Source organism: Camelina sativa, chromosome 8, assembly GCF_030686135.1.
Source record: "Camelina sativa cultivar CO46 ecotype springtype chromosome 8, ASM3068613v1".
Classification (NCBI taxonomy): Eukaryota; Viridiplantae; Streptophyta; class Magnoliopsida; order Brassicales; family Brassicaceae; genus Camelina; species Camelina sativa.
The window spans coordinates 7,947,718-8,018,685 of NC_141887.1; the positions used below are offsets into that span (position 1 = coordinate 7,947,718).

The 70,968-nt window shown below is 39.1% G+C and overlaps 4 protein-coding genes, 1 non-coding gene and 3 pseudogenes across 16 annotated transcripts; 4 read left to right on the plus strand and 4 right to left on the minus strand.

Moving 5' to 3' along the window:
- The first annotated feature begins 4,362 nt into the window (after positions 1–4,362).
- LOC104706746 (uncharacterized) lies at positions 4,363–7,673 on the plus strand. 6 transcript variants are annotated; one of them, XR_015564725.1, is made up of 7 exons: positions 4,363–4,795; positions 5,116–5,247; positions 5,590–6,129; positions 6,284–6,360; positions 6,469–6,604; positions 6,861–7,090; positions 7,400–7,673. XR_015564725.1 is itself a non-coding variant. In XM_010422960.3 (7 exons), the coding sequence occupies exons 1-7, from the start codon at positions 4,409–4,411 to the stop codon at positions 7,457–7,459; spliced, it is 1,536 nt and encodes a 511-aa protein (XP_010421262.1). In that variant the 5' UTR covers positions 4,363–4,408; the 3' UTR covers positions 7,460–7,673. The 6 variants fall into 6 exon arrangements, 4 of the variants coding, with proteins under 4 accessions (XP_010421262.1, XP_087319587.1, XP_087319585.1 ...); XM_010422960.3 differs by having other exon boundaries at positions 6,887–7,090; XM_087463461.1 differs by having other exon boundaries at positions 4,380–4,795; positions 5,575–6,129; positions 6,887–7,090.
- Positions 7,674–8,007: 334 nt separating this feature from the next.
- On the plus strand, positions 8,008–18,369 carry LOC104706747 (MAG2-interacting protein 2). Of its 5 annotated transcripts, none has more exons than XM_019228382.2 (13): positions 8,008–8,281; positions 8,525–8,660; positions 8,753–8,804; positions 9,357–9,530; positions 9,895–10,093; positions 10,231–10,448; positions 10,713–11,679; positions 12,035–12,969; positions 13,078–13,160; positions 13,367–13,726; positions 13,922–15,122; positions 15,205–15,470; positions 15,557–18,369. In XM_019228382.2, exons 2-13 carry the CDS (start codon positions 8,574–8,576, stop codon positions 18,152–18,154), a joined length of 7,140 nt encoding a protein of 2,379 aa, XP_019083927.2. In that variant the 5' UTR covers positions 8,008–8,281; positions 8,525–8,573; the 3' UTR covers positions 18,155–18,369. The 5 variants fall into 5 exon arrangements, with proteins under 5 accessions (XP_019083927.2, XP_087318826.1, XP_087318829.1 ...); XM_087462700.1 differs by having other exon boundaries at positions 8,033–8,281; positions 8,748–8,804; XM_087462703.1 differs by having other exon boundaries at positions 8,033–8,281; positions 8,748–8,804; positions 9,364–9,530.
- A 530-nt stretch (positions 18,370–18,899) lies between these two features.
- Positions 18,900–21,879, minus strand: LOC104706749 (uncharacterized; annotated as a pseudogene). The gene is made up of 5 exons (XR_015563655.1): positions 21,155–21,879; positions 20,666–20,813; positions 19,929–20,565; positions 19,472–19,800; positions 18,900–19,386 (listed from the first exon to the last, which is right to left on the minus strand). The product of XR_015563655.1 is annotated as an uncharacterized LOC104706749 (transcript).
- LOC104706748 (uncharacterized) lies at positions 20,948–24,008 on the minus strand. Of its 2 annotated transcripts, XR_015563308.1 has the most exons (3): positions 23,880–24,008; positions 22,569–23,661; positions 20,948–22,052 (listed from the first exon to the last, which is right to left on the minus strand). XR_015563308.1 is itself a non-coding variant. In XM_087460672.1 (2 exons), the coding sequence occupies exon 2, from the start codon at positions 23,486–23,488 to the stop codon at positions 22,676–22,678; it is 813 nt and encodes a 270-aa protein (XP_087316798.1). In that variant the 5' UTR covers positions 23,489–23,661; positions 23,880–24,008; the 3' UTR covers positions 20,948–22,675. The 2 variants fall into 2 exon arrangements, 1 of the variants encoding a protein (XP_087316798.1); XM_087460672.1 differs by having other exon boundaries at positions 20,948–23,661.
- Positions 24,009–26,509: 2,501 nt separating this feature from the next.
- LOC104706750 (polyubiquitin 4) lies at positions 26,510–28,700 on the plus strand. Its single transcript, XM_010422965.3, has 2 exons — positions 26,510–26,971; positions 27,363–28,700. Exon 2 carries the CDS (start codon positions 27,363–27,365, stop codon positions 28,509–28,511), a length of 1,149 nt encoding a protein of 382 aa, XP_010421267.2. The 5' UTR covers positions 26,510–26,971; the 3' UTR covers positions 28,512–28,700.
- Positions 28,701–30,326: 1,626 nt separating this feature from the next.
- LOC147939793 (uncharacterized) lies at positions 30,327–31,107 on the plus strand (annotated as a pseudogene).
- Positions 31,108–31,705: 598 nt separating this feature from the next.
- On the minus strand, positions 31,706–32,404 carry LOC104709333 (agamous-like MADS-box protein AGL53 pseudogene; annotated as a pseudogene).
- Positions 32,405–47,639: 15,235 nt separating this feature from the next.
- On the minus strand, positions 47,640–47,746 carry LOC147939794 (small nucleolar RNA R71). The gene has a single exon (XR_015564806.1). It is a non-coding gene; the product is annotated as a small nucleolar RNA R71 (small nucleolar RNA).
- Positions 47,747–70,968: the final 23,222 nt, after the last annotated feature.

Genomic DNA, 70,968 nt, shown 5'->3' on the forward strand with positions numbered 1-70,968 from the left:
CCTCGCGGGAGGTGACAACCTCGCGAAGGGTAATGCCGACTTCGCAAGAAGGGGAGGTCTGCACACGACGTACGCTGACCTCCCGGGGGGGGGGGGTGCCGATCTCATGAGAATTGTCGAGCTCACGAATGATGCTGGACTCGCGAGGGAAGCTGGACTCACGAGAGATGCCGAGCTCGCGAGCGATGTTGAGCTCACAAGGGATTTCGAGCTCACTCACATGCCCCTTAGTTCATATTCGGAACCATCAACCTCATTGCCCATCAAGATATGAATCGGGAACCTCGGCACCCGCCATCAGCGGATCGTGCCGACTAGTGACTGAGCAAGGAGACGAGTCGAAAGTTGTACTTCCGCCCTCAAACCCGCGAAAACTGTCTGGTCTGTCGATCTTAAGCTCGATTTGCCAACCTCTAGATCAGTCGATTTCGCCGTCCCCGAGGATATCCACTGCAGTAATTTCGTCAGATCGATGCCGAACAAGCATCTCACCAACCTCAGTTCGCCGATCCCGGGCCCTAGAAGAGCCGAACTCTTTCTCCTTGCGTCGATCTCCTTTTTCAGACTCAATGCCTATCTCGTTCTTTGCGTCATCCTCAGAACCGAACTCAAGCGACCTCACCTCAAGATGCCTACCTCGAACAATACCGACCTTGCAGTAACCATAGTCGACACCTACATCGCCGTTCTCAAAGCCTCGAAAACTGCCTACCCGGTTTAAACAGTCCTCTTGATCCGCCGGATGGGACTGACCGGATCTTCTCGGGTCCAAATTGTCTTCGCGCCGGTTTTCAGCTGACAAATCTCGCCGATCGCCGACCATAGGCGATCTCACGAAGTAGGATGGGGCGGGTGGCGGCTAGGTCAAATAGGGGTAACACAAACAAGAGAGAAAAGTAGAGAGAGAAAGAAGCATAAGCATAAAAGTATAAGAAAGAGAGAGAAAGTTACCTTCTTATGGAGCGGAGGAGGTGAAGAAAAAGGAGAAGGGAGTGGATTTAAAAATAAGTAAATAAAACGGAAATTTTACTATCAAAATCCGTTACCTCGATCTGCGACCTGTTCCTTTTCAGGAAATTCATCGAATACCGCACTAAATTTCAGACCAGTGGATATCCCAAGTGTCTCTTGAAAGACGAGCCCAGAATTTACAGGAGAGTCACTATAGCAGTTTCTTCCCGGAAGCAACCCAAGACGATCTGTGCCGAGCAGGCATATTATAGACAATTTAAATACGTCCGCTGATCGCAGAAAAACTGCCGCTCTCCGGACTATGGGGGGAGTATTGTTGGATATGGGCTGAGCCCAATATGCCACTCGGCCCAACAAGACAAACTAATTTTGATTTCGGCCCGACAAGATTGTGAGAAGTCATTAAACATTCCGCAGAGGGCAATCTCAACAATTCGCACCAGGAACCTTAGGGAACCCTAGGTCAATAGTCGCCTATAAAAGGAAAAAACATTTATTGGGATCACCATCCTGACCCCCGGACAATACCTAGAGAGCAATACTTTGCATCGAAAACTGTTATTGTCTTTTGTATAATCCTTTTTAGCTTCCGAGCTCGTCATTATTGACTTGTTAGTTCTCTTGTGAACTGACGAGATCGATCTTGACTCGTGTTAGTGATGACCTCACGTTTTCATCGTTAATAAAAGAACTAGCTTCACTCTTTCCCCAAATACTTTATTTATCTAGTGTTGTGCAATCCCCAGTACAAACACCCATAATTATTATTTAATTCCTATGCCAAGAACAACACAAAGTGACCAACAAAAATCTAACTCAAATTATCATAAATTGTTGGCATTCTTTCTAATATAGATATGTATATGATACCATGTAGATAGATATGTGATCTACTTATCTTTTTCACGTTTTCTATTTTCAGAAAAAAAAAATACATAATCTAAGTTACAAAAATAAAAAATATATGTAATCTAAGTTACAAAAATAAAAATATATAAATTATGTGTTAAAATATATCCAATTTATTGAACATGTCACTTTCTGGTTTTGAGATGTTTTGTGATTTGGTTAGAAGGATTCATACTTTATAATTAAGATTTTAAAAAATTTGATTTCATTTTTTCAACAGGAAAAAAGAACTTTTATTCCTTTTTGAATTATTGTATATTAATAAATAAAAAAATTCAAAATAAGATTAGGTTAATAATTTAATAAATTAAAAAATATTTTCAATAAAATAAGTTTTCAAATATACAAACAATTTTTTATTTTTTCTTATATCTTATTATATAAAGTTGGATTTTCAAAGTTAGCTATTAACAGGATCGTGACACGTGTCAAGTATACTGATGAGATCTTGACATGTGTCGAAAAATTATTATTTTCAAAACAGCTAATTAAGATAATAGCATTAAATCTACATAAAATTTACATGTTTAGATATATATAAAAATTCCTAAGTCAAAAAGAAAAATTAAGAAAACTAATATATATTCCATTGTACGATAATTATATCATACATGTTTTCTCAATTAGATTTTGACATGTATAAACAAAAAAATAATTCATTAAGCATGTATGTTATTATTAGTCAGTAAATAGTGAATAACAAATCTAAAAAAAATAACAATATATCTACATAAAATTTACATGTTTATATCGAAAACTTTGATCTTTGATTTTTTTGTTCTGATATAATTTTGCTGATCTATTGTGGGTCTTTCATTTATGCGGGTTCTTCAGTGAAAGCTATCAGATGCAATAAAATGGAATTAAAATATATAAAGCCCGCTAAATTAATCGAGGATGGAAACACTGATAGAGGTTCCAAAGTGATTCTATATTTAGTAGCATTATAAGTTTTGAAGATTAGTCGGTGGTTGATGTTTCTGATCAAAATCTAGAGTTTTCTCTTCTAAATAATGTCAATGATGCCAGTTCTGAAACAAGAGCTGCTTGATCAAGTAATTGAGAAGCGATTTTGAAATTTCGGAAGTTAGAACAATAAACTATTTTAAAATTGGTTTCAAACGGGATTTATGTGGTTTTCTATCGAATTCGGTTCGTAAACCGTTTAAACACAAATATATAGAGAAATATATAAGAACTTTTGATTCGGGTAGAAATAAGTTGAGAACTTACGATTCAAGAATATGTGAGACGAGGTCATAGTTCTAAATAGTTTTGGTACAATGTGATACTTCTGAGGAGTAAATAGGTCATTGATCCTTTAACGTGATTATGACATATGTCATGTTTTGGATTGTTTATAAAGTTTCTATTTTATATATTTGAATTATCTAAGACTTATATATATACTATCATGATTATAATTTTCAATTTTTTATTTTTATTATGTTATATTAACTTTGTTTCAATTTCTCAACTTTTATTGGGTTGGTCATAAAATCATTGTAATCGAGTAGATAATTTTCACTAGTTGTTCATCCAAAATATTTTTGGAGTTAAAAAATTCATGGTTAAAGAAACTATGTCACAATTTTTTTTTAATAATAATAAGAACTATAATCATGCCAAAATGAAAGTAAAGCAATATAAAAATTGTTTAATTTGTTTAAAAGACATTTTATAGGTGGTGATAAAGAACATTAAAACATATCGTTATTGTATGTGGCTACTAATTATATGTTGCATTGATGAATTCTTTGTTTGTAAAATATTTTGTAATAAGTTGTGAAACGTTTTTGAATTTTGACAATAATAATATTTGTAATGATGAGTATTTGACAAAAGTTTTGGTGGGATATAATTTAGCTTTAGATTATTGTAATAATTGTTATAATATATTAAAAATATAAAAAGTATATATAAATGTATGAAGTTAATACAAATATAATTTTTTTCTCTAACTAAAATTATTTTAATATTTACTTCAGGAAATAAAATTTCTTTTTATTTTTTTTTAAAAATTGTTTAAGATATAAGATTTATTTTCTTCAACAATTTTAAAACCCGCACATCGTGCGGCCCTTATCTAGTATATATATATATCCTGGTAGGTTTATAACTTTTTCATATTTTAGTAAATTTTGAATTGATACATGTTAACATTTAATCGATAAAATTGACATGTGTCACGATCTTGTTAATTGAAAACTTAAAAAATTAAGTTTTATATAGAAAATAATAAAAGATATCTATTTTTTATAATTTAGTTTGATTTTTATAATATATAGATTTAATTTCAAGTCGGTTCAGATAATTAATAATTTGATATTGACAAGAAAGAATTTTAAAATAATAAAATGGTTTTAGTTATGATTGCTAGATTTTGGTTCGGTTTAGTTGATTCGATTCGGTTTTCACCTAACCATTAATTGGATCAACCAAAACCGACATAATAAGAGTGTCTCTAGTCTACTTTAATGTAATTTTCAGTTAATTTTTGTTTTGTTTTCGTTGTCGCTCTGTAACGATGGAAAGCCTAAAGATCTATTTAGTTTCGTCCACCGACTCGTCCGAGTTCACTCGCCTGAAATGGTGTTTCACTCGTTCTACGATCATCGCCTTAGACGCCGAGTGGAAGCCACAACATTCCAGCTCCTCTTCGTTTCCTACAGTAACTCTTCTCCAAGTCGCGTGCCGACTCGGTCAAGCCACGGATGATGATGATAATGATGATGGTGTCTCCGATGTGTTTCTCATTGATTTGACTTCGATTCATCTCCCGTCGGTGTGGGAGTTGTTGAATGACATGTTTGTTTCTCCGGATGTGTTGAAATTAGGGTTTCGGTTTAAACAGGATGTGGTTTACTTGTCTTCGACATTTACTCAACATGGATGTGAAGGTGGATTCGGAGAGGTGAATTGCTTGATGAAAGTTTTGAACTTTACTTCTTTGTTTTTAGTTTAAGCTGTGAAAAGCTTTAGTTTATGTTTTGTTGAGATTGTTGTTGGTAGTGAGGATTGCATTCAAGATAAATGTAATCGAATTGCTATCAAAGTTCTTACCTTTAGCTCTGTTACCTCTTCAAGGTTTTAGTTTTCTTGTGTGTTGGATCACGTCTGGTGTTTATAGATTAGGTAAGTAAGATCAAAGTAGAGTCTTTGATTTGTGTGTTTGTTTTGCCTTTTAGTTTTTGCTTCTCTAAAACTCTCGTATGTGATTGTTTATGTGAATAGGTGAAACAGTACTTGGATATCACAAGCATATACAGTCATCTGCAGCATAAGCGGTTTGGGAGAAAGCCGCCAAAGGATATTAAGAGCTTGGCAGCTATATGCAAGGAAATGTTGGATATCTCTCTCTCAAAGGTTTGTTAATCATTTCCGAAATAACTTGACTTTTGGTTAAAATAGACTAGCTTGATATTTCTGTTAGATATGTGTTAACGGTTTAGGCTGCCTTCATATGGCTGAATAAGTAATGTAAACTTGATGGATGGATTAGTCTTTTTACCTTATGCTATATGCTGTTTAGGCATTTAATTTGATTGTTCAGTGTAGATCTAAACACCCTGGAGAATCTCGGTCTCTTTAGTTGTATCATATTACTTCAAGGTAGTCTTTTGACATTTAGTTAGCTTTTCTAAGGTTGGTGGTAGGTAGAGAAGCATACTGTTACTAAGTCTTTTTTAACAGTTTTTTATGCTTTAGGAACTTCAATGTAGTGATTGGTCACATCGTCCACTTACAGAAGAACAGAAACTATATGCTGCCACTGATGCTCACTGCTTGCTCCAACTATTCGATGTATTCAAGGCACATCTTGTTGAAGGAATCACAGCGTTAGATCCTGGAGAGATAAATGTTGGCTTGAAAGAAATTATTTCTGGATCGGATTATACCAGTAAGATTGTCACGCTCAAAATTTGCAAGGCTGCAGATGTAATCAGATCAATGTCAGAAAATGGTCAAAACATTACCAATGGAATGGTTTCTAGAAAAACAACTCTAAACACGATGCCGATGGACGAGAGTCTGTTGAAGATTGTCAGGAAGTATGGAGAAAGGATCCTGTTGAAGGAGTCTGATCTTCTACCGAAGAAACTCAAGAAGAAAACAAGAAGACGTGTCCCCTCAAGCACTGTGAACACAACTAAGCAGTTGGTCTGTTCTGCGGAATGGCAAGGTCCACCGCCATGGGATCCATCTTTAGGCGGTGATGGCTGCCCTAAATTTCTTTTGGATGTGATGGTAATATTTTGAAATGAATTTATTTTATGTACTTGAAAAAAATCTATTATATGACTTCACCGAGTCAGTATCTATCTTTGTTTCTTGAATGTAACCATTTTTTCAGTAGGCTCCATGTGATATCACATCAATTGCTTATAAAATTACTCTCTAGGTTGAAGGTTTGGCGAAACATCTACGTTGTGTGGGGATTGACGCTGCAATTCCACACTCGAAAAAGCCGGATTCAAGGTATTTTTTCCAAAGCTGATGCTATAATATTTTCGTGACATGGGGTTGATCACAATATCTATGTAGGTTCCCCTAATTTTGCTGTTGATCTGTTGACACAAATGTCAGGGAGTTGCTTGATCAAGCATTTAAAGAGAACAGAGTTCTATTAACAAGAGATACAAAATTGCTGAGACATCAGGATATGGCAAAGCATCAAATATATAGAGTAAAGAGTCTTCTAAAAAATGAGCAGCTACTTGAGGTACAAACGAAATTAATTCTCAACGTATGAGCTGTTATGTAGGATCTGTGATGACTGCTGAGGCATGATTTGATTTTACTGGCTTTATTAATTCAAATGGGACACCTAAACGGGAAATGCTACCATAAACACCAAAATAATTTAGTGAATGAGTACTAGACTTTCTGGTTGGAAGTTGGAACATTTCAAAATGGACTCATTTTGGAACCACTGGCACTTTATTTACATTCGGTAGAATGATTATGGATTCCTACAGGGTTACTGAAACAATAAGCTGCACAGGTGATAGAGACTTTCCAGCTAAAGATAAGCGGAGATCAGCTGATGTCAAGATGTACAAAATGCAATGGGAAATTTATTCAGAAACCTCTAAGCATTGAAGAAGCTATTGAAGCAGCAAAGGGTTTCCAGAGAATACCCAACTGCTTATTTAACAAAAATTTAGAATTTTGGCAATGCATGAACTGCCATCAGCTATACTGGGAGGTAAGTCACCTAACTCCATCTGTTTCTGTTCCCGAATGAGTATTTGACACGCGGAATAAATTCTTTGTTTTGCTGATTGAACGACAGTCAATTCAGTCTAAACCGTTTTCAGTTTCCCTGATATTTATTAAATCAGTGATCCATTTAATAATTGTATAAAGATACATTATTGGTGAACTGAATCTTCATATCTTTAGAACATCTTCATGTGTTCATGTCTTAAAAAGTAGAAATCATTGACCTCTGATCTGTCCTATCTCTAATAGTCAGTATCGAGATGCTTAATGTTTGTTGTGTGGTTGGTTTCAGGGAACTCAGTATCATAACGCAGTCCAGAAGTTCATGGAAGTATGCAAGTTGAGTGAGTGATTCACTTCTTTTTTTTTTGGTGAAAGTGTTTCAGGGCCACTCTTTCGTGATCTCAGTTCCTCAAATGTTTTATATCATTTCTCTGAGCAAACAAGATTTTGTTTTGTAACTTGTGTCTTATGCACACACGTGTTGTTCCAGAGGTTATGAACCGTGTACAAATGTTTTTTTAGTTTGTTTTATGAATAAACCAATCAATCATTACAATTGGAAACCGTTTCTTGAGAATCAACGTCGACAACGCTTTACTGGAACAAACCAGATTATCTCCAAAACTCTTCACTTGTCTCAGTGGTGCCGTGTGGTGTCATATGCTTTTGAAAAACTTTTTCCAAAAGAGCTCTTCTAATAATAATGGCTGTAGAGAAGAGCAGAGGAATGAATCAAAATTGTGATTCAAGGATACAACTATTCGGTTTGTTCGATTTTTAATTTGAACCGACCGGTTTGGATTGTCGATCTGCGTAAGACAAGAAAACATTATTATCACGGTTGAACCGGACCGGTTTTGATACATTTCAATTGATTTTAGTCGGACAAGTATTGTAATTTTTTTTTTCTTTTTTTTTTCTCACGGAGTCGTCGTCATCGTCACTTTCTCTTCTCATCGGCGAAGTTCACATTCACCAGTAGTACCTCGACGGTGAGATTTCGTTTGGAGTCTTCTTCCTCCTCCTCAGGGTCTCTTCTGTCTCTACCATCGGAGGTCGCATCGCCAGATCTTCGCCACGCCAGTAAATACATCGTTTTCTCTGTTCAATTCGCCACTGGTCTCTCTCTCTCTCTCTCTCTCGCGGAGCATAATCACCAAATCTTGCTTAGGTATGCTAATCGACTCTTGTTTAATTTGGTAAATTTTTCAAGGGTTTTCTTGAATCATTAAAAACTTTGTGGTTCAAACGATGAGAATGCTTGATGTTTGGGGGGTTAAGGTGTCAAAATTTTATTAAACCTTCTTTTGATTCTGTACCCTGCTCATTAGATCTCCGACTCAGATTACAATTTCAGATTTGATTGATTCAGTGCATATATAATAATCTTATAATTTGATTGTTCAACTCCTAGAAACTGGTGTGAGGATCATCGATCTCACACTCTCCTTAAGCGATTGATCATGGAAACTGCTGGAAGAAAAGTTTTGTACGAGATACGTCATCATGCTTCATTGCCTTATGTTCCTAGATATCCTCCTCTTCCTCAGGTACAATGTTCATCATGCTTATAGAGTTTAACTGATCGCTGTGTTTTATTTATATAACTTACGTTGCGGTTTGATCTGCTGTCGAAGTTTAGGTAGATGGAACTGATTCTAAAGGAGGGCTTCGGTCTCTTGTCTCCATTAGAGGTCAGTTGCAGATGGTTGATTCTTTAGTTGTTTGACCTGCTGGTGAATAAAGCAGGGAGCTTTAATCATGTTCTCTAGTTTTTGTTGGTACATGTTCTCTAGTTTTTGTTGGTTACATGTTCTCTAGTTTTTGCTAAGCTCATGTTCCGAGTCTTAGCAATAAGATTTTCTTGGTACCAATTATTTTGGTGGTTAATTACTGTGTTCTGGCGTGGACGCGATTTTATGATGCTTTTTTTTTTTTCACATTTTTTACAAGGGTGTTTTCTTATTTGCTCGTTATAATTTGGAGAATCTGTAAACTGTTCTGTACATTCAAGTGTTTTATCAAAATGCCGGGATATTAGTAGACTACAGAGGGGAATTTCACTGCCATATTATTTGTTATGCCGTTTAGCAAAGTCCACACACAAACTCAGAGATCTGTGAATTTGAATCTTTTGTTTTATGAGCTTGTAGGAATCATGTTTGTGCACATCTCCTTTCGTTAAATTAGCATTATAGCCCATTGGTTGGTACAGACTTCTTCATTATTTATTTTCTGGTATTAAGGTGTTAGTCAACTCAAGGAAAAGTGGAGTGAATACTGGAATCCGAGAAAGACTAATAAACCGGTGTCATTATTTATTTCGCCTAGAGGAGAACTTGTTGCCGTCACTTCCGGAAATCATGTTACAATCTTGCGAAAGGACGATGATTACAGGAAACCATGTGGCAGTTTTACATGTAAGAAATCTGGCATATCTTCCCTTGGTTTCACATATTTTTTGCCTGATAATGGTTTTTGGGGATCATTGCCAATTTGCCATAGCACACTCCAATAAAAGTATTTGAAGCATACTGCATTTATCTTTTCAAAAACTTTCTACTTGATTTACTGTGATAACAAACGCCTATAAAAATGCATTTACCTTTCTTTTTCTCTTTTCCACCAAGGATGGTATGTGGAAACATCCTTTTGTCTCTTATTCTGTTAATTTTCGAAAATATCCTCTCATCGCAATACTTTTTTCTGTCTCTTTGTTTTCTTAACGCATGGTCTATTCCGTGTCCATTCTATGGTCCTCTTGACTTCTGTTCTCTGCATCAGCCAACATATCAGGATCATTTACTTCTGGAGTGTGGTCCGAAAAACATGATGTTCTTGGTCTTGTGGATGATAGCGAGACCCTCTTTTTCATCAGAACTAATGGTGAAGAAATAAGTCAAGTCACAAAAAGAAACTTGAAGGTTTCTGCATCAGTATTAGGATTGATTGAGGACGACTGTGGTGTGCAACCATCATGCTTGTACGTTCCTTCCGTCCCTATTTCTTATTGATTAAGAACACTGGGATCCTAATGTGCCCTTGTGCATTAATAGACTTGTTTGATGAAGGTCTACCTCTTTTGACTGGTGGTCTGTCCCAATGACAATTTGACTGCAGGTGTTCGTTCAGTGTACTTACATCAGATGGACTTGTTCATCATGTCGAGATCAGTAGGGAGCCAAGTGCTTCTGCCGTTTCCAAACATGCTTCAAATAATGTCCCAGCTTTGAGAAAGCAATTCCCCAACCATGTTTTTTGCTTTGATTACCATCCAGACCTTTCATTCCTTCTCATTGTTGGCCGTACTGCAGGCATATCATCGACAGGGAGTTCTGGTAGGTTTTATACAACTTATTTTAGTTATGGAAGTTTTAAATTCGTAGTACTTATTGTTAAGACTTGAAAGCTACACAGTCTCTCGAAATCAATCAATTTAGCAAGCCACAGCTGCATACTCTTATATAGGAATGCTACCTATACTTTATCAGTGTTTGTGGTTGTTTAATGAGTAATGTGGTTGTTGAAAATATTTCCTATGGACAGAGATGTAGGTTTATGATTTCTGGGATTGTTAATGTATTTATTTACTTGCACTTCAGGTTCCTCGTGTATTTCACTTTGGCGTAAGTGTCAGAATTTGGGTTTGGAACTGTTGTCCACCACAAAGTTTGAAGGCGTATATTGTGAGACCAAAGATGATCAGTTGGCATATCCAAAGATATTAATCTCACCTCAGGGGTCACATGTTGCAAGTGTGGATAGCAATGGGTGCATGCATCTTTTCCAGTTAGATAAAGCAAGATTGACACTTTCGTACGGTCCTTCTGAAGACAGTTCTGATTCCCTGAAGCCAGATAAGTCGCTACAAAGTTGGAAAGAAAGTTTAAGAAATGTCGTAGATTTTACTTGGTGGTCTGATCACGCCCTTACAATTTTGAAAAGGAGCGGTAACATTAGTATATTTGACATCAGTAGGTGTGTTATAGTTCAAGAGGATGCTACGAATTATTCTATGCCTGTCGTGGAAAGAGTTAGGAGATTGGAAGGACACATTTTTCTTTTAGAAAGTTCAACGCAGGAAGCAAAATCAGCTTTGGCCAAGGTTGACAAGGACCCAAGTGAATTGCATCATACTAGTGAGCATAGTATGTTATGGAGACTAATATCTTTTACTGAGAAAACAATTCCTGAAATGTATAAAATCTTAGTTGAGAAAAGCCACTATCAAGAGGCGTTAGATTTTGCTGATAGCCATGGGTTGGATAGAGATGAAGTATTCAAGTCAAGATGGTTGAACTCAGAAAAAGGGGTAAGTGATGTGAGCATGATTCTGTCAAAGATAAAAGATAAAGCTTTTGTGCTCTCCGAATGCTTAAATAGAATTGGGCCAACAGAAGATTCCATGAAGGCCTTACTTGCGCATGGAGTTAATCTAACTAATCACTATGTATTCGCTAAATCTGAAGATCAAGAATCCCAACCACTTTGGGAATCTCGTTTGGCTAGGCTTCGACTATTACAGTTTAGTGAAAGGCTCGACACATATTTGGGGATAAGCATGGGCAGGTATATATCTTTACACTTGCATCTTCTTTTCCTTTCTGCAGATAGGTAAGCTGGTATGCCATATAGTACTATTTAGGTCTTGCATATCCAGGTTTGTTTTGGGTCTATGGTTATCCAACACAGAATGAGTGTCGTTTAGAATTTGGTTAGGTAATTTCGTGTGTTTGATTGCTACTTGAAAAACTTACAACCCTCTTTTGCCACCCTTAAATAACCACACAGACAGTTTTCATCCGATATCTCCAAGCTCTTTGCATTAGGTTCTGCATTACAGAATTTCCGGTCACTTTCAATCTACATTTAAACTTAACTATCCAGTTACTTTTAGAAAGGGTTAATGACATTGTCTCTACAGATATTCGGTGCAGGATTACAGAAAATTTCGGAGCAATCCTATCAATCAGGCTGCTATTGCACTTGCTGAGAGCGGGAGGATAGGGGCCTTAAACCTGCTCTTTAAGCGGCATCCTTATTCACTTGCATCTTCCATGCTGCAAATTTTGGCAGCTATTCCTGAAACAGTTCCCGTTGAAACGTATGCACATCTTCTTCCGGGAAAATCTCCTCCAACTAGTATGGCAGTGAGAGAAGAAGACTGGGTTGAATGTGAGAAGATGGTTAGATTTATTAATAAATTGCCGGAGAATAGAAAGAATGATTCTCAGATTCAAACTGAGCCAATTGTTAGAAGGTGTTTGGGGTATAATTGGCCATCATCAGAAGAACTTGCTGCATGGTATAAAAATAGAGCTAGAGATATTGATTCTTCCACTGGGCTGTTAGACAACTGTACTTGCTTGATTGATATTGCATGGAAAAAAGGCATATCTGAATTGGAACAGTTCCATGAAGATCTATCATACTTGCACCAGATCATTTATTCTGATGAAATTGGAGGCGAAATCTGCTTCAGCTTAAGCCTTGTTGGGTGGGAGCATTTATCTGATTATGAGAAATTTAAAATGATGCTTGAAGGAATTAAAACTGAAACTGTGGTTAGAAGATTGCATGACAAGGCAATTCCATTTATGCAGAAAAGGTTTTTGGGGACAAACAGTCGTAATGAGGAGTCCTTTCTAGTTAAATGGCTGAAGGAGATGGCAGCAAAAAATGAGATTGATTTATGCTCAAAAGTTATTGAGGAAGGGTGTATGGATTTGTATACTGTTTGTTTTTTTAAGGATGAGGTTCAAGTTGTTGATTGTGCTCTGCAATGTCTGTATCTGTGCAAAGTTACAGATAAGTGGAATGTCATGGCAACAATGCTATCAAAGCTACCGAAGATAAATGGTTAGTAGTCCAGATCCAATGTATCCGAACCCCAAGTCTATGTAACTAAATTATCAGATTTCCTTATCGAGTCATTGCTTAACCAAACTGAAACCCATGCAAATGCAGATATTGTTGGTGAAGACATTCAGAAAAGGCTCAAACTGGCGGAAGGTCATATAGAAGCAGGGAGGCTTTTGGAAATTTATCAGGTTTCAAAATTTGTCTGTATCTTGAATTAATTTAGTTGGTATCTCATAGCAAAAAATTTGTAGCCTTGTTCTGTGTGCACACACATATGTGAAATGAACTAACTTAAGTATAGAAACTTGTGCACTCAACTGGTTCTCTGCCTGTGTAGAAGGTACCAAGAGATTTTATGTTTGAAAGTTATAATTCTGCGTTTTTTTCTACACAGGTCCCGAAACCAATTAATTATTTTCTTGAGGTTCATTTGGATGAAAAGGGTGTAAAGCAGATCCTTCGACTCATGCTTTCAAAATTTGTTCGTCGTCAACCTGGACGATCTGATAATGACTGGGCATGCATGTGGCGTGATCTGCGACAGTTGCAAGAGAAAGCCTTTTCTTTCCTTGATCTTGAGTTTGTGCTGACAGAGTTCTGTAGAGGACTTCTAAAAGCTGGAAAATTTTCTCTGGCTAGAAATTATCTCAAGGGTACAGGCTCAGTTGCTCTGCCATCAGAGAAGGCAGAGAGTCTTGTTATTAATGCGGCAAAGGAATACTTCTTCTCTGCTCCTAGCCTTGCTTCTGAAGAAGTAAGTGGTGTTTCTTTGTTTGTGTATAAAGTTTTTTTTTTCTAATATATATATTTACGCAACCTACCATCCTGTTAATTCTTGCTTCTGGTGCTGTAGAATTTTTTGTTTTTTTTCACAAAGTTCAGTGTCAGCGACAATTTTCTTTGTGCTTGGATATATTTATATTTACAGTTTTGAAAATTATATTTCCAGATATGGAAAGCAAGGGAGTGTCTGAATATATTTTCTAGTAGCCGGACTGTTAAAGCTGATGCGGATATCATTGATGCAGTTACTGTTAGGCTTCCAGATCTTGGGGTTAGTCTCCTACCAGTGCAGTTCAAACAAGTAAACGACCCAAAGGAGATTATTAAGATGGCAATCACGGGGCATCCTGGGGCCTATCTACATGTTGAAGAACTTATTGAGGTTGCTAAACTTCTTGGGTTGAATTCTTCAGAAGAGATATCATCTGTTGAAGAAGCTATTGCTAGAGAAGCTGCAGTTGCAGGCGATCTGCAGGTGGCGTTTGATCTATGCCTTGTTCTAACCAAAAAAGGGCATGGTCCCATTTGGGATTTAGGTGCTGCAATAGCAAGAGGTCCTGCACTTGAACACATGGATATAAGTTCTAGAAAGCAGTTACTTGGCTTTGCTTTAGGTCACTGCGATGATGAATCGATCAGTGAGTTATTGCACGCATGGAAAGATCTTGACCTCCAAGGCCAATGCGAGACTTTGGGAATGTTATCAGAGACGGATTCTCCTGAATTTCACAAGATGGGTGGTGTTTCTTGTCTGAGAGATTTCCCTCAGATGCTTGATGGGCTAAGCAGTGATCAACAACTAGATTTCGACAGAGTCAAAGATACACTTTCTTGTGTTGCTAAGGACTTGCCGGTTGATAATAGCATGGACTTCGAATCTCTTCTAAAGGAAAATGGGAAGCTTCTCTCGTTTGCTGCGTCACATCTTCCCTGGTTACTTAAGCTGGGTAGAAATAGGAAGTTGGATAAAAGGCTAATGCTTGATTCCATTCCTGGAAAGCAGTTTGTCAGCGTAAAAGCAACTGCTCTTGTTACCATTCTATCCTGGCTGGCAAAGAATGGTTTTGCACCAAAAGATGAGCTGATAGCCATGATTACAGACTCGATAATTGATCATCCGGTAACAAAAGAGGAAGACATTATAGGATGCTCGTTTTTGTTGAATCTAGTAGATGCATCTAATGCAGTAGAAGTTATAGAAAAGCAGTTGAGAATAAGGGGGAACTACCAAGAAATTCGGAGTATCATGAGTCTAGGCATGATATATAGTTTGCTACATGACTCTGGAGTAGAGTGTACGGCTCCCATCCAGAGGAGAGAACTGCTTCGGAAGAACTTTGAGAGAAAGCAAACAGAAAGTCTCTCTGGTAAGGGTTTCTCGGTCTATTATTTTTTCAATATACCTGTTTTTGCCAACTTCTTTTGACCTCTAGGTGCTGTTTTATACAGATGATATGAGGAGGATCGACAAACTTCAGTCAACTTTTTGGAAGGAATGGAAACATAAATTAGAGGAAAAAATGCATGATGCTGACCGTTCTAGAATTCTGGAGAGAATTATCCCCGGGGTTGAGACTGAAAGGTTTTTATCCCATGATATTGAATACATTAAGGTTGCTGTTTTCTCTCTCATTGAATCTGTGAAATCGGAGAAGAAGCTGATTTTGAAAGATGTACTAACATTGGCTGATACATATGGCTTGAACCAATCAGAGGTACATTTCACTTTGTGTATACCTTATTACTGCACATACTTTCCTCAACCGCAACTAATATATACCTTTCTTTGTCTTCTTGCCAGGTGATATTAAGGTATTTAAGCTCTATCCTTTGCTCTGAGATTTGGACAAATGAGGACATCACGGCTGAAATTATACAAGTCAAGGAAGAAATACTTCTCTTTGCTTCAGACACCATACAAACCATAAACACAATCGTGTACCCAGCAGTTAGTGGTCTTAACAAACAACGCCTTGCTTACATATATAGCCTCCTTTCTGAATGCTATAGCCATTTGGAATTAAGCAAGGAAGCATCATTGTTGGTTCAACCACATGGTTCCTTTGCTGGGTTATCGAATATGTATAACGTCCTTAAGCAAGAATGCAGTAGAGTGTCGTTTATCACAGATTTGGATTTCAAAAATATTGCAGCATTGGGAGGTTTGAACTTTGACAGCTTCAACAATGAAGTCCATGCGCACATCAATGAGATGAACTTGGAAGCTTTGGCCAAAATGGTAGAAACTCTCACTGGCTTCTTCATGGAGAATTCGTCCGACAGTCTCATTTCCTGGCAGGATGTTTACAAACAATATATTATGGATTTGTTAGATACATTGGAGAGTAGAAGAGATCTTGATTTTGGAAGTGCAGAGAGTTTCCAGGGGTTCCTCGGTCAACTTGAGCAGACATATGACCACAGTAGAGTATATGTCAGGATCTTGGAACCTTTGCAAGCTGTGGAAATCTTGAAACGGCATTTCACATTAGTTCTTCCGCAAAATGACTTGTACGTGCATATCCCTGATAATTCTACATGGCAAGAATGTCTTATCTTACTGATTAACTTTTGGATAAGATTAGCTGATGAGATGCAAGAAGTAAAATCATCTACTCCAAGTCTTGTGGAGAATCTTATCTTAAGCCCTGAATGCATTAGCAGCTGTCTTACTGTACTCATAAAACTAGTAATGGATGACAGTCTGTCCCCAAGTCAAGCTTGGGCTGCAATACTTGTCTACCTTAGATCTGGTTTGGCCGGTGATTGTGCGACTGAAATCTTCAACTTCTGCAGAGCCATGGTCTTCTCTGGCTGTGGATTTGGACCCATTTCTGATGTCTTCTCAGATTTGTCCTCTCGGTATCCGACAGCTATGCAGGATCTTCCACACCTTTACTTGAGTATACTTGAACCCATTTTACAAAATTTGGTATCTGGGGCTCATGAAACACAGAATCTTTACAGGTTTCTCTCTTCTCTCAGTAACTTGGAAGGCAACCTGGAAGAACTGAAGCGTGTTAGGCTTGTAGTCTGGGAACAACTCGTAATATTTTCTGAGAACCTGGAGTTGCCAAGTCAAGTTCGCGTGTACTCCTTAGAGCTTATGCAGTTCATCTCGGGTAAGAATATCAAGGGCTCATCATCTGAGCTACAGTCAAACGTTATGCCATGGGATGGTTCGGCTGAGCTATTATCGTCTATGCAGAAGACTGAAGCCACGCTAAACCAAGCGTTGTCAGACCAGGCTGATGGCTCTAGCAGACTCACAAATACTTTGGTCGCACTCAAATCATCTCAGATTGCTGTGGTGTCCATCGCTCCAGGCTTAGAGATCACCCCTGAGGATCTATCGAGTGTTGAGACATCTGTTTCCTGCTTCTCTAAACTCTCTTCTGCTGTTACTACAGCTTCACAAGCTGAAGCTCTTCTGGCAATTTTAGAAGGATGGGAAGAGCTGTTTGAAGCTAAGAAAGCCGAACTACTGCCGTTTAATGAGGCAACCGACCAAGGAAACGACTGGGGCAATGATGATTGGAATGATGGATGGGAAACATTTCAGGAACTAGAACCCATGGAGAAAGAAAAAAAGGAATATATAGTCTCGGCTCATCCTTTACATTCGTGCTGGCTGGATATTTTGAGAAAGTACATTGCCTTGAGCATGCCCGAAAATGTTCTACGACTTATGGATGGATCCCTTCAGAAACCTGAAGAGGTCCTGCTTGAAGAAAATGAAGCAGAAAGCCTGGCTGGGATCTTGGCCAGCACTGACCCATTTCTCGGTCTAAAGATATCTCTTTTGTTGCCCTACGAACGAATCAGATCTCAGTGTCTCAGTGTTGTTGAAGAAAAATTGAAACAAGAAGGCATTCCGGAATTATCGAGTCAGAGCCATCATGAAGTTCTTCTCCTGGTTATATATTCTGGGACTCTCTCAACGATCATCTCCGATTCTTGCTACGGCTCAGTCTTCTCCTTCCTTTGCTATCTGATTGGAAAGCTATCTCGAGAGTTCCAAGAAGAGCGGATAAGACAAGCGGACAACAGAGAATCAAATGCAAGTTCCGAGAGACGGTTTATGTCATGTTTTGGGGAACTCATGTTCCCATGTTTTGTCGCGGAGCTTGTGAAGGTCAATCAGCAGATATTAGCCGGGTTCCTGGTGACCAAGTTCATGCACAGTAACCCATCTCTTAGTCTGATTAATGTTGCCGAGGTAAGTCTGAGGAGATACTTGGAGAAGCAGCTCGAGTCTTTGGAGCATTTGGAGGATTCGTTTGGTGAGAGCTCAGAACTTGAAACGCTGAAGAATACAATCTCAAGCTTAAGAGGCACTTTAAAGGAAGTTATACGATCTGCGTTAGCGTCTCTTTCTACTTGTACAAACAGTAGATGATGGAGGCTTCTTCTGAGGTGAAATGGTAACAAAAAATGAGTAATTAGGAGAGCGTAAATCTGTTTATGCGGTTTTTATATATAGTTAATATAGTTTTAACTTTATTTTTCGACAGGAAAACTGTTTTTGAGGTGTCCATATAAATTGTCCATCCTAATATGCTACCTCCATTTTCAATTTTTATATAATTCAAATCAACAAACCACCAAAGAAAAGCTGGAAATTAGAAGACATTGACCTAAATGAAATGCAATTTCAACTGATTAAAAATATCAAGTTCCCATAATCCCATTCTCTGCAGCAAGCCCTCTTCTTGATTCCCTCGGCTAGTACCATATTTCATATGAGCCACACATAACTATTCATCTCAATTCTCAAAGTTCAGGTATAAAATAATAGAAGTATCCTAATTACTATATGGGAAAATAGAAATTTTCCAACTAAATTACGATAAACTTTTTAATACCTTAATTAATTTTGTACCCAAATAAACATTTTAACTATTTTTTTTATGCCCATTTTAAATCACCAACTATGATCCAAATACTAATTTTATTATGTCTCTCTAATCGACGTTAACGACACTTAAACGATCTGTAACAGAAGTTAACTTTTAGTTTAGTATCTAACCACGGTTATGTCCAAATTTTTAATTTATATTTTTTTTTGACAAAAACACTAACTCTTTAAATAATTTGAGAGAGAGAGGAATTGAAAACACAACATTCAAAGCAGTCAAATATCATTTATCATAAAAAATAATATGAGTTTGAAATTGAAAATCAAACAAAAACAATATTTGGGGAGTTTAGAAACCATCACAACAAAATCATTGATACTACGTTTAAGAACAAAATAATAAAACACTACTTGGGTTGAGAGCCACCTCCTATCTCTTTTGACTTAGGTCCCCAACATTCAAATACACGATCACTAAAAGGACACATATACACGCCTTGACCTCTTGGCACTGTCACCTTCTTACGAGCTTGTCCTCTTCCAGGAGGGCGTCCACGACGGCCACGACCACGTCCAGGAGGGCATCCACGACGGCCACGACCACGTCCAGAAGATACACTAGATGGCGACATTGCAACAAAAGGTGGAGGAGCAGTACATGAAACCGATACAACGGAAGATTGAGATTGATTAGGCGTAGGTGGTGGAATGGAAGGTTGTGATTGACTAGTAATGCGCTTTCTTGGTCGATATGGGTTGATGTCTCCATCATCCTGTCATATTAAAAGAAAATTACATGTAAAAAATCTCATAAGAAAAGTTCTCAACAACATGTTATAAAAGAGTAAGAACACTTACAAGTATCTTACGAGGCCTTCCACGTTTGCGTGATGGACCTTGTTTAACAAAAGCTTCATTTTTGCAATTGGTGTGATTATGTCCTACCTTCTTACAATTACCACATGTTACTATCCTGCCATCTCTAGTCACTCTTTTTGGATTGGAAGGACACTCATGTGCTGCCTTTATCCTGTTTTTCTTAGGTCTTCGTGGCATTTTTCTAAAACCTGGAACTCCAATTGGTGGTTTACCAGTTGTTTCCCAAAATTTTTCTCCATTAACTGGTTTGATGTTTGTTCCTAAAGTTTTCTATCCAAACTTCAGTCTTGTAATAATGATCGACATGGCTGCAATCAAAAGATAAAAAAAAAACTACTTAACTCAAGAAAAAAAAAGCAGGCTTTGACTGAAAAAAAGCTACTTAACTCAAGATTAAAAAAAACTACTTAACTCATTAGAAGAACAAAAAGCTTACTTTTCTGGTTTTTGGTGGTTTTCGTTGATAACTTTGATTTCGTGTGAGCAAGGAATGTCAGTTAGGTCCCATCCCCTACAAACACAATGACGCAGCCGAAGACTAACCTCATAGCCACAACCGTGTAGAAGCACTTCAAACAAGTTATCTGAACTTGTAAGAACATAACAATCTCGGCTCTCTTCTCTATTTACTTCCACTAAATCTGCAATCTTCTTAGGGAAAGGAAATATGCACCCAATTGCTTTCTTATATCTGCGAGAAATACGCATCATAGCCTGCCTCCTAATTGTTTCCAGCATGTTAATCAAAGGCAATTCCCTAGCTCTTCTATTAGTCCTATTGAAGCTCTCTAACAAACTGTTACAAACATTAGCAGATCTGGCGTTGTTGGAGAAGAAAGCTAGACACCAAGTCTTTGGTTCAGCAGCCAACAAAGCATCATGTGCATCTATGTCGTATACACGCAGCTCTTCCATACGCAAACCATATTCTCCAACTGTTTTGTAGTCACATTCCATAAAAAGGGTTTGTACTCAAGATCTCCATATTTCTTTGACCAGTTACCATATACATGCTTTGCACAATTTCTATGCTCAGCATTTGGGAGAACAGCTGCCAGAGCTACTTTTAAACCCTGCATGAAGGCAATGATGTACTATAACTGTTTAAAATAAAAGAGAATGTCAAATAACAGTGCTTAAAACAAAAGAGGCTAATCAAATACTTAAACATACCTTCTGTTTGTCAGATATAAAGATAACTCCATCTCCTACACCCAAGTTTAAGTCATCGACCAACTTTTTAACAAACCAAGTCCAAGAATCCTTGTTCTCACCTCTTACAACAGCCAAAGCAATAGGATAAATCCTATTTTCTGCATCCCTACCAACTTAATGCAGCGGAAAATCCTAGGTAAAGCAAGCGCTAAACCTAGTTCAAAAACGAGTTTGCAGCTTGCAAACTCGAAGAATAAAACTCTGGAATCCACCAGAAAAGGGGTTCTGGAATCCACTAGAAAAGATAAAAGAGATAAACTCTAAAACTATATTGATAAGAATAATATGATTGCCCCTTAGGTTACAACTAAAGTTGTTTATATAGTAAAACAAAACTAGCTAAACCCTAACCTAGAAAGGAAAACCAATGGAAATTAACATAATTAAGAATTAATAAAGAAAAGCTAAATTAATTAAAATCCTAACGATTATGCTCCTGCATCAGACTCTTCCACTTCCAAGAAAACTCGTCCTCTAGTTAAAATCTCTGGCGCTTCCTCTAACGATGGTATCTTCTCTTTTGCAGCACGAATTATCCCATTAGTTTTTATGAAAAACTCATATAGCTTCACCTCACATGCATTGCTTGACTTTTTAGAAACTTTACTTAAGTAACCATGCATATCTTGCCTTAACTTTTCACAAAAGGAATTATGCCAAAAATCTCCACAGAATGAATCAAACCCGAAATTTGCACCACTCCCGTCTTGTAGGATTGTCCAACTGATCATAGAGTTTGCAAGGATTTCATCTGGCCCGAATTCTGCATGAATTTTATCAGATCCGAATTCTACACAGATCTCATCATGCATGAGTTCTTCACCAACAATTATGCTCTGGTGATCGACTATCTCTTTCTCTATAGATTCTTCTTCCTTAGAAATCGAATTCTCAACAATCACACAATTGTATTCTCTTTGTGGAAAGCTAATCTTGTTGATTAACAATCTCAATTGATTTCCAATAACATCTTCACTTTTTCTAACCTTAATTGATTCTTCTCCTCTACCTCTTCGTTGATTTGCGTTGATGATGCCGTTTCTGATCTCAATTGTTAGATTCGTCATCCCTGTTGTCATAGTCGCCATCTGGTCAGTCAAAGCAGTTAGGACCGTGGTAATAGCCTCCGTAAAACCCTGAAAGTCTGCTTTGGTCACAGATTGATCCCCCATAGCTGATCAAGCTTTGAAAAAGAAACAGGAGAAAGCCTGCCCTGATACCAAATAATGCAGCAGAAAATCCTAGGTAAAGCAAGCGCTAAACCTAGTTCAAAAACGAGTTTGTAAACGACAAACTCGAAGGATAAAACTCTGGAATCCACCAGAAAAGGGGTTCTGGAATCCACCTGAAAAGATAAAAGAGATAAACTTTAAAACTTTATTGATAAGAATAATATGATTGCCCCTTAGGTTACAACTAAAGTTGTTTATATAGTAAAACAAAACTAGCTAAACCCTAACCTAGAAAGGAAAACCAATAGAAATTAACATAATTAAGAATTAATAAAGAAAAGCTAAATTAACTAAAATCCTAACGATTATGCTCCTGCATCACAACTACTGCTAATATTTCTCCTTTCAACTCCCACTTTAAGAAAGCATCATCCAGGCCTATCAAAGGCCTACAATACTGCTTCCAAGTTCTCCTTATAGGTTGAAAGCAAACATAGAAGCTTTCAAAGACTTGTCTTCCATCCTTTTCAACAGTCAAAATCATTGTTGTAACATCTTTGTTAGTACTCCTCAACTCATTCTCATAATCCCATAATTTAGCAAACTGTTGTTTCTGAGTATCTAACACCATATCTAATGAAATCCTTCTTGCTTTTCTGCACTTATATATTGAAACTGAGATGTTAAACCTGTACATCAACTCATCCTTAATATCAGAGCTCCTTATGTCAGGTCGTCTTCTTACTTCCTCTTTGAACAACCTTGCAATAGTTCCCTGTTTTAGCATCCTAGCTCTTCATGTGGGCAAATGATTGTGTTTCTCTTCATAAACTTTGACCATCCACTTCCGTATAGGTTTCTCTATGGAGCAATAGATCCTCCAATTACATTTCTCGTGTGTGCATATGGCTGCAAGCCTCTCAGGATGCCACTTATTCAACTTCACATCAAACTGTGTTTTCAAAACATACATCAATAACTGATCTTTGAACTCATCCCCATTGCTAAACGTCTGCATCAGCCATAAGTATGGAGGTTTTCCATAACCTGCTTTACTTTTTCCTTTCAATGACCTTCCATAGTCATCCTTCTTATGCCAATTTGTCCATTCTTCATCAGTGTCTTCCGCAGAACCTGGATACTCACCAGGAGGAAGGTGTACCTCAGCCTCAATTTCACTATCATATCCATTTTCATCATCTATATTAGGCTGAGTAGCCACACCATGAACTGTAGTAGTCTGTTGTTCAGCTTCTGCAAACAAATCTGCAAACCGTGTATCAGCAGCTCCTTCAGGTAATATCTGATTCTCATCCTCAGCTACTTCTTCCTCTTGGTCTTCTTTTTGACATTCTTCATCTCTCTCTTCTTCATCACTTTCTTCCTCTCTATTTTCACCATCACTTTCTTCTTCATCTATGTCATCTTCCTCATTATCGCCTTCATCATCAGCCTTTTCACCATCATCCAAACATGCTCCAGTCACCAAATTCGCATCATTAATAACATTTGGTGGAGAAACACTATGTTCAACGTAGATGTAAACCTCTCCACAATCTTTTGCCTCTACAGCCATCGTTAAGTAGTCTATACCATACCTTCTCCACATTGCTAATAGTTTCTCGATTATTTGTGAAATCTTCAAAAATTGAGAATGTCAGCAAATCTGGATCTACCAGCATATTTGGTGCAGTCGAACCACCTTTATAACATATATTCTTCCCTTTCTTCGACAATAAACCTCCATAGTGAATGTACAGGGTGATTTTCTCGTCATTGTAACTACACACATAAAACAAAAAATAACTTCATAACCCAGATGAAAAATAAAAACAGAGATAAACCCAAAAAATACATGATTCGTAGATGATAAGAAAAAGAAACTGAATCCATGTGAAAATCATAAACAAACAATGTCAAGATCGGAGCATTTAGATCTATTACACCTTAATAAGCGACCAAAACAACCACAAAAACAAATTATTTGCTTTGAATCGTACCTCATATTTCTTGATTTTTCTGGATTTCACTTGATCATATTGAATTATAGGGTTCCTCTCTGATTTCGATTTAGGGTGTTTTTCTAGATTACGAGGTTTGGGTTTTAAGCTCTTAAGCGATGTCTAGTTAATATTTAACTGTAGTTAATTAGAAGACAGAGTACTAACACCGTTATGATTTCGTTAACCTTTGTCTCGTATACAATGTTAAATAAGTATAGGGATCATAGTTGGTGATTTAAACTGGGCATAAAATATAGTTAAAGTATTTTTTTGGATATAAAATTAATTGAGGTATTAAAAAGGTTATCGTAATTTAGTTGAGGAATTTATATTAACTCTTGTTAAACTATATTACCTCTTGTTTAATTATATAACTATATTAACTATATTAACTCTTGTTTAGTTTAGCAGCCAGCCAGCCACACATAACTGTATTAACACTTGTTTAATTAAGAACAATTTGAAGTATATTGGATATTTTAAGTGACCTCCAACGTCAAACTTTTTTTGTTTTTTTTTTTTTCCAACGTCAAACTTATGTGAAAACATATTTCATTCAGAGTGAAGAAACCCAATGTGGTCGGGGAGTTACATATGTTTTCTAGTTATTAGACTACATCAGATAAGATAAAGACTTTTTGCATCAGAAGAGTAACAACAAAACGAGAAACAAGATATATACATTAAATATCCATTTGGGATTAAATTATATAGATACATCGCTTCTCTCGTACTTACGAGCCCAAATGAGCTTCTCGTTGATCCACAACTTTTTAATATGTTCGCGTTTGCCATCGAGTATGCGATTCATGGTAGCGACCGAGTCCAAGACCAACCGAGCAAATAGTGATTGTTGTTTACCATCGCTATATTGCAGTCAACGCCTTTAACACAATTTTCACCATACGTTTCTGTGAAAAACTGCTTCACCTCTGCCTTCGACACAGGAACCCCACGAGCAAACGTTAGAAATATGGTCCGTTCGCTTTCAATCTCGTTGCTGTTGTCCCCAACAACGACATCATCGACATCAGTCATGTTGTTATTCGCCATTGAGTCTTGTGATCTAGAGGTTAATTAATATGTTTTGTTGCAATTCACATAATCAAATGCTGTAACCGAAGCATTTTTTTTACTATATGGGTCCGTCAAGTTATAAGGAGATTTAGCCACGTCTCTCTTTACATCCCTTATATAACAGAATGGAAGTACACAACATTTTTTTATAGACTATATAATTTGTATAAGTTAGTTACAAAATAGATTATAAATTAAATTAAATATAGATTGATTACAAAAAGGAACAAAATTAATTGTCATTTTGTGGGCTATATGAATACGCTTAATAATATCCCAAAGAATCCTCTTAAAATCTTTATTATTCCATGTATTGTTACACCATATATACTATTAGGCGTATAAAGGAATAAAATCTTGGCAATTAATCACACTTAATCGTGATTTCTGAAATCTTATTGTACAGTTCAAAATAAAATATTACCTAATATCCTTCCAAGCTTTAAATATAAATCATTCAGAACTCAAAGAATTCACTATAATATGAAAGAATTCCAAAAAATATGAGCACAAGTTGAAATTTCAAGAAATATGATTTCTCGGATTAAATTAAAGTTTGGAACAATGTTGTTTCGTAGACTTTCTCGGTCAAAGTGATTTTGACAAACATACGTTACATATTTAGTCTTAAAATTAATATGTAGTATACTTTGAGTTAAGTCATAGAATTAACAACCAAAATACAGTATAGAATTTTAAACACTAAACAAATCAAATAAAAAAAAAAGAACCTTTTTATCACACAACTTAACTCGCAGTATGCCGCGGGTAAAAATCTAAATCTACTAGAATAGATATTACAAAATAGTTGTTATTTTCATAAGTCATATTCAGCATATGATTTCATGATATAGTGTTTCATCCAAAAAAAACTTTTAAAATAAATAAAATAATCACATATATGATGTTTTGAATAAAAATTACAAAACAAACAAAAGAAATTTCAACTCGTGCTCTAGCACGGGTCATATTCTAGTTTATGATACTAAAAACTATTCATGGTTGAAGACAAAAGAAAAGAAAAAAACTATGTATGGTGTTATTTCTTGTATATCCTATGGCGTTTAGATACTCGTTCTGTATCCCAAAAAATTTAATGTTTTAATTATTTTGTTTTTGAAAATTGTTAGATACTCGTTCTGTATCCCAAAAAATGGTTTTTAATGATTTTTAATGATTTTTTTTTGTATCATAAAGATTGCTTTTCTAGTAATCTTTTTTATCATTTAATGCTAAAAAATTATAAATTTTAACAATCATTAGTTTAGTATTTGATAATTTGATGAATTACTAATGGATAATAGTTATGAGAAATGTGTTATTGTGAATAAATATGTATTTATAGTTAAACAATAAAAAATTAATTTATGTGAAAAATCCTAAAAAATCATATCTTTTGAGTTTTGAGTTATTAATCAAGTTTGGATCATGTAATAAATGATAATTAATTTTTCTTTTTCTTTTCTTTGAATATCATTCATCACACCATTCCATCTAAAAAATTTGTGAAAAAATCTGTCAAATATAGATTTACCAATCTAGTTTTTTTTGTTATAATTTAAAAAAAAAACAAATTTTCTAATACAAACAAATTGTAAATACATTTTTTTAAAAAAGAAGACAAATTGCCATTATCAATAATATTTTTTTTTTTTGTCAACCATAGAGCCACAATTGGCTGGCCCATTAGCCAAATTTCTACATTCGTAGGAGCTGGGATTCGATCCCGGATGTGATGGTGCCTTCTACAAATAGATTTACCTCCTTCATTATCAATAATATCTTAAAAGTTAAAAATATGTTTTCTTGTTACTTGCAAATTGGCAAATTGCAACATTAAATTAATAAAAGATTAAGTCGGTTTAGGCCTTTGGGCCTTGTGATGGGCTTATATAAAGAAGACCTTCGTGATCTCTTTCTTATAATTACGATCTCTTCGGATCAACTCTTCTGATTCTATCATCTCTCCCACAACCCTAAAATCGCAGCGCTCTGCAAATCTCTCTTTCAAGGTACTTCTTCTCGATCTGAACCTCGATTAATTCTAGGATCTCTCTATTCGTAGTTCGTCAGATTTGTCATGTTTGTTTGAATTTTTTTGTGATTTTTTGACGTTCGTTTTTAGCTGTTGGGTTGAGAACTATATCGTTTAGATCTGTTCTTTCTAGTGCTTGATTGTGCTATTCGCAGTTAAGATTTGGGTTTTCTTGATTGTGTTCTTTGTCAATCTAGATCCGTTCTCTTCAATGTTGTTTTGATTTCTTATTAGGGTTTTCTTGATTGTGTTCTTTGTTTATCTAGATTCGTTTTCTTCGATGTTTTTTTGATTTCTTATTAGGTTTTTTTTAATAAGTTTGGTGTATGTTTTGCTGATCGATTACTTGTTTTTGTTTGTTTCTGCAGATGCAAATTTTCGTGAAAACACTCACTGGCAAGACCATTACTCTCGAGGTTGAGAGTTCTGACACCATCGACAATGTTAAGGCTAAGATTCAGGACAAGGAAGGGATCCCTCCGGATCAGCAAAGGTTGATCTTTGCTGGTAAACAGCTAGAGGATGGTCGTACCTTGGCGGATTACAACATTCAGAAAGAATCAACCCTTCACTTGGTTCTCCGATTAAGAGGTGGTATGCAAATCTTTGTGAAGACGTTGACTGGCAAAACCATCACCCTCGAGGTTGAGAGTTCGGATACTATTGACAATGTTAAAGCTAAGATTCAGGATAAAGAAGGGATTCCTCCGGACCAGCAGAGGCTTATCTTTGCCGGTAAGCAGCTTGAGGATGGTCGCACGCTAGCTGACTACAATATCCAGAAAGAGTCTACTCTCCACTTGGTGCTTCGTCTCAGAGGTGGTATGCAGATTTTTGTGAAGACCCTGACCGGAAAGACCATCACTTTGGAGGTTGAGAGTTCAGACACTATCGATAATGTCAAGGCTAAGATCCAGGATAAAGAAGGAATCCCACCAGACCAGCAGAGGCTCATCTTTGCAGGGAAACAGCTTGAAGATGGACGCACCCTTGCGGATTACAACATCCAGAAGGAATCAACCCTTCACCTTGTGTTGCGTCTCCGTGGTGGTATGCAAATCTTTGTGAAAACTTTGACAGGGAAGACTATCACGTTGGAAGTTGAGAGCTCAGACACTATCGATAATGTCAAGGCTAAGATTCAGGATAAGGAAGGGATCCCACCGGACCAGCAGAGACTCATCTTTGCCGGTAAGCAGCTAGAGGATGGTCGGACACTTGCGGATTACAATATCCAGAAGGAATCAACCCTTCACCTTGTGTTGCGTCTCCGTGGTGGTATGCAAATCTTTGTGAAAACTTTGACAGGGAAGACTATCACCTTGGAGGTAGAGAGCTCAGACACAATCGATAACGTCAAGGCAAAGATTCAGGATAAGGAAGGGATCCCTCCGGACCAACAGAGACTCATCTTCGCTGGGAAACAGCTTGAGGATGGTCGGACTCTTGCGGATTACAACATCCAGAAGGAGTCGACTCTTCACTTGGTTCTTCGTCTTCGTGGTGGAGACTTCTGAGCTTATGGTCTGTAGTCAAAACTGGTGTTGTTTGATTGAGACTCGTGCACTTGGAAGTTGATTTCTGCAAAAGATAAAAAGACTTTTCTCTATCGCTTTCATTTTGTGTTTTAGTTATATGTACTTTTGTCGTAAACCTTTCGGTGTATGTTTCAAGTTTAATAATAATCCAAGTGCACGTTTTTAAAATTGTTTTGTCAATCCGTAGAATCTAAAGCTAACCTTGTTGTGCTCTGCATCTGTAGTCTACTGTGGAGAGTGTTTTGGTATGTTTTGGTAACACAGCTACCGCTTAATCACTCAAGCAGAACTTTTTCCTTGGGAATATTTTTGGTAACGTTAAACAAATAATGTTTTTTTTGACAACTGAAAGTATGTTTGTGTCGGCGTTATATACTTGAGGGCAACCCCAATGGGGATATATTCTAGGGTCTCTCAAGATTGTTTATTAATAGATTTTGTGTTTTGAATAGATTTAAAAACTTTATGATTGTTAATTAAAAGTTTCCTTTTTAATGGTGGGTTCTTATTTTGAGTCTCTTAGTTTAATTTTTTTTTTTGAAAATTAAAAATTTAAATTAGAATATGAAATTATTGCATTTGAGATATATGTTTATAAAATTATTGCATTTCATAAAATTTTAAACATATGAAACATTAAAACATAATAAAAAAAAGTAAAATTCATTAAAAGAGGAAATGCTTAATGATATTTTCCAAATTTTGCCCAAATATTCTCAACCAAATTTTATGCTTCTAACAAGAGCCCGAGAGCCAAAAAAATGTTATGTACAATCTCATCATTTGTTAAACAAAAATACTCCCTTCTTTCCCTTCTTCCTCAGCAGATCCTGAAACGAATAGAAGCAGACCCAAAAAAATAATCAGCAATTGGTTTTCTAAAAATGAAGCTTGAAGTCTTTATATTATTGTATCTACATATATTATCTCTGATTTTTATGAAAGCTGCAATTTTTGTCTTCTAGAGATTGTAACGAAAGTGATAAAATGAATACAATGCTTTTGAAAATACATTACCCTCTTGATAAATAATCTCAGGGTGAGTACTATTTCATCTCTTGAGCTGCCAAAAGATAACAGAAGATCTTACAGTGGATGTTGAATATGGCAAATGTTATACCGCAAGGGATGCTCTTTTGTCTACCCCAGTAGCGGATCCAAAAAAAAAATTTGTATGGGGCACAAATAACTTATTACTAATTAATATTAATTTTTTTTGTCAACACTCTGATATTAAATTAAAATAATTAAATTTTATTTTTATTTGATTTCTAATTGTACATATAATTGCATATTAGATAAATTTAAAATAATAATTATATTTCACAAAAATTTAAACTCTAAATATATTAGATAAAGTAAAAAAAACTATAATATTGTATGCTAAGTTTGCAAATATTTTTAAATTTAAATGTAAATATAGTTAATAGTAGAAAAGGAAGATTCAGATTTTGTTAAAAATTAATTACAAGTACGAAAGAAATAAATAAGACTGAAAAGACTATGGAACTAATCATATAAAAATATGATAGACATTTAATAAGAGAATATGGCCATGGAAAAAGGAAAATAAGAATACAACAAAAAAAACTATAGGAAAACAAATAATATCAATATACATTAAAAAAATTATAATTTAGCATGGGGCACTTGCCCCACCTAAGAACCACGTAGATCCGCCCCTGGTCTACCCAATCCAGAGTTCATATTTTGAAACTTAAATTCCAAACTATATGCTTAAATTTCAGCTACAACTAGTCGGTTTCTCATTTCAACCCTGACTTATCTTCAGAGATGAATATGTATCATCAGCTATTGAGAATTTCTCCTTCTTTTCTTTTAAACAGATCAGCCTCAAACCATTCAAGAGCTGCCCAAAATGCTTTCCAGAGATATGATCATGCTTCTGCCAAGCAGCATTCAGAAAAAGCAAGAGAAGATTGGTTAACAGCTGAGAAGCTAAATGCTGAGGCAGCCAAAAAGATAATAGGTATAACAAATAAGGACAACGACATATGGAAGTTGGACCTGCATGGACTCCACGCAACAGAAGCTGTTCAAGCATTACAAGAACGTTTTGCAAAAGATAGGTCAATTCACAGTGAACCGTTCAGTATCACCAAATAGAGGTAGGTCAAAGAATGCAGTTATGCGATCTGCGTCACAAGAGCCTTTTTGGTAGATTAGATGTGGAAGGCGTCGAGAGTAAAAAAATTTCTTCTAGGCAACTAAGAAACTCACTGCAGGTTGCAAGTTGCAACAGGTATGTCAACTGATGTTTCCCTTGTTCAAATATAATAGAAGCTTCACACAGAAATCTGTGACAGTAATGTTCTATGTCCTTTATAGGTATTGGTAAACACAGCCGGGGACATGCTTCACTTCCTCAGGCTGTGAAGACATTCTTTAAAGATAACAGGTGAAACAAACTCTCTTTTTATATTACAATTCATATCTTTCTAAATCAGTAGTATAACTAACAACTGAAGAATGGAATGTTGCCTTACAGGTACAGGTTTGATGAGACAAGACCAGAGGAGTTATCACAGTGTTGCCTAAATTCCGACACAGCTGAATATATGATTGATTTCGGTATTACTCGAACAGGTCACGAAAATAGAGTGTAATGCGACTGATAGTTGTAGTGAGATCAAATGTAAACTTAAGTGGGATTATTATTTTATATAAACAAAGATTGACTATTCATATGAACGAATTGTTTCACAAGTCCTTAATCTCTAACTGTTTTGCAGCTGAAAAAAGCCAGAGCCTGCACCGAGCCTGAACGAATTGTTTCACAAGTCCTTATCTCTAATTGTTTCACTGTGTCTGTGATTTTTGTTTTCTAGAGATTGTAACGAAAGTGATAAAATAGATCATTCACAGAAACAAGGTTCAATTTACTCAATTTAGTATACTTGTCTGCATCAGTTATGGACATTTAACATTCAATGTGATCTATTGCATAAAAACCCTTAATATACATTAGTTTGATCAAACTGATCAAATTTAAGACTCAGAAAAAGAAAAAAAAGAGTAGAAGAAGCCAAAGACTATTATGATAGAAACTTGAGAAACAAAAAATACATTCATACTTGGCAAAACATACAATTCAAAGGATGATAACAAACAAAAAGTGTCGACTTCTAACAAACCCTAAATATATATCTAAATCAAAACACATAATCTAACATCGTCGATGGGTCAAAGGTAGAAACAGAGGAGTCAGGGAGTTGACAGAAGCTACCGTTGTCATGGTTATAGAGAAAGACTGAAACTTTGCTCTGATGTTGTTGAGTCAATGATGGGGTCGATAGGTATTGCTCTGTTCCGCTCATCAATGATGGATCTGGTGTGAAGAAGCCGGCGGAAGACACCACAGGAGGAGGGTTCTGATCGGGGGGTTTCGTCTGGTTCTGTAACACCCGAAGAAGCTGATCTTGACACACCCGTAGAGAACTCTCTAACGAAGCCTCCATCTCCAAAAGTTTCTCAGAGAATTTGTTGTCCTCCGTGATATCAAAAGATGTCTTCTTCTTGTATTTGAGGGTCGTCTTCTTCTTATTCAGAAACTGAGAAAGGTTTGTGCTTTTCTTGCGTCTCTCTCTATCGCTTAGTTTGCTGAATCTCTCTGCCATGTCTCGAACCTTGGATTGATCTTCCGGCCATGTCCTGACGAGTTCTCCGTCACGGTTGTAGTATATAACACAGACCTCGACATCGCACAGGATTGAAAGCTCCGAGGCTTTCTTAAACATGGTCTGTTCTCTCATAGCAAGATTTGTTGTCTTCTTTGATACGGAAGAGAGTTTCTTGAAACATCTTCGGTTTCTCACCGACAACAATTTCGTTGTTTTGTCCTTCGTCAACATTGTAGAAGAAGAAGCTTTGTTTACTGCAGAGAGATAAAAAAAGTAAAGAAGAAGCTTTTAGTTTCTTTTGATGAGAATTAGGGTAAACACACACAACAACTTCAGGGTTATTTATGTAGAAAATTCGATTTCCATATTTCTCTTCATTAATGATATGATATACGCGTTTTGTTGTCACAATCTGGATTGGATTCGATTTCCATTTTCCTAAAATCAATCTAACCGTTGTAGTATATATATATATCACTGTATCTATATAATCAATCACAATCACTAAGTACTTAGTATTAGATCCTAGTCAACTTTTGTCAGGCTCATCAAACTCAAATCATTCTTACGGTCTACTTCCCTCTTTGAAAGAAGCTTAACTTCTACTAACCCGGTAATGCTAATCCTTCACATGCATGTAGAAAATTTCATTAGAATAAACTTTAACTCTTTCAACATGCAAAGCTGCACATTCCTCCATTCCCACACAGCCACACGTTACACAGACAACAAGCTTGATTTCTTTTATGACAAAAAAAAGGACAGAAGCATATAAGGCATAAGTCTTACTGTAGTAGAAGCTGAGAACTTTTCCGCAATTGTGAGACCATTACTACACTTGATGCTGTAACCTTCTCTCTCAATAGATAACGTAGCTGCTTCCCATATATCCAGGAAACCAGTCTGTTCAAAGCCACATGCATGTGAAGGATTTAAACCAGAGAATACTACATAGCCAGAAATATACAAGAGTTGAAATGGCGAATGTTACTTATACGGCAAGGCGAAACATTGTATGAAGCATTACCAGTATGAATGGTCTTCTCTATATTGCTCTTCATCACTGGATCTGTGATTAATATATATTAAAAAAAAAGAGGATTTAAGGGAACCAGTAACCACTATCTTGTACACAACCAACCAGAAACAGCTCAGCAAACATAGAAGAGACTTAATTAACATCTTATATCAAGATGTAAACTGACAAGTAGTGGCTTAGTTTTACAGGAAGTCATCAAGAGGGCATGATTTCTCAAAGTAAATTGATAAACTTACGGCAAGCGATCTTGTGTTTGTCATTGGCAAACACAAGCGGATAATTCTCTAAGTAAATGGCTAAACTTACGGCAAGGGATCTTGCAATTATCGTTGGCAAAAACCTTCACAAGCTCCCCCTGAAATCAGAGAGTAGCAAATGAATATTGCAAACCACATGTAAAAACTAAGAAAAAAGTCAACAGAAAACAACAACTCTTAAATTTCGAAATCCAAACTCTATTGTACGTATCAATGATACATTTTTGATAACATTATATAGAAAATGTATGAATTGATGATTGTACTAGATGAGACTACAAAGGTCTTTATACATAGTCTAGAAGCTATACAAGAAAACATAATATGTACAAAGTAAAGATATTGATATGAAAAGTAAATGACAAGTAATCGTATCACGTATTCCCTTATTCATATAGATTCAATACGCCCCCTCAAGATGGAGGGACTAAGGTGACTCCAATCTTGTTACGCAGATACTGATACGTTGAACGCGAGAGAGGTTTGGTAAGTGCATCAGCAAGCTGGTCCTTGGTGGAAACATGAGCGACTCGAAGTTTCCCACTGCTGATGAGTTCACAAATGAAGTGATAGTCAATGGCGATGTGTTTCATGCGGGAGTGAAAAACTGGGTTAGCACAGAGGTAGGTGGCACCAATGTTATCACAGTAGATGGTAGGTGAGGCAGTCCGTGAGAGTCCAAATTCAGAGAGTAGAGAACATATCCACATGAGTTCAGAAGCGGCATTGGCAACAGCTCTATACCCAACTTCAGTATATGATCTTGCAACACCCTTCTGTTTCTTAGCAGACCAAGATATTGGCTGACCACCAAGATAAATAATATAAGCATTAGTAGAGACACAATCGGAAACATCACCTGCCCAGTCAGCATCGGAGAAACAGTGGAGTGTGAGGGGCTTGCCCTTCTTGAAAAACAGACAGTAAGAACTTGTACTGGTAAGATAGTGTAGCACACGTTTTGCTGCTTGCCAATGATCCGATGTGGGTGCGTGCATAAAGTGCGATAGGCGATTAATGGCGTACGCAATGTCCGGTCTGGTGAACGAGAGGTATTGGAGACTGCCAACTAAGGTGCGATACTCAGTGGGATTTGAATGTGGTTTGCCAGCCAATGTGAGTTTCGGGGTCGTGACCATTGGTGTAGCTACTGGTTTTGCATCCTGCATTTTCATTTTGACCAACAAATCTAACACATACTTGCGTTGATTGAGGTGTAAACCATACTTCGTACGAATCGCTTCAATGCCTAAAAAATAGGACACATCACCCATGTCCTTGACTGAGAAGCGATCGCCAAGGTTGGTGAGAATTTGTTCAACCATTGCCGCATTGTTGCCAGTGACGATGATGTCGTCAACATAGACCAGGACATAGAGCAAGAGCTTATCACGGAGAAGAACAAACAAAGACGTGTCAGAGAGAGTTGCGAAAACCAGCACTTACAAGGTATTGTTTGAGTTAAAGATACCACGCATGTGATGCTTGTTTAAGCCCATACAGCGCCTTATTCAACTTGCAAACATAGGTGGGACGATCAGGGTCAACAAAGCCTTCTGGTTGAGAGATGTAGACATCTTCAATAAGCGTTCCTTGCAAAAACGCATTGTTGACATCAATTTGACGAATTGGCCACGACTGAGAGACAACAACATCAAGAACAGTGTGAATTGTTGTTGCCTTTATAACCGGACTAAAGGTCTCTTGATAATCAATCCGTTGTTGTTGATTGTACCCCTTTGAAACCAGTCGAAATTTGAATTTATCCACACTACCATCGGGGAGAATTTTTGTTCGAAAAATCCACTTGGTATCGATGACATTGTAAGATAGATCAGGAGTAATCAGATTCTAGGTGCGATAGCGGAGTTGAGAGTTAAATTCATCAGACATGGAGTTACGCCATCGAGGATCACGAAGAGCTTGTGTCACCGTTCTGGGTTCGGTTGTGGAAGCAGTAGTGAGAATGGACGAGAGACCAAATTTCCTATTTTGGTTTGACAATGTTATTTTTTGATCTTGTTTGCATCGAGTGTTGATTTTGAGGCAGAATAGTAGGTTGCTGTTGAGGATTTGGAGCAGGGTCAAAGGTTGTCTGGCGTGCCGGTGATGGAGAGGCTCGACTTGTGGATGATTGTGAAATTGGAGAGGAGACATTGTTGGCTTCAGAAGAGGATGTAGATGGGCCTACAGAATGGGCCGAGTTTGCTGGTGATGAATGTTGTTGGGCCGAGTGTGAAAGAGATGGCGATGTCGGATGTTGAGTCGATGTGGCTGGCATGTTGTCGGTAACAGAAGTCAGGATAGATCGTGAAACAGAGTAATGCGACGATTGTTCAGCCGATGATTCCGGTGGACTTGACGATGGTGAAGAAGCAGAGCCCGTGGAAGCACCGTGGGACTCCAAAGACTGTGACGGAGCTGCTGTGAGTGGTGGAGATGAAAAGGGAACAATGGTGAGAGGAGGAAGCCATGGAGAGGAAGGCTGGGAAGGTTTGGGAGAATCTTGAGACGAAGAAGAGAGAAGTTTGTAGGGAAATTGGGTTTCATCAAAGACAACATGTCTTGAAACATATAAGTGATTGGATATTGGTTCAAGACAGAGATAGGCACTCTGAGTGAGAGAGTAGCCTAAGAAGACACAAGGTGAGGATTTGGGTTGAAGTTTATGAGTATTATAGAGTTTGAGCCAGGGATAGGAGAGAGAGCCAAAAATCTATAGTTTGGTATAGTTTGGTGTTTGGTCAAATAATTTAGAGTATGGTGATTGATAGGAGAGTATGGGAGTGGGCATTCTGTTAATGAGAAAAACAGCAGTGGAGAAAGAATAGGACAGTAGGTTGGTGGAATATCAGAATGAGTGAGGAGGGCAAGACCTGTCTCAACAATATGACGATGACGTCTTTCGGCAAGGCCATTGTGTTCAGGGGTGTGAGGAGGAGTGGTAAGGTGACTGATGCCATGTGTGGAGAGAAAAGAGCGGAGAGCGATGAATTCACCACCATTATCTGAGAAGAGAGTCCCAATTTTGGTGGAAAAACGATTTTCAACAAGAGGTGAATTTGATGAAGGTGTCTTTGACTTGTGATTTTTGGGAGAGTGGATAGAGCCAAGTATATCTAGTAAAGTGATCCATAATAACTAGATAATATTTGAACTTATAAACAGAGAGAAGAGGAAAAGTCCACACATCGGTAAATAAATACTCAAGAGGTCGAGAGGAGTGGATAGAAGACTCAGAAAAAGATAACTTGTGACTCTTATTGATGGAGCAATCACCACAATAGAGTGGTTTTATTGGATAATTGGAAACAGGTAAATTAAAACTAGAAAGCATTTTTTGTAAAATAGAGAATGATGGATGGCCAAGCCGAGAGTGCCATGTAGAAGCATCAGATTTGAGATTGGTGGTGGTGGTGGAGAAGACAGAAGGATGAGAAAATGAGGACGGCCACTCATAGAGCTCATTGCGGACACGACCTTGGAGTAACGGGATCCCCGTGCTCAGAACCTTCACCTGAAAAGCCGCCGGGAAAAATTCAACGGAAACACGGTTAGCGTTACACAGGTGATAGAAAGAAATGAGTTTCTTTTAAATATCAGGCACATAAAGAACATTGGTGAGTGGTAGAGGTTGAGTTTGAGATGGTAGATAAACAGAACCGGTGTGAGTGATTGGAAGACCCTTGCCATCACCAACTACCACCTGATCTCCACCGATATAAGGCTGATGAAGGATGAGATTGGCAAGATCAGAGGAGATGTGATGGGTTGCAGCAGAGTCAAGCAGCCAAGGATTAACAGTGGTGAAGTTAGCCCGTGGTTGTTGTTGCTGTAACAGGGCGAGTTGAGAGCAGCGTTTAGCGCTGTGGCCTTGAGTACCACAAATCTGACAACGACCAATGTAGTGACCCGTATCACAAAGTACGTAGCGAACACGATGGACGTGTACGAAGGACGTGGAGATGTCACAGACAGACGGAAAATAAGAAGTTTTGGAGATTGGCCTAAGTAACTTGAACTTAAAGTTACCAAGACACGGAAGGTCCAGAACCGAAGAATAGATGGGAACCGTTGGGACATCCGGACCGGTGATGAATGAATGATCGAGAAAAATTGGGGAAAGGACCAAGGAAGGAAAAAAAAAGTAATGGCCGTGGAGAAATGGTATGTGGGACGTAAGACGGACCATGAGAACGGAATGGCCGTGTACTAGTAAAACGGACGATGTACCCCGGACGATGGACGGATTGGACGTACAGGACGGGAGGTCCGAAGAGAGCCGATAAATATTAGTGTCACGGACAAGGGGTCCGAGGAAGACGAGGAATACTGGAGTCACGGACAGGAGGACCGAGGACTGCTGAGGAATTAGATTCGCGGAGGAGAAAATGGTTCTGCGGATGAGTACGGACGTACTTGGGACGCAAGAAGGACGAGGGAAATACGAGGAAGTGGAAAAGTCTCTGCATGGGAAAGAGATGACACGTGTCGTCAGATTAAGCCTTCTTCGCCAGCGTTTGAGATACACGCGCGAGTGGGGGACAGTGCATGCAATTTTTTTTGACACTTGTCAAGCCAAAATTGCCACTTGCCTAAACCTAAAAATCGAGTGTGGGCTTATAAATAGACCTCCTTGGCTTCTCATTTTCGACATCACTCTCTCTAAACATCAAAGCTTTGCCAAATTTTTCTCTCAACTTTTTGGGGAAGAAATCTTGTTTTGAGCAAAGTGAAAGAAGAAGAAGAAGATCTCGTCGGTGGGAAGCTCGCTCAAGGGGAGGTGCTGTCAGATCGGCGTGATGTGGTGGAGTTCTAATCAAGCCAAAGATCTTCAAAGCTAAGGTGAGTTGTGGTTTTAAGGGGATGGGAGGTGTGTGAGCTCTCTAGCTCTTGCATCGGCCCTTGTTGTAGTTGTTGTTGTTGCATGTAGTGTTGCATGTAGTTTTTGCATGTAGATCTATAGATTGCATGTAGACTAAGGGGGAATTTAAGAATTCTTGGGGGAGAATGGCTTGATCTTAGACTAGATGCAAGTGTGAAATGCCTTGCATGCTATATCTAATGGTTTTAAAACTTGAATTGGGTGAGAATAATTTTTAGAACCTCATGCAAGTGTGAAATACCTTGCATGATGGATTTCTAAATTTTTAAGAGTTTTCTTTAAAATTAATTTTCTAAAATCACTTGCAAGTGTGGAATGCCTTGCATGTTGAGTTTTAGAGTTTTTAAGAATTTTTCCAAGGGTGGAAATAATTTTCTAAAATCACTTGCAAGTGTGGGATGCCTTGCATGTTGAGTTTTAGAGTTTTTAAGAGTTTTCCAAGGGTGTAAATAATTTTCTAAAATCACTTGCAATTGTGAAATGCCTTGCATGTTGAGTTTTAGAGTTTTTAAGAGTTTTCCAAGGGTGGAAATAATTTTAAAAATTCTCATGCAAGTGTGGGATGCTTTGCATGATCGATTTTGGGGATTTTGGGATTAAGAAAATGCATGTTAAATATTATAATTTAATTTTTGCATAATTTTTGAGGGAGGTTAAACCCTTAGATCTGATGGGAGATCAGTCTAGGAAAAAGGGGGTTGGTTTTGGTGAGTCCATACGAGAATCTCCAAAGGTGGAAAGAGCCGTATGATGTACCCAAAATTTTAATATGTGAGTTTAACCTCTAAAAAAAACTGGAAGAAGGTTGTTGGGGAGGCCATACGAGGAAGGGTGCCGCATGTAAACCCAAAACCAAGGAATTAAACCTCATGGTGCTGATGGTAGATCGGACCATTGGAGTGTTGTTTCCTAAGGACATGCGAAAATCTCCGTTAAGGAAAGAGTCGCATGTATAAGAGGAATTTAGGGATTAAGATGCATGTAAAACTTAATAACTAAAAGACTTAAAAATTTGGGGTTGGGAGCATATAGGATGCATGCATGTAGGATTTTCTTAAGTTGCATGATTGTTTTCTTGTGGCTTAAGTTTGTGTGTGGTGATTGATTGTTGTTGTGATCATGTGTTGCTTGCAACTTGTGTGCTGTTTGTTTGTGCTTAATTCTTGGAGTCTTGAGTTCTAGAGTTAAGTGTTGTCCTAGCTAGTTCGCGGGTTAAATGTCTCGGTCCTTAGCTAGAGATCGTACTCTGTTCCTGACGTGTGTGTGGAAATCCGGTGAGCTAATCCAAAGGGATCTCATGGCAGGATGGATTCGGGTCTAGCTAGCTACTAGCCTGAACCGCATGACGATGCAGCACGGTTTACCCGATTTTGTACCTGGGATGGGTGACAATTCGGATGATTTGGGGTGTGTCCGGTTGTTGCCTTTCTGGTATCAACGCAGAAGAGTGTTGGGACAGGACAGAGGATCGATGGGCCCTAGGTTGTGAATTTCTGTGGGAGGTGTTCCCTAGGTTGATTGTGATATCCCTAGGTGAAGTTGGTAGTGTCAGTCATGGTGTGGATACCTGACTTTGGAATCAAGCGTGTTCAAGTTATCTTGATGCATGGCTAGCTCTTTCCACTTTGGCAGTGATTGCAAAGTGAAGTGGCGTGGAGGCCAAGTTAGAGTCAAGGTCTACACGAGTCGAGTCTTGTTTGTCCTTGCTTGATTGCTTGATTGCTTGATTGCTTGATTGCTTGATTGTTTGATTGTGTGTTTGTTGCTTGTTATGCTTCCGCATTGCGTGCTTTGATTGTGGGGTAGTTGTGGGGTAGCTGGAAGATTTGAGATAGCATGTTATAGTGAGATAGCATTTTATAGGAAGATAACATGTTAATGGGTTAGCATGTTAGAAGGGTTACCCAACTCACTGAGTAATACTAGATTACTCACCCCTCTCCGCAATTGTTTTCTTGCAGGGAAAGTTAGGAGGGTAGTACCGAGTGTTATGGATCAGATAGGATGTTTTCGTGTTGTGTTGCAAAGTTCTTGTCTTTTGTTGATCTTTTTAATTCTCTGTTTTTTTGTTAAGTTGGATCCAACGTTTTTGATTTGTGTTTGTATGGATTTTGTAAACTCAATACTATATATAATAAATCGTTTATTTTCATATATAATTCAGACAAGTGGAGCTGTTTTCAGAGATATTCCGGGTCCAGCAACGCCGCGTACGGCCCAAGGGTTGCAAAGCCTAAGGAATGCACGTAGGGGATAGACGAATGCCAGTGGACTGACTGGCTGGGGTACCTAATTCGTTTGTGGAACCTCGGCCGGATCGCGGGCAATTGTCTGATTGTGATGACCACCGGGCCGGTCTGTGGTTAGTCCGACCATAGGAAGGTTTGGGGGCGTTACAACCGAGATACGGACGGGGTTCTCTGAAGTCATTGGGATGACGAGACGAGGGAGTCCAGTTGTTGTTGCGTGGAGTGAACCGATGCTGTGAGCGAGGATTGGTGTTGGTACGTTGAGGCAGAGCAATGTGGGTGCTGATTGGTGTAGTCATGAGAGGTTGTGTTGTCAGCAATTTGGACTCATGGTTGATGAGTTTCTCATGGAGTTCAGTGAGATTCGGTGGTGTATCATGACCTTCGACTTGGTCGATGATGGTCTTGTACTCTTCCGGAAGACCTTCAAGGATAAGTTCCACTTGGTCTTCGTGATCAAGAGGCTTACTCAAAAGCGCCAGTTCATCAAAACGGGTGGTAAGGCCTTGAAGATACGCATCGATCGTTTTGGTATCCTTCTTCCAGTTCTTGTGTTGGATCTTGATTTGACGGATGTGACCACGACTTGGTTTGGCATAGGTGGAGGCAAGGGTGGTCCAGATCTCATCAGTGGTGTGAGCACGAGAGATGATCGGCACGATGGAGATGGAGATAGCACCGAGGAGTGCACTATAGAGAAGCTTGTCTTGACGGAGACAATTGATGTACGCAGGATTGGGGGAGCTGGTGCCATCAATCGTGATAGTGTCGGCATGCAATGCCTTAGATCCTTCAAGGTAAGAAGCAAGACCATACCCATCAATAAGAGCATAGACTTGACGACTCCACATGATGTAGTTGGTAGAGGTGAGCCGTGTAACATTTGTCATATTGACATTGAGAAGAGCTTCAGAATTCGGTGTTACGGTTTCAGAGGTTGCATTCACGGTGGTGTTAACAGGAGAGTTGTCAGATTGAGACATGATGATGAGAATAAGCAAATAGAAAAAGACAAGAGAAGCGGCGGAATAGAAGAAAAAGAAGAATTTTTTTTAGGTATAAGTATAGGATAGCTCAGATACCATATAGAAAATGTATGAATTGATGATTGTATTAGATGAGACTACATAGGTCTTTATACATAGTCTAGAAGCTATACAAAGAAACATAATATGTGCAGTGTAAAGAGATTGATATGAAAAGTAAATGACAAGTAATTGTATCACATATTCCTTTATGGGAAAAAATCCGAAAAAACCGCCATCTATTTTTTATCTGAATGTTTAATACCTCGTGGTTTTTTATTGGACGAAAAATACCTGGTCTATTTAATTTTGCCATAAAAAAATATTCGTTTATATAAGTGTTAGTACACTCATACTTACGGATTAACGGAGCTCGTTTGTTTTATGATTTGTCTACGCAATTCCTTTGTTTTATTGTTGTGGTCTGGTGGTACAATGTTTGAGTACTTTGCTCAAGGGTCAGGTGTTCTACTCTCACCCCCAACCCATTTTCAATTTTTTTTTCTTCTGTTTGGTCGTCGTTCCGGTGAAGCCGAAGAAGATGATAATAGACTTTGCAGAGGTTCTCTTTCTTGGCATTCTCCGGTAACTGTTAGAGATTTGATTCAATCCTCCTTCATAGGAGCTAACGAAGGATCTAGAGATTTGATTTCATCAAATATTTTAATCCCGACGCTACCATTGGTCACATGGAGAGTATTTTCTTCTTCCTCTTCTCCGATCGAACCAAAATCTGGATTTTGCCAGAAGCTTCGTCTCATCAATGGAGGAAGTGGGTGAAATTGAAAAATTGAAAAATTGAACCTTCGAGCAGAGTATTAAAATTTTTACCACCAGACCACAACAATTAATACAACTAACTGTGAAAACAAATCATATATATTACTTAGAAACGTGGGGTCAAAATTTAAACTCTATTACTAACACTTATAAAGGTCCGTTAACTCGTAAATATGAATCTACTAACACTTATATAAACAAATATTTTTATGGCAAATTTAAATAAACGAGGTATTTTTCTTTCAATAAAAAACACGAGATACTAAACATCCAAAGAAAAAATAGATGACAGTTTTTTCGGGTTTTTTCCCATTCCCTTGTTCATATAGCTTTTTGTCTTCTTTAGTCAAAGCAACAAGACAAGCCGTAGAATTGTAGCTGAAGATTTGATCGATTTTTGGGAATTAGGTGTAAATGTCGAGCGTTGGGATGATCTTTGCAGTTGTTTTGGATTTCGCTATGGGAAGATCTTTGCAGTTGCGTAATCTCAATTGTTTCATCTTCCATCTCCAAAAAACTGTGAATCACAAATCACAAATCACAAAAATTAGGGTTTTCACTCAATTTATCGATTCAATTATTGGGTTTTGGTATCACAACAGATCTCAAATCAATACTTGTACAAATCGGGTGGATATATACTCTATTCTGATCCAGTTTTAGCTTTTGATTGAAAGAGACGAAGAAGCTTTTGATTGATTTTAGAGGAGAGAGAGAGATATATATACTCAATAGATTTGTGTGTCCGAGTGGTTATCCAAAAGTTATTATGGTGTTAGACATTGCGGTTTCAAGCCCACTTTGTAAACTCTTCTTTTAATTTTTATTTAAACGACGTCGTTCTGATGCACACATGGATTCCATGGTGAGAGTAACATAACTACTAATTAATCACGTTTTTGTATATTGTAGCACAAAATCATAAGTTCGGTAATTCAATTTTTTTAAAAGTTCATGTATGTTTTCACATAGTTAATAGTCCGATGTATGAATCGAACATATTGGAATTGTCCAGATATGAAAAAGACGTTTTTTTACACTCTCATTAGCTAAGAAACATGGATTTAGATCAGCTCAAAAACAAGAAAAATGAAGCTTATGAATATGGGATAAAATGAATATATTACTTGTGTATCAACTTGGTCAGCTTTGTTCAAGACAACACAGATCTTGTCTTCGTTACCACGCAGAGATGTTATAACCTGTTACCACAACTGGAGTTGAAATAGCTTCTTGCCCTATAAATGCTAGAGGCAAATTGATTCCTTGCAATGCCATCCAGTCAATCTCTCTCTCCCATTTCCCCCATCCCCACCAAACATATGAATCTAGAAGTAAACAAGAAAGCAGAAGCAGGAGCAGCTATGTGACGTGAGTGATTCATTACATAACAATTGACACATGAGAAAAGTTTGATTCCAAGACGTGTATATGTCTTACAGCTAGATGTAACAACATTTTGGTAATAGTGTCCAGGCTGTGGAACAGAGGCAATCTAAATGCCACCAGTCTTGTCCCAAGAAACATGAGCATTACATTTATACTTTAAATACCAATGGAGGCCAGAAGCAATCTCAACTCCAGTTGTGCCTTTAATCCTGAAATCCAAGTTAGAAATAAACAAAGCTTGGAAGAGAATAATCTCTGGTAGCTACAAACATCCTATTGAAAAAAAAAAAACAATCACTACTGTAAAATCTAACTCTAACACAACAGGGTTAAAAGGCAAACTACTGTAAAATCTAACTCTAACACAACAGGGTTAAAGGCAAAAAAGGAAGAACCTTTGAGATAATTCTCAAATCAAAGCTACGAAAATGTGTGGGAAGCAGTCTTTGCAATTATTCTTTCTGGGATTGTTTTCTCTCTTTCCAATCAAATCTCTCAGCCTGATCGGTTAGTGTCTTCTTTCGATTGTTAATTGTTCTGATACGAGTTGGGATTGGGTCCTTATTGGGCCTGACAAATGGAGAAGAAGATTAGAAGTCCAAGTCTTCTTATTCCAGCTGAATTACAGTTTATGCCATTCTTCTCTTACGTTTGTGTATTTAGGTTCTCTCTCGTCTTGTAAAAGAATCTACCAAAAAATGAATAATCAACAAAACAATTCTTAATCTCTTTTCTTCTTCTTCTTTCTACCTCTTATCTCTTCTCTTATCTTCTATCTTCTCTCTAATCCTCTATCTTCCCTTCTCTTAATCAATTCTGGTTACTTTGGTTAGGGTCAAACCTAACATTGGTGCTTTCATTTCATTGAGAGCTTTTTCATGATGGCTCTATCAGAACTCGAGACATGGTATTCTATCGTGGGATTAAGAAACTCTATGCTAGAGCTGGCTGTAAGTCTGAGTGTGGGAAATCCCTTCAAGGAAAATATCTTAAATCTCCTCAAAGGACGATTTGGTGAAGATTACAAACGAGACATAATTTCTGGCTGGGATCTTCCTCCTCCACCGATGGCTGAAGAGCACAAGGATATGCAAGAGGTTCCAGGACCACAACAGTCAAGCTTAGACTACCTATTTCCAGCAGAAAACTCAAAGATATCTCTGGGGAATTTCATCGAGCAAGGGGTGGACCAGAAACAAGAAGTTTGGATGGTGGATTATTTAACAGAAAATCATAAGAAGGATTTGAATGACAAATCTGGACTTCTTCAGCAGTCTCAAGATTGCTTTGAGCTTGTGAACCCTTGGAATCAGAATGCTGTGAGCAAAATTTCTCATGGATGCAAGTTGTCGTATAAAGCTCGTATAAAGAAATCCACCAAGTATAAACCACAACCTGATTTGGTGCAAGCTTGTCAAAGATATGTTATGCTCCAAAATTCTCCAGGTTTCAGAGTTTGTAAAGATAATATGTCTATATTTTGCATCTTATTAGCATGCATTTGTCATACATTTAGCTAGGATAACTAGTCATTTTGCATCATTTTAGAACCTCTTTTATACACTTTGCATGTTTAGGAAGTTTTTGCATCATCCTTGCATGCATTGTGCATTTCGAAGTATTTCAGGTGTTTAGGAGACGTCGGAGACGCACACAATCGAGCCACTCTCAACCTCCACAATCGAGCCACTCTCAACCTCCACAATCGAGCCACTCTCAACCTCCACAATCGAGCCACTCTCAACCTCCACAATCGAGCCACTCTCAACCTACGCAATCGAGCCACTCTCAGGGCACCAGTCGGACCACTCAATCGAGCCATCACTCGAGCCACAGGTCTAGGAATTCATCTTTTGACGTCTTCATCAAAGTTGTAGAGAATTGAGTCATCTTTCCAATTCCATTTATTTCAAGCCAATCGGAGGTGTGGTTCAAGAGTTATCATCGTTTTAGTAGATGCGTATACACCCAGCTCGAGCCACTTTCACCGACCACGCTCGTGCCACTTTCACCGACCATGCTCGAGCCATTTTCACTCGCACGGCTCGACCCACTCCTACTCACACCAATCGAGCCACTGGACGCACACAGACGAAATCACGCATGCCAGGAAGACGCTCCGTCTGACGCTCTATCTTGTCGTTTTAAGTTTTAGGGATTCACACGTTCTTACTATATATACATTTTGTTAAGTACTGGTTTAGGACATCTTATATTTTATTCTCGTTTTGTTCTTAAGGTTCTACCTAGCCACCTAAAACGTTTGAGACTTTGTATCCAAATATCTTTTAATCCGTTTAGTTTTTGCATTTGATTTCTTCTGCAAAGTTGTTCATCTCATTCTTGTCTATCTTATTATGCTTTGTTCAATATTTTCTGGATTTATGTCTTTGGTGATGATTTCCGGATCTGAGTAGTGCTAGAGTTTTTGGGGATGGGATAGATTAGGTGGAGGATCTTAGGATGTAAAGTGTTTAAGCTTGATTTGTATGATTCCCTTCTGGACTAGTGTTAGAATTACTAGTTTCTCTCTGATCAATTGGAACTAGGTTCGAGACATTTCCACACCCAAAAGGTATTTGATGAAATGTCTGACCAACTAGTGCCAGAGACTTACGTTCCTAGCCTAAGAGATTAGGTGTCTAGGATGTTTGTTGACGTGAATGAACTTGTTTTTCATGCCATGTTTGATCATGTTTCTCTAGCGAGAGCTAGTTATGGAAGTTGTTGAGTCTGAATAGCTTTTGCCAAGAGATTGGATTAGCTAAGTTGTGATGTTTATTGTTTAGGGATAGTTTGCTTGTCGTATGTTAAACACTAGGAGACTCCACCGACATCTATTACTCCCATCCTTAGGATTTTTATCTTTTTGATTGATATTACATTCCTGAGACTGTTTTGTTTGTTCATGCTTAGAATCGTTTTCGGTTTCAATTATTCTTGTTCGCTTCTTGTCATACATTTTCGTTTCTAGTTCTGTGACACATTTCCGTTTTGCATTCTGATCACTCTAGGATTGTTAGACATAAAAACACTATTTTTGAATTGGCTTAACTTGTGATTTCTTGATTGCATCTTGAGTGGTAGCAACATCCCATTTGGATTGACACCTTAAGTACTACAACTGCATAAGGTTAGTTGAACCTGCTAGGACATACAAAAATATTAGTATCAATTTGGCGTCGTTGCCATTTGGGAATCGTTTTGCTATATTTAAGATTTCAAGTTTTGCAAGATTAGGTTCTATGAAACTTATCATTCTGAGTTCTGACTTGTTTTGGTTGTCTGCTTGTTTGTTTTGCATCTCAGGTACCTGTTGATTGCAACGTTGCATGCACACCAGATCAAGAGGACATCAGAACCTCCTACCTGCTATCGACGATATCAACCGGTTACAAAGACCACGACAAGCTCGTCAACTCACTGATCATCCCGCATCCGTCACAATGGAACAACAGAATGGACCACATCCGGGACCACGAAACATTGGTGCTAGGGATGCACCGAACACTCATACCCAGCGTGCTGGAATCATCCCTCTCGCCGTGCAGAACAACAACTTCGAAATCAAGAGTTATCTGATCTCCATGATCCAAGGAAACAAGTTTCACGGGTTGCCTATGGAGGATCCACTCGACCACTTGGACGAGTTCGACCGTCTGTGCAGTCTCACCAAGATGTATGGCGTGAGTGAGGATGGTTACAAGTTGCGCCTCTTCCCGTTCTCCATGGGAGACAAAGCTCATCAATGGGAGAAAAACCTTCCCAAGGGATCAGTCACCACCTAGGATGGTTGCAAGAAAGCATTCTTGGCCAAATTCTTCTCCAATTCCAGAACAGCACGTCTTAGGAATGAGATTTCTAGCTTCACTCAGAAGAGCTCCGAATCATTCTGTGAAGCCTGGGAGCGTTTCAAGGGTTACCACAGCCAATGTCCACACCATGGTTTTAGCAACGAGTCACTGCTGATCACTCTCTACCGTGGTGTACTACCAAAGATATGCATGTTGTTTGACACTGCTTCTAACTGTAACTTCCTGAACAAGGACGTAGATGAAGGTTGGCAACTAGTTGAGAATCTCGCCCAGTCTGACGGCAACTACAATGAGGATTATGACCACACAGTTCGCGACGACGCTGGGTCTGAGGAGAAGTACAAGAAAGACCTCAAAAATGTCAATGAGAAACTTGACCGTATCTTGCTAACCCAGCAGAGGAGCATCCACTTCGTATCTGAGGATGACCCTTTCCACGTTCCAGATGGGGAGGGTGAGCAGACTGAGGAGATCAGCTATGTCCAGAATCAGGGTGGGTACAACAAAGGTTACAACCAATACAAGGCAAACCCCAATTTGTCTTATCGAAGTAACAATGTTGCCAATCCACAAGATCAGGTGTATCCGCCTCAACAACAACAGCAAGGTCAACAAAAACCTTTGTGCCTTACAATCCGGGATTCGTTCCTAAACAACCATTCCAGCAGGGTTATCAGGCTCCCTCAGGACCACCGCCAGGATTCCGCCCTCAACAAGTTCAGCCTACTACAACCCCAGATCAAGAAATGAAGCAAATGATGCAACAACTTCTTCAGGGGCAAGCTAGCGGTTCTATGGATACTGCTAAGTAGTTTGTTGATCTTAGTGATACTAGGATTTTTGTGTCTCTATCCTAGTAGGTTCAATTATCCTTATGCATTGTAGTACTTAAGGTGTCAATCCAAATGGGATTATGCTAATCACAAAAGATGCAATCAAGATAGTACAAGTTAAGCCAATTCAGATATGGGGGGGGGTATCTATCAACCTAATGAAGCAGAAATGAAAATGCAGCAATCAAAACAACTTAAAGAAATACTAAGCAGAAATTAAGCTACTAAACAAGTGCAATAAACAAGACTAAGCAGAATTAACTAATAAGCAGAAGTAACAAGAGAAAACTAGAAAAGAGCAGAGCATAAATAAGAAAATAAACTGGAGCTCGACCTAGCACTCGATAGAGCATGGTATGAACCAAGGTCGAGTGCATGGACGAGTGATGCAGAACAGAAGATTAAACTTAAAACTAAAAGCAGAAACAATAAAGCAGAAAAAGACAAGTAATTAAATGCAAGAAACAGAAGCAAACAAGTAGCAAATAGATCCTAAGGATGGGAATTATTGGTTGGTATTAAACTTAATCTATCTAGGTTGCTTAACAAAACTCAATCAACAAAGAGCTAATCCTTAGACAATGATCTTAATGGCTTACCAATCCACTCTCATGACAGAGGTAATCAAGTTTAGTAACATCCTAACCCAACTCTCATTGGTGAAACCATACTAAACAGGCTTTAAGAATCAGATCATTAATGTCAAAAATCACTTTAAACATCTAATCTCTTAGCATGCTTCATGATAATCTCTAGACTTAGCCTTATCTATCAACTTAGACATTGGTGTGATGCTAAGAAGCTTAAGATCTATCTTTACCTTCTTAGTATAAGAATAGCATAGAGCATATCTAATCTAGAAAGGATTTTATGGAATTCAAGCTTAAACAATCCTAAACAAACTAAGTTCTCTACCAACCTAACCCATCCTTAAGAATCTATCTCTACTCAGAATCTAATAAATGAGATGTAAGAACACAAACCCAGAAAATGATGAAACAGACATAATCATAAAGATGATGATAAAATAAGCAACTTTGTAGAAGAAATCAAATGAAAATACTTAAAGGATCAAAAGTTATGAAGATTACAATTTTTGGTGGCTATACCTAAAAAAACGAGCTTGTTCTGTGGCCAGAGTTAAGAGACATCTTTATAGAAAAGAAGGGAAGCCCTAGTTAGCTAGGAGACAAAATAGATAGGCGGCTCACAACTCGAACATGTGCTCGGTCGAGTGCATGGTCGAGTGACCTCTTCTTCTGCTTCTTCCAACGGTCGAGTCCTCGATCTGGGATGATATCTGTTCAGTAAATTCGGGATAACGTTTGCACCATAACTCCGATCGGCCTGAGAATACCGGCATTGGAAAGCTAACTCGGTTGTCTACAACCTTTGTGAAGAACTTGGAAGCTGAATGCCAATGGAAGATCTTTATTCGGGTTGATCTTTGAGGGACTTGTTTTGAATCCGACCGAGTGTTCTTTGGCAAACGGTGGAGTGTGTGCTCGACTCCATTGTCGAGTGATTGCTTTCCTCCTCTATTGAGCCTTATTCCCTTGATAGATGTCCCTTTTTGATCACAACTTATCCTTTGTGCTTCCAAAGTACCTAATTCACCTATTTATGCACACAAATATGCAAATGCAATGCAAATTCTATCCAAATGCATAAACTGAGAATAAAAGACATAAATGTGCTAAAACTAACTCTAAACAATGCAAAACAGGAGATAAATGCATGCTAAAATATGGTAAAATATAGAGTTATCAACTCTCCCAAACTTAGTCTTTGCTTGCCCTCAAGCAAACAATCATGACATAAGAAGGAAGAGAAGTTTGAAGATAGGAACTCATAAACAAAGAGCAATAACAAAGGATTCAAATCACAGTCCTTAAATGCAATTCAATGGTGCAAAGAATCAGTCAAATTGTTTACAAATATTTTCCTAAGCTTATCACAATGCACTATTCTAGTTCAACTCCTATCTATTAGTAAAGACTTGCAATCCCATTGAACATCTCTTTCACATTCATTAAAGTGTTTGGTGTAACCTTGCAAATGGAACATGAATTAAGCTTAATTGGTTGAAGGGTAAGGCCTTTGAAGGTAGGCTGATAATTGTGTTTTTAGGGTGATTAACTCTCAAACAAGAAGGAATACTAGACAGTTGTGAAACCAATCTAAGACTGAGAACAATTTAGGCATACAAAGCTTAGCTCTTGATGTTCTACCCATCTAGAAGCTTTTCTACCCTTTTCTCATCCTTTTTTTCTTTATTTTCAACCCAAAAACTCAAACTTTGATCTCTTGAACCCCTTTTTGTAACTTCTGGTCTTATTGTTTTTGTATATCTCTAAGGCTACTGTTTATTTTAAACACTAGCTCCTTCTCTTTCTTATTCTTTCTTTGCTATACTCCCAATCTTATTTGACTTTTCTTTACTCTTTTCTTTTTGATTCTAGGAGATTATAACAATACTTTCTATACCTTTTCTTTGAGACTTAGAGCTTATAACCAAACTTAACCTTAGAGACCTTTCTTTTCTTTTCTTTTGACCAAGTAAACCTTTTTTTCCCTTCTTATTCTCTCTTGTTCCCAAACCTGAACCCAAATCAACATTCTAACCACCTATTTCTTTCAAAACCAATCTTATTAGCTAGTTCTAATGATTCCAAATCTAGCTAAAGCAAGAGCCAGTTCTTTGTCGTTCTCAATACTCTCAAGATTCCACATCCTATAGCATTATCAACAAAGAGGCCTCACTAAAAAAAAAACAGTACAAGGCTTGAAAGAAAAGGCTGGGGTTTCAAGGTATGACAAGAGATTGGGTTAAATGAATAGAGTGGTAAAAAGAGAATGTTAACCCAATTCAAAGTTCCATGAGCTAGCTTTCATAGTCCATAAGCAAGATATTTAATGATCAGATTAAAGTCCAATAGTATAGAGATGCAAAAAAATGTTCAAGCAAGTTTCACACTAGAAGGAGATGCTTTCAAATGACACAATGCTTTAAACATAGATTTTTCATTTTTTTCCAAAGACTGAACTAGCACCAAAGAAATATAAATGAGGGCTGTGGGTTCAATCCTAAGAATCTACTTCTAACATGGTAGATTTAATCATTGTTCCCCAATGCATATGTACAATCCTATATGCAATATACTAAAGACAATCCTAGAATGCAATGCAACTACATGAACACTCTGTTTTTGTAAAGATTTTTTTGAAAAAATTTCAATTTTTTATGGTTTTTCTATGCCTTAGATGCAATGCAGAAGCTTGTATGATTATGCTAAAAATTTGAAATAAGAAAACAGAAAACAACATCAAATGTCATCTCAAACCCTCCCCCAAACTTAAATTACACAGTCCCTTGTGTAAGAGAAATTTGAAAGAGGATTTAAGAATCCAGAAACAAGATAAAAACATGGAATGCAATGGTATAGACAATGATTAGGTGAAAGTAGTACCTCAAGGCTGCTGGAGAAGGGGGAACTCGATCTCATACCCAGACAAGCGCTCGGTCGAGTGGGCTGGTCGAGTTGTTCTCCGATCCTTCCTTTCTTCCTCTGATTAAACTCTCTTGCTTCCATGACCACCAAAACACTAAAACAAGATCAAAATAACCAAAACTTAAACCAATATATACAAGGATACCATAGGGACTTCCTCCCTAGTGAGCTTGTTTAAAGTCTCTAAGCTTGACTTGACATACTTTAATGCTATGAGAGGTCATAGAGAGGTGATGAGGTCCCCTCTCTTCCCATAGAACAAAGTAGAGAGTAACAGAACTTAATCTAGCACATCTTGAAATCTTAAATGTAGCAAAACAGATCCCAATTGGCAACGGCACCAAATTGATACTAGGATTTTTGTGTCTCTATCATAGTAGGTTCAATTAACCTTATGCATTGTAGTACTTAAGGTGTCAATCCAAATGAGATTATGCTAATCACAAAAGATGCAATCAAGATAGTACAAGTTAAGCCAATTCAGTATGGGGATGGTATCTATCAACCTAATGAAGCAGAAATGAAAATGCAGCAATCAAAACAACTTAAAGAAGTACTAAGCAGAAATTAGCTACTAAACAAGTGCAATAAACAAGACTAAGCAGAATTAACTAATAAGCAGAAGTAACAAGAGAAAACTAGAAAAGAGTAGAGCATAAATAAGAAAATAAACTGGAGCTCGACCTAGCACTCGATCGAGCATGGTATGAACCAAGGTCGAGTGCATGGACGAGTGATGCAGAACAGAAGATTAAACTTAAAACTAAAAGCAGAAACAATAAAGCAGAAAAAGACAAGTAATTAAATGCAAGAAACAGAAGCAAATAAGTAGCAAATAGATCATAAGGATGGGAATTATTGGTTGGTATTAAACTTAATCTATCTAGGTTGCTTAACAAAACTCAATCAACAAAGAGCTAATCCTTAGACAATGATCTTAAGGGCTTACCAATCCACTCTCATGACAGAGGTAATCAAGTTTAGTAACATCCTAACCCAACTCTCATTGGTGAAACCATACTAAACAGGCTTTAAGAATCAGATCATTAATGTCAAAAATCACTTTAAACATCTAATCTCTTAGCATGCTTCATGATAATCTCTAGACTTAGCCTTATCTATCAACTTAGACATTGGTGTGATGCTAAGAAGCTTAAGATCTATCCTTACCTTCTCAGTATAAGAATAGCATAGAGCATATCTAATCTAGAAAGGATTTTATGGAATTCAAGATTAAACAATCCTAAACAAACTAAGTTCTCTACCAACCTAACCCATCCTTAAGAATCTATCTCTACTCAGAATCTAATAAATGAGCTGTAAGAAAACAAACCCAGAAAATGATGAAACAGACATAATCATAAAGATGATGATAAAATAAGCAACTTTGTAGAAGAAATCAAATGAAAATACTTAAAGGATCAAAAGTTATGAAGATTACAATTTTTGGTGGCTAGACCTAAAAAAACGAGCTTGTTCTGTGATCAGAGTTAAGAGACCTATTTATAGAAAAGAAGGGAAGCCCTAGTTAGCTAGGAGACAAAATAGATAAGCGGCTCACAACTCGACCATGTGCTCGGTCGAGTGAATGGTCGAGTGACCTCTTCTTCTGCTTCTTCCAACGGTCGAGTCCTCGATCTGGGATGATATCTGTTCAGTAAATTCGGCATAACTTTTGCACCATAACTCCGATCGGCCTGAGAACACCGGCATTGGAAAGCTAACTCGGTTTTCTACAACCTTTATGAAGAACTTGGAAGCTGAATGCCAACGTAAGATCTTTATTCGGGTTGATCTTTGAGGGACTTGTTTTGAATCCGACCGAGTGTTCTTTGGCAAACGCTCGAGTGTGTGCTCGACTCCATTGTCGAGTGATTACTTTCCTCCTATATTGAGCCTTATTCCCTTGCTAGATGTCCCTTTTTGATCACAACTTCTCCTTTGTGCTTCCAAAGTACCTAATTCACCTATTTATGCACACAAATATGCAAATGCAATGCAAATTCTATCCAAATGCATAGACTGAGAATAAAAGACATAAATGTGCTAAAACTAACTCTAAACAATGCAAAACAGGAGATAAATGCATGCTAAAAGATGGTTAAATATAGAGTTATCACTTAGTCAGAGGATGAAATGTTCCTACAATGATCTGAACGTCAAATTCGAAGCTCTGAATTCGAAGATAAAGTACATGGAAGGCCAATCCACATCTACTTCTGCACCAAAGCCTGGCCAATTCCCAGGAAAGGCTGTTCAGAACCCCAAGGAGTTCGCCAATGCCATTACGCTGAGAAGTGGGAAAACATTGCCTCCCAGGCAAGGAGTACCAGACGTCACTAAGGACAGTGAGGAATTAGATGGGGAGGATTTTGTTCAGGATGAGGCTTAGATGGAGAACCCAGTTGAAGCAGTCAAGGACCCGGTTGAACCAGTGAAGAAGTCCGAACCTGAAGGAACAGGTTGTTTCTGAAGACAAACCTGTGAGATTCATCCCTCCACCATACAAGCCTCCTCTACCATTCTCAGTGAGGTTCAAGAAGCAGCTTACTGAGAAGTACAAAGCCTTGTTCGAAAAACAAGTCAAGGAGATTGAGTTGAGGATGCCATTGCTGGATGCATTCGCACTTGTTCCTCACTACCAGAAACTACTCAAGGACTTAGTGATGGAGAGATCAAAAGAAGTTCAAGGCATGGTGGTACTACGTCTTGAGTGCAGAGCAATCATCCAGAAGAAGATTGTACCCAAGAAGCTCAAAGATCCTGGATCATTCACTCTACCTTGCTCCCTTGGACCTATGTCTTTTGACAGGTGCCTATGTGATCTTGGCGCTTCAGTTAATCTTATGCCACTCTCTGTTGCTATAAGGTTGGGTTTTACAAGGTTCAAGGGTTGCGACATCTCTCTCATCCTTGCAGACAGATCAGTGAGACTTCCAAATGGTATTTTAGAAGACTTACCCGTCAGGATCAGAGACGTCGAAGTGCCAACCGACTTTGTGGTTCTGGAGATGGATGAAGAACCAAAAGATCCTCTGATCTTAGGAAGACCGTTCCTGGCGATAGCTGGAGCCATCATTGATGTCAGAAATGGCAAGATTGACCTCAATCTGGGCGACGACTTCACTATGAAGTTTGACATCAAGGATACCTTGAAGAATCCAACGATAGGAGGACAAGTCTTCTACATTGAAGAGATGGATAAATTGGCAGATGAGTTGTTGGAGGAATTAGCTGAGGAGGATCATCTCAAGACTGCTTTGACCAAGGGTGGAGAAGAAGGGTTCCTGCATGAGGAGACCACTTGTTACAAGAATCTGCTAGATTCCCACAAAGAAACGGATGGATCAGAGGAACTCGAGCAGCTATCTCACGCAGAAGAGGTACGTGCAGTTGAGACAGAGAGTTCAGAACGTGATATCTCCCACTCGATAGACGACAAGACCCGACACGAAACACCGATGTCCCGCTCGATCGAGTTGCACCCCTCCCACTCCACCATGATCATTCCAGACTCCCATGCTGACGACTGGTCGGAACTGAAAGCTCCAAAGGTAGAACTCAAAACTCTCTCTTCCGGGCTCAGGTACGTTTTTCTGGGAACCAATTCTACTTATCCTGTCATAGTGAATGCTAGGTTGAGTGATGATGAATTGGGGTTGCTAGTGACTGAGCTTAAGAAGTATAGGAAGATTATAGGGTATTAATTAGATGATATCAAGGGTATTTCGCCTAGTCTTTGCATGCATAGAATCAATTTTGAAAACGAATCTTATGCTAGTATTGAACCCCAAAGAAGACTGAACCCTAATCTAAAAGAGGTAGTGAAGAAAGAAATCCTAAAACTGCGTGATGCTGGAGTTATCTATCTTATCTCTGATAGTACTTGGGTATCTCTAGTGCAGTGTGTACCTAAGAAGGGAGGTATAACTGTGATCAAAATTGAATAAAATGAGTTAATCCCAACTAGAACCATCACAGGACATAGGATGTGCATTGATTATAGGAAGTTGAATGCCGTTTCTAGGAAGGATCATTTTCCTCTGCCTTTCATTGATCAAATGTTAGAGAGACTAGCTAGTCATCCCTACTACTATTTCCTTGATGGGTATAGTGAATTCTTCCAAATCCCTATCCAACTAAATGATCAGGAAAAGACAACCTTTACTTGTCCTTATGACACTTTTGCCTACAGACGCATGCCATTTGGTTTGTGCAATGCTCCTGCCACCTTTCAGAGGTGTATGACTTCGATTTTCTCGGATTTGATTGAGGAGTCAGTGGAAGTGTTTATGGATGACTTCTCTGTATACGGTTCAACTTTCTCCTCTTGTTTGTTAAATTTATGCAGGGTATTGACGCGATGCGAGGAGACGAACCTGGTGCTGAACTAGGAGAAGTGCCACTTCATGGTCGAAGAAGGTATCGTTATGGGACACAAGATTTCTGAAAGAGGAATTGAGGTTGACAAGGCAAAGATTGAGGTCATGGTTCAGCTTCAACCGCCTAAGACAGTGAAAGACATCAGAAGTTTTTTTGGGACATGCTAGGTTTACAGAAGATTCATCAAGGACTTCTTAAAAATTGCAAGATCACTAACAAGGTTGCTGTGCAAGGAGGTTGAGTTCGAATTCGATGTGTCATGTTTGGAAGCCTTCATCAAGATCAAGGAGGCGTTGGTTTCAGCACCCATAGGACAAGATCTAAATTGGGATCACCCTTTTGAGATCATGTGTGATGCTTCAGACTTCGCAGTTGGAGCTGTTCTGGGACAGCGTATTGACAAGAAGCTTCATGTCATCTACTACGCAAGTTGCACCTTGAACGAGACTCAAGGAAGGTATGCTACCACAGAGAAGGAGCTCCTAACAGTTGTGTTTGCATTCGAAAAATTCAGGAGTTACCTTGTGGGTTCGAAGGTCATAGTGTATACCGACCATGCTGCTTTGAGACACATCTATTCAAAGAAGGATACCAAGCCGAGACTGCTGAGATGGATTCTGCTACTTCAGGAGTTTGACATGGAGATAGTTGACAAGAAAGGCATAGAGAACGGAGTTGCAGATCACTTGTCAAGAATCAGGATTGAAGATGTTGTTCCCATAGATGATTCAATGCCTGAGGAACAACTTCTGGTTGCCCAGGTTTGTGAGAAGATGCATGACACATGGGTTGAGAACCTCAGAATCAGATGCATGTCGATCACTTCTGAGACTCCACCATGGTATGCAGATGTCGTGAATTACAAGGTCTGTGGAGAAGTTCCTGATGACATGGATCCCTACAGGAAGAAAAAGTTTTTCAGAGAGGTCAACCACTACTTCTGGGATGAACCCTATCTGTACAAGAGAGGTTCTAACAGTCTGTTCAGAAGATGCATAGCAGAAGGAGAAGTATAGGGAGTGCTTGAGCACTGTCACGGCTCCACCTATGGAGGTCACTTTGCCACGTTCAAGACAGCTCATAAAGTTCTTCAATCGGGTCTCTGGTGGCCAACCTTATTCAAGGACGCTCATAGCTTCATCACCAAGTGTGATGCTTGTCAGAGGATGGGCAACATCACAAGGAGGAACGAGATGCCTCAGAATTCGATCCTGGAAGTAGAGATATTTGATGTTTGGGGCATAGACTTCATGGGACCTTTCAACCCTCCATCAAATGGTAATGTCTATATTCTGGTGGCAGTTGATTATGTTTCTAAGTGGGTTGAAGCCATTACCAGTCCTACCAATGATCCCAAAGTTGTTCTGAAGCTGTTCAAAAGTATAATTTTTCCAAGGTATGGGATACCCAGAGCAGTGATCAGTGACAGTGGAACTCACTTCATCAACAAGGTGTTTGAAAGCATGCTGAAGAAATACGGTGTCAAGCACAAGGTGTCTACTGCGTATCACCTTCAGACCAGCGGACAGGTTGAAGTTTCGAACAAAAAAATCAAGGGTATTCTGTCAAGGATTGTCGGGGTTTCGAAGAAAGATTGGTCTGTCAAGCTGGACGAGACTCTCTGGGCGTATAGAACAGCGTTCAAGACGCCATAGGCAGAACACCATTTCAGTTGGTGTATGGTAAAGCATGTCATCTCCCTGTGGAGGTTGAGTACATGGCGCTTTGGGCTATCAAGTTGCTGAACTTGGATATTGATAATGCCCAGGCCAAGAGGACCCTTGATCTACATGAGTTGGAAGTAATTAGACTTGATGTCTATGAGAGTTCAAAGATTTACAAGGAAAGAACAAAAAATTTTCATGATAAGAAAATTGTTGTCAAGGAGCTTAAGGCTGAGGATCAGGTTTTGCTTTTCAACTCCAAACTTAAGTTATTTCCTGGAAAGCTTAAGTCTAGGTGGTCTGGACCTTTTGACGTCGAGGAAGTTCTGCCATTCGGAGCCATCACTCTTCTGAACAAGGATGGTAGCGAATTCACTGTAAATGGTCAGAGAGTCAAGAAATATTTAGCTGATCAAGTCCGACCAGATGGGTCTTCTGTGCTCCTCTATGAACCCAAAAAATCATAAAAAGCTGAAAAGTCAAGCTAGGGACTTTAAACAAGCTCATTTGGGAGGAAGTCCCAAAGGTATCACTGTAAATATTTTTTTTAGGATTTTTGTGTTTTTAATTTTTGTTTTTGGTTTTCTAGTGTTCAGGAATCTACAGAAGGGAGTCTAAGCAACAATAAAAAAATTGCGGTTAAAAGAGTGAGTTTAGAGTGAAGTCAAGAATAATGAGTTTTACAGAAGAGACTGAGGATAAGAAAATTATATAACGGAGAAGCAGATTCAAAGAGAGACTGTTAGTATAATGCGGGAACAGAAGACAATAAAGAGAGGGAATCTTAATTATTGGTTTTACCAATCTTCTCCTCTCACTTCACTTTTTCTCACTTCACTCTTTCACCATTATTCAAGCAGCCTCATCAACTCTCGTCACTGCAACCACAACCACCGTACGTCCACTCCGCTGAGGCTGTTCGCTTGTCGTCTCTCTCGCGCCATCCGTTCGAGCAACATCTGTGTTCGTCGTTCGAGCCAACGTCGCTGTCTCGCCGGTCCGACACACTCAATCGAGCCATATCCGTACGTGTCCGTCGAGACCACCGGATCTGCCTACCACTCGATCTTGTTCGAGCCACCTTTTCACCCCCGCCGTGCTGCCAAACTCGAGTCGCCACTCCATCCGCTAGCTCAACTCACACCCGCAAAGTATCAATCGAGCCATTCTCGTGACCACTCGACACGCCCGCTGTACACCAATCCGAATAGCGTCAATCGAGCCACGGACGAACTCTCAACCGAGTCACAACCCGGCCACAAATCGAGCCACCATCTCGAACCATCTCAATCGAGCCATTCTCACAATCCCTCTCGAGCCACACTCTCGTCACCATTCTCCACTTACCACTCGTTTCGGTTGCCAAACTCTCGCTCGTGATACCACTCTCGACTTGATTTTCAACTCGTTCAACACAAGCAACCGAGCCACTCCCGACTTCACCAATCGAGCCGATTTCAACTTACCAATCCCGACGCACTAATCGAGCCAACTCCACTGCACACGCTCGTTTGGTTTATCCTCCCTTTGCACTTTCAAGTTTAAATCTTCATAATTGCTTTTGTCACATGTGCACTAACATATTGACGCTTAGCTTTGAGTTCATGATGTCTCAGCAGAGCAGAAAGAGTGCTGAGCTAATAGAGGAAATCAGAGATGCTTATGGTTGTAAGGCAGGAGAACGTTCATCGCCTAAGTCTATGATGAAGCGTTTCTTAGCAATGAAAAACATGGTCGGCGGAGTTGTTGGTGGTTCAGGCCAAGCAGCGGGGTGAAGCAGACCTGCCAATCCGCTCACTAAGAGCAAGAGTCGCGGCAAGAGACCGACACAAGCTTCTAACTCAAGAGAGGAAGACAGTGATTACGAAAAAGAGGAAGCTGAGTCGCGCTCAGAACAAGCTCCCAGGAAATCTGTAAGACGGAAATCTACCGAGACGAAGTTGACTCCCATGGAGTACTACGAGCTGTTCCAACAGTGTGAATTCAGTGGAACAAGATATCCGCATCCTGAGACGATCGAGCTACTATGGATTGGGGAGGATGTTCAATATCTATTTCGGCGGTGCCATCTAGAGAGAATTATGAACACCCCCAAGAGTGGATACAGAGAGGAGACAATCCAGTTCCTTTCTACTCTGGAGATGCACTTGTATGCGGATGAGCCAGACATGATGTCTGATGGAGGCCTGGGCTATCATACATTCCGCGTTCATGGTCAATTCTACACACTTACTTTCAAAACCATAGAAGAGATCTTTGGATTTCCCAGTGGAACGGGGACAACGCCGCAGTTCGATAGGCACGAAATATCAGCACTCTGGGCGACGATTGGAAGCACGCCTACATTCACTTCGTCAAAAACAAAGGCGTTGAACCTGAGAAGCCCAGTCTTGCGTTACTTCCAGAAGGCGGTGGCCAATGCATTCTATGCCAAGGAGATTAAGGGATACATCACGAATGGCGAGCTTGAAATGATTGATCTAGCGCTCAAGGGACTCTCATTCACGGTGATGGATGGCACCGAGCTGCAAGGTGACACGTCCAATACTTCCGTCTCGCTCTACCTCATCAATTACATGATGTCATACAAGACTTGGGTCTCGCGACTCAACAACAACCACTCTCCCGGAGTGATGTGTATGGGTGGCGTGGCAACTTGGTTTCTTGAGGCAGCTGGTGTTCCATTATCTTCCGAGCCACACCCACCACGCTGGATCGACGTGAACAACCTGAGAACATCAGACCCATGGCAGGACGCGCCTCCGCGACACTCGAGCGAACACTATCTCCACTTCCCTCTCCAGCACGTCAATCTTCATATGTTCCACGGGAGCATCAACCTTCACCCACTCCTTCACACCACTCGTCACACGAGTCTAGGGAGAGACAGAGATGCGGTTCGCGAGGTTCCAGAGCCTCCTCTAGTCGGCGATCCGCACGTCGTTCTGTAGCTCGAGATGAGCATGAGGTTGAGATTGAGGTTGAGCAGCCAGTTGAACATCAGGGTGATTATCAGCCTACCGAGGTTATTGTGTTGGTATCAGACCATGGCGAGTCTAGAGTCGATGACATGCAGTGTGACGAGCAGCCGAACATGTATCAGAACACGCAAGCGGTTGAGAAGCAAGTCGACCAACCAGCTGAGGCCACACCTGCGGATCCAGAACAAGGTGAAGGACAGAGTCAATATAACGCTCCTCCTTGGGCGAGCTCCGACTCCTTCTACTACTGAGGTACTCCTACCTTCCTTTGTATATACTACTTCATTCCTACATTGTTTCTGTTGTGATTCTCAAATCCTTCTGCAAATTTTTCTTACATAGGAGACTGTGTAATTTAAGTTTGGGGGAGGGTTTGAGATGATGTATCTGATCTTGTGTTTTGTGATTCTTATTTCATATTTTTGTATCATATCATGTTTGAGTCTGCATTCATTTATTTGCATAGAAAAACCAAAAAAATTGAAAAAACTTGAAAATTTCCACAAAAACAGAGTGTTCATGTAGCTTGCACTTGCATATTAGGATTGAGTCTAGTGTCATTCATATAGGGTTGTTGCATTTTTAGCATAGGGGTTGACGATGATTGTAACCTTGGTAGCATGCTGGATTCAATAGGATAGGATCAACGCCCTTGTTATTAGTTTTTTGATGCATGTTGATTGAATTTGAAAACGTAAGATTGAAGCATGTTTTGAATTGATGTCATTTCCTATCTACCTGAACGTAATTCTGACTTACAATTATCCTGTTATGCATTGAAATTGAACTCATGGATTCCACATACATACTTGGATTATCTTTCTCCTTTTTACCACCCTTGTTAATCCAAGTAGCTGATTCCCATCTTTGGAACAGTTCCCTGCACCCTTAACCAATCCTTCTTTCAAGCCAATTGTATTCTTGAGTGTCAGGCCTTTTTCCAAGGTGAGCTTGTTAGAAAGCGTTAGGTTTTAACCGACAAGAGTAGGATCCTGTGTAGTTCTAGTTCGCGTTATCCGGACTAGTAGGACTAGGTGAGAACTCGATCTTGGGCATTGGGTATGGATTTGTGAAGAGTAAAAAGAAAGTAAAGAGTAGAAAATCTTTAGGAGGGGGATGTGTTTTCAAGGTTTACAAGTCTAGTAAAGGATTTGGGTTGAGCAAAATAATGAGTTACTGGTTCTGGGCATAAAATGAAAAGATTAGACAAAGAAAAGAAAGTAAAATGTTTAAGATGTCTAGAGTCCTTAGAAGAAAAGAAAAAAAAAGAACTTTACTGATAATAAAGATTTCCCAATCCGCTAGAATGATAAGAATTGAGCTCCTCCTACGACCGAGTCTAAAGAATGAAAGAATGGGTTTGAGATGAAGTTTCTGATGAAGGTTAGAGATAGGACCAACTTCGATTTGGAATGTTCTTTGGGTAGACAGGGCGCTGCTCTTGTATGCATCAGTTGGTTTCAACTTTTAGACTTATCTTAAGCTCAACTCTTTTTCGTGAGAGAACCTTGTTCTGTATTGATAAAACCACTTGAGAATGAGACCATCTATGTCTCTGACCTTTCGCCCTAGCCAAATGAGTTCAATGACATTGCTTAGCTTGATTCACGGTTCTCTGTTAATGAATGTTAAAGGGAATGATTGATAGGATTGCATGTGTAGATTAAAGAATTAAAGTTCTTTCACCATGCATCATAGAACTAAAAACAAGGACCTTGATTCTAACTACTCTATCCAACATGTTTTAGGTTCTGAGACCCCATCTTCACACCTCTCTTCCATACTTTGTTCTTGATTGTTTGCTTGAGGGCAAGCAAAGAATAAGTTTGGGGGAGTTGATATGTCTATATTTTGCATCTCCTTAGCATGCATTTGTCATACATTTATCTAGGATAACTAGTCATTTTGCATCATTTTAGAACCTCTTTTATACACTTTGCATGTTTAGGAAGATTTTGCATCATCCTTGCATGCATTGTGCATTTCGAAGTATTTAAGGTGTTTAGGAGACGTCTAAGACGCACACAATCAAGCCACTCTGAATCTCCACAATCGAGCCACTCTCAACCTCCACAATCGAGCCACTCTCAACCTCCACAATTGAGCCACTCTCAACCTACGCAATTGAGCCACTCTTAGGGCACCAGTCGGACCACTCAATCGAGCCATCGCTCGAGCCACCGGTCTAGGGATTCAGCTTTTGACGTCTTCATCAAAGTTGTAGAGTATTGAGTCATCTTTCCAATGCCGTTTATTTCAAGCCAATCGGAGGTGTGGTTCAAGAGTTATTATCGTTTTAGTAGATGCGTATACATCCAGCTCGAGCCACTTTCATCGACCACGCTCGAGCCACTTTCACCGACCATGCTTGAGCCATTTTCACTCGCACGGCTCGACCCACTCCTACTCACACCAATCGAGCCACTGGACGCACGCAGACAAAATCACGCATCCCAGGAAGACGCTCCGTCTGACACGCTTCAAGAGACTCCCGAACCGACGCTCTATCTTGTCGTTTTAAGTTTTAGGGATTCACACGTTTTTACTATATATATATTTTGTTAAGTCTTGGTTTAGGACATCTTATATTTTATTCTCGTTTTGTTCTTAAGGTTCTACCTAGCCACCTAAAACGTTTGAGACTTTGTATCCAGATATCTTTTAATCCGTTTAGTTTTTGCATTTGATTTCTTCTACAAAGTTGTTCATCTCATTCTTTTCTATCTTATTATGCTTTGTTCAATATTTTCTGGATTTATGTCTTTGGTGATGATTTCCGGATCTGAGTAGTGCTAGAGTTCTTGGGGATGGGATAGATTAGGTGGAGGATCTTAGGATGTAGAGTGTTTAAGCTTGATTTGTATGATTCCCTTCTGGACTAGTGTTAGAATTACTAGTTTCTCTCTGATCAATTGGAACTAGGTTCGAGACATTTCCACACCCAAAAGGTGTTTGATGAAATGTCTGACCAACTAGTGCCAGAGACTTACGTTCCTAGCCTAAGAGATTAGTTGTCTAGGATGTTTGTTGACGTGAATGAACTTGTTTTTCATGCCATGCTTGATCATGTTTCTCTAGCGAGAGCTAGGTATGGAAGTGGTTGAGTCTGAGTAGCTTTTGCCAAGAGATTGTATTAGCTAAGTTGTGATGTTCATTGTTTAGGGATAGTTTGCTTGTCGTATGTTAAACACTCTGTAGACTCCACCGACATCAATTACTCCCATCCTTAGGATTTTTATCTTTTTCGCTTCTTGTCGTACATTTTTCGTTTCTAGTTCTGTGACTCATTTCCGTTTTGCATTCTGATCACTCTAGGATTGTTAGACATAAAGACACTCTTTTTGAATTGGCTTAACTTGTGATTTCTTGATTGCATCTTGAGTGGTAGCAACATCCCATTTGGATTGACACCTTAAGTACTACAACTGCATAAGGTTAATTGAACCTGCTAGGACATACAAAAATCTTAGTATCAAAAGATATTAGTCGTCTCCGACTAGGAAAAAGATCAATTGTTGACCAAGGCGTGAATCGAGGGACTCATCTCTTTAGTTATGCTTTTCAACCACATGATCACATTACCTATCTTACTCATGATGATCAGATTGTGTTGGAAGATCTGAGAACTTCAAATGAGTTTACTAAAGCTGCTAAGGAGTTGGAACATGAATACATGAGAGTAGTACAGGTTGGGTTCCAAGGAACAACTGATGGCGTAATTAAGGTCATATTGGTTGCTCCACAGTAGGAATGTTCTGCGTTTTCATGGGGTTCATATAGATGCCTGAGAAATGGGTCATCTTCTCATGAGGAATTAGCTCCTCATTTTGAGTTGTAAATGTATTGATTGTTAAGAACTCATCTTTATGTGCAAAGTTATCAGATATGGGTATTAGGATGAACTTGCCAGCCGAAAATTAACGGAGAGAAGAGAAGCTTACATTTACGAGCGGAGGGAGGTGGTTGCCTACTAAGACAAAGCCGGGAAGAGAAACAGAGATCTCATAGTGATATGATTCTTGGTGAAAGATAGAAGATACGAATTAAACTCTAGCTGATAGTATAAAATAGGAAAAATAGCACTCTAGCACACTTTTTGAAACTTTAATATCACACTAGCACACTTTTTGTCCACATCACACTTTCTTATATTAAATTGTCAAAAACACCCTTCAACTACACCACCTCTCTCTCAACCAATTCTTTTTATGCATACAATAATACTCAATTAAAAAAAAAAATCATCCTAGCCACATCTCTTGTTCAACAAACCTCACAATATTGTTTTATTTTATTTATTATTAACAGCATAATCTTCTTTTTTTCTTTTTTTTTATAATTTCTTAATTTTTCAGATCCATCATCTTAATCTCTATTTCTCTCTCTCTCCAATGAACATCTTCACTACCAAAAAAAGGGGAAACTCTAGATACTCAATTTATCTCCCTCCTTCCATGATATCACTCTCACACATGCCACCTTACCTCTTTTTTCATATCTCTAATTTATTTTCAGACTCCAGATACCAAGCTTTGATTTGGATAAAGGCCAAATCAATGTGACATCCAGCTTTTTATTTTTATTTTCTTTTATTCTTAATAAAACATTCAATCCAAATTTTAAAAATCAATATTTCAATACAAAATAAAAGGAGAAATAAGAGAAAACTATAGATATCCAATTCATCTTTTATTGTTATCATTCTCACTTGTGTCGTTCTCTCCACGAGGACCTTTAAGAAAAATAACATATGGGAATTGGTTGTTGATGGCACAAATAGTCTAACCATATAGTCAATGTTTCGTGGATATCACATGATCAATTTACATGTAAACTACCCATATGATCATCGTCTCGTGCAGAACCCTTAAGAAAAACAACATATGGGAATTGGTTTTTGATAAAACAAAGAAATAACCATATGGTCATTGTCTCATGGACATCACGTGGTCAATTGATGTTCATATATTTCACCTTGTTTTACCTTAGTATATTCACATCTTATGCATGATTTACTATCTAGTTTGGCCATTGTTGAGTAGCTTTAGGACTGTTTATGCATTAGAATAGATTTGCATTGCATTTGCATAGTTTGATAGGTTGAGGATTCCCTTAGCTTGTATGAAGAAGAAGATGAGAACAAGTGGTAGAAGGGCTCGACAATGGGAGAAGAAGGAAGGAAGTAAAACTGGCTAAAGGAAGACTCTGAGTGAAGGAGAGTGTTTACTTATATTAATGCATTGTCGTTTTACTTATTTGGAGATGTATTTAAATGCTACCTGAAACCTTAGGGTTTCCTTATCTTATGAAATCAACATATTAATCTCTACTCTTGCCTCTTTCTCCTCTATCTTATCTTCTTTCTTCCCTATCTCATCTCTTTCTTACATGAGTTAGGTCGTGACCTAACATTTGGTGCTTTCGTTGAGAGCGATGGCTTCCACACCGGATCCACGACAAAGCTCTTCGGAACTCGAGTGGTGGTGAAGACACCACAACAGACGGAACCAGCGGACCAACACGAAGCTCGCCGCGACAGGGAGATGGCGGCGCTGTGGGAAATGGTTCATAGCATGAACGCTCACCTTCAAGCGCTTTCGCTCAACCGTAGCATCACCCCACCAGGGTTTGCGATTCCGACGACAGGGCTCTTCCTCAAACCCCAGTCACAGCTTCGGAAAGCGTTGAGTAGAGCCGATCTGAAAGGGTGTTGCCTTTAGCCAACCCTAGAACCTCATAAGGAGTCATCCCAGCTCCAACGGTGGTCCAAAGGGTGGCGAATCCGCAACAGCGCGTGGAGATGCCTACCGAAGGTTTATTACCCACTCTGACGGCGGTGCAGAGGTTAGAGTACCCACAAAACCAAGGAGGTATGCTGCGAAAACGAGTAGATCTACCCCTTTTTATAGGTCAGAACCCATATGATTGGTTGTTTAGGATGGAAAAAAGGTTCTTTATGAACAACACACCGGAGTATGAGAAGTTGGATGAAGCAGTGACTTGTTTGATCAGATCGGGAATCAAATGGTAGAGGAACTCGGAGGATAGGATGCGGATTACTACTTGGAAGGATTTTTGGGATATGATTAAAGAGAGGTTTAAACCGAGCAGGGGATGCTCTGCCATGGATCGCTTACTTACCATTCGCCAACAAGGTACAGTGGATGAGTATCGCGACCAGTTTGAGGAACTGCAGTGGAGCTTCCACAAGTGTGCAATGAAGTTTTGGAGGCTGCGTTCCTGAAAGGGCTTAAGAAACACCTACGAGACCCCGTCATTCAGAGCAGACCGATGGACATGAATGCAATAGTCGATATGGCTCGGTTGGTGGAGTTTCAGGAAAATGATAGTGGCGGACATCAAGGCCACTCATTTTCACGGCCTATGGGGAACAATTCATACTTTCCTCAAGGGCAATCATCGCAGAGAACGATGGACACCTCGAGAGTAGCGAGCAAACCAAGCATGGGAAGTGGTTTCAACCCATGTCGACATTGTGGTGACCGTTGGTATAGTAGGCACAAGTGCAAACAGCCAAGGCTTGAGTGTTTGGAGGTTGATGAAGAGGATGATCAACCTGTGTTGGAGGAGCAGCAAACATTAGAAAACAACATGGAGTCGGAGGATGATCACGAGTTGGTGACAGAGAACTTGGGGTCGATGGGAGGTTTTTCTGCTGAGCAGTCCATGCGAATGAGAGGTAAGATCAAAGGTAAGCCTGTAGTTGTGATGATTGATTCTGGGGCAACCCGGAACTTTATTTCTGATAAGCTGGTACAGGAGTTGGAGTTGCCAGTGGCAGGACATCGTAGGTTCGGGATAAGTGTTGTTGGTGGTCAGATCCTCAAAGGTAGTGGCAAATGTTCCAGACTTCTGCTGGAAATCCAAGGGGTTGACATCGTAGAAGATTTTTTGCTGTTCGACTTGCAGGATACGGATGTCAGCTTGGGATTCCCTTGGTTAGATACATTGGGGGATACCAGAACAAATTGGGGGTTGTTGAAGTTGAGCTGGCAAATCGGGTCCATGTGGGTGACCATTGTAGGAGATCTAGCGTTGAGCAAGGCTCAAGTGTCCTTAAATTTGATGGAGAGGCTGGTGAAGAAGAGAGGAGTGGCATACTTTAACCACACTTTTCGATAATGAGGAGCGTCTTCCAACAACTCAGTGGGGAAAGGAGATTAGCAGCCTGTTGGAACGATATCAGCGAGTGTTTCAAATGCCAAACAGTTTGCCGCCTATCAAAAACCGAGAACATGCCATCACACTCAAGGATGGAGCTGGACCCGTCAACTTAAGACCGTATCGGTATTCCTTTGTGCAAAAGAATGAAATCGAGAAGTTGATTCAAGAGATGTTGGATGCTCAAATCATCAGACCTAGTGTGAGCCCCTATTCCAGTCCAGTACTCTTAGTCAAGAAGAATGATGGAGGGTGGAGATTCTGCGTTGACTACAGAGCATTGAACACGGTGACGGTACCTGATCGATATCCTATACCAGTGATCGAAGAACTTCTAGACGAACTCAATGGAGTAGTGGTATTCTCAAAATTGGACCTCAAATCCGGGTATCACCAAATAAGGGTTAGGAGCAGTGATATAGCCAAAACGGCGTTCAAGACGCACCAAGGGCACTATGAATTTCTTGTCATGATGTTTGGCCTTACTAACGCACCATCAACATTTCAGAGTTTAATGAATGATCTATTTAGGCCTCATCTCCGTCGGTTTGTGCTAGTGTTCTTTGATGACATATTGGTGTACAGCTCAAGCCTTGAAGAGCACCTACAACACCTAGAGGTTGTCCTTAAACTCCTTCAGATAAATCAGGTCTATGCCAACATGAAGAAGTGTTCTTTCGGACAGCCCAAGGTTGCGTATCTCGGAGATGTGATATCAGGTGAAGGTCTAGCAGCAGACCCCGAGAAATTTTTGGCAATGGTGGAATGGCTCGAGCCAACGACAGTAACTGAGTTGAGAGGGTTCTTAGGGCTTACGGGATTCTACCGGAGTTTTGTTGAAAACTACGGGCAGATTGCACGACCATTGACGGAACTACTCAAAAAGAATGGGTTCTCGTGGTCATCTGATGCATCCCAAGCTTTCCAAGCCTTGAAAACAGCCGTGATTAGTCTTCCCGTATTAGTACTGACAAACTTTGAGAAGGAGTTCACGATAGAAACTGATGCATCTGGGGTAGGAATCGGGGCCGTATTATCTCAAGAACGACGACCAATTGCTTTTATCAGTCAAGCGTTCTCGTCACAAGGTTGAATCAAGTCAGTATATGAGAGAGAGTTGCTGGCGATAGTCAAGGCAGTCACCAAACGGAAACACTACTTGACTGGAAAAGAGTTTGTCATCAAAACGGATCAAAGGAGTCTGCGACATCTCTTGGAACAGAAGTTAGTCTCAACTGTGCAACAAAGGTGGGCTGCCAAACTCATCGGATTGAACTACCGCATTAAGTATAAACCAGGGGTTGAGAATAAGGTTGCTGATGCCTTATCAAGAAGACCACCAACTGAGACCATACTACAACTCAGTTTGGTGGCTCCGTTGAACATTGATACGAAGGAGTTGATGACGCAAGTGAGAGCGGATGAGGAGTTGGGAAACATCATCAGAGCGTTGGAAAAAGGAGAAAAGGTGAAAGAAGGGTACAATTTGGAGAAAGAAATGTTGTTCAAGGAAGGTCGTTTGGTAGTACCATCGGGATCTCCCTTCATTCCAAACCTTTTGAAGCAGTTCCACTCTAGTGCTGTAGGTGGACATGAAGGAGCGTTAAAGACGTTTAAGAGGTTGTGTCAGGAGGTGTATTGGAGAGGTATGAGGAAGGATGTGGTAGAATTCATAACCAAGTGTCAAGTTTGCCAAGAAAACAAGTACTCAACACTGTCCCCTACATGGCTCTTGGCTCCCTTACCAATCCCTACTCGAATTTGGACAGACATTAGTCTAGATTTTGTAGAAGGGTTACCAAAATCTCGAGGAGTTAATGCGATCCTAGTTGTAGTGGATAGGCTGTCTAAATATAGTCACTTTATTGGATTGAAGCACCTGTTTACAGCTAAGATAGTAGCAGAGGCATTCATAAGAGAAGTAGTAAGATTGCATGGTTTTCCAGAAACAATGGTATCCGATCAGGACAGGGTATTCTTAAGTAGCTTTTGGTCCGAACTTTTCAAGCTACAAGGATCTGCACTTCATAAGAGCACTGCATACCACCCTCAGACGGATGGGCAGACAGAGGTGGTAAACAGATGTTTGGAGACATACTTAAGATGCTTTGCTAGCCGGAAACCTACTTCTTGGTTTCAGTGGTTGTCGTGGGCCGAGTACTGGTACAACACCTCGTGTCACTCATCTACCCAAAACACTCCTTTCATGGCGGTCTATGGTAGGGAACCCCCAAAATTGTTACGTTATGGTGATACGCCTACTGCAAATGCTTCAGTGGAGGAGCTATTGAGAGAGCGACAACCTGTTGGCAGAGTTGAGAGAGAATCTGGAGCTTGCTCAGCAAAGAATGCAGAAGGGAGCAAACAAACACCGCCGTGATGTAAACTTCCAGGTGGGTGACTGGGTTTATTTAAAGCTAAGACCTTACCGTCAGCAATCTTTAGTGCAGAGGAGGAACGAGAAGCTTGCAGAAAGATACTTTGGTCCTTATCAGGTTATCGAGACGGTGGGGCGAGTTGCTTCTAAACTGAAGCTACCTGCGTATAGTCAAATCCACCCAACATTTCACGTGTCCCAATTGAAAAAAGCGGTTCATAATTGTTTCACAGCTCAAGAATTGCCCCCTATTCTTACACCTACGTTGGAGTGGGCAACTGAGCCTGAAATGATCACAGACATCCGCAAGGGTGTAAAACCGAAGGTTGGTGCTGAAGTTTTGATGCAATGGAAAGGGTTGCCTACTACAGAGTCCACATGGGAGCCGTTGTCAGCCTTGGTGAATCAGTATCCAGATTTTAAC

What these genes read in the sequence shown, in the direction of transcription:
- LOC104706747 (XM_019228382.2), top strand. Translation starts at nt 8,574, where the DNA reads ATGGAAACTGCTGGAAGAAAAGTTTTGTACGAGATACGTCATCATGCT. An exon ending in ATCATCGACAGGGAGTTCTG is followed by an intron (nt 10,449 to 10,712) that starts GTAGGTTTTATA and finishes CTTGCACTTCAG; the next exon opens with GTTCCTCGTGTATTTCACTT. An exon ending in CTAGCCTTGCTTCTGAAGAA is followed by an intron (nt 13,727 to 13,921) that starts GTAAGTGGTGTT and finishes TTATATTTCCAG; the next exon opens with ATATGGAAAGCAAGGGAGTG.
- LOC104706746 (XM_010422960.3), top strand. Translation starts at nt 4,409, where the DNA reads ATGGAAAGCCTAAAGATCTATTTAGTTTCGTCCACCGACTCGTCCGAG. An exon ending in AAAATGAGCAGCTACTTGAG is followed by an intron (nt 6,605 to 6,886) that starts GTACAAACGAAA and finishes TAAGCTGCACAG; the next exon opens with GTGATAGAGACTTTCCAGCT. An exon ending in GCCATCAGCTATACTGGGAG is followed by an intron (nt 7,091 to 7,399) that starts GTAAGTCACCTA and finishes GGTTGGTTTCAG; the next exon opens with GGAACTCAGTATCATAACGC.
- LOC104706748 (XM_087460672.1), bottom strand. Translation starts at nt 23,488, where the DNA reads ATGTGGAGAAGGTATGGTATAGACTACTTAACGATGGCTGTAGAGGCA.
- LOC104706750 (XM_010422965.3), top strand. Translation starts at nt 27,363, where the DNA reads ATGCAAATTTTCGTGAAAACACTCACTGGCAAGACCATTACTCTCGAG.